At 36.8% G+C, this 71721-nt stretch overlaps 3 protein-coding genes and 1 long non-coding RNA gene across 36 annotated transcripts; 3 read left to right on the top strand and 1 right to left on the bottom strand.

Moving 5' to 3' along the window:
* Positions 1 to 18199: 18199 nt before the first annotated feature.
* On the top strand, positions 18200 to 22787 carry LOC112733719 (glutathione S-transferase T1-like). 32 transcript variants are annotated; one of them, XM_072211813.1, is made up of 11 exons: positions 18200 to 18383; positions 18475 to 18498; positions 18589 to 19053; positions 19958 to 20057; positions 20153 to 20364; positions 20687 to 20740; positions 20988 to 21067; positions 21230 to 21438; positions 21697 to 21934; positions 22098 to 22236; positions 22479 to 22787. In XM_072211813.1, the coding sequence occupies exons 7-9, from the start codon at positions 21031 to 21033 to the stop codon at positions 21850 to 21852; spliced, it is 402 nt and encodes a 133-aa protein (XP_072067914.1). In that variant the 5' UTR covers positions 18200 to 18383; positions 18475 to 18498; positions 18589 to 19053; positions 19958 to 20057; positions 20153 to 20364; positions 20687 to 20740; positions 20988 to 21030; the 3' UTR covers positions 21853 to 21934; positions 22098 to 22236; positions 22479 to 22787. The 32 variants fall into 32 exon arrangements, with proteins under 32 accessions (XP_072067914.1, XP_072067912.1, XP_072067913.1 ...); XM_072211811.1 differs by having other exon boundaries at positions 22098 to 22243; XM_072211812.1 differs by having other exon boundaries at positions 22098 to 22298.
* A 75-nt stretch (positions 22788 to 22862) lies between these two features.
* On the bottom strand, positions 22863 to 25878 carry LOC140177943 (uncharacterized). The gene is made up of 3 exons (XR_011869645.1): positions 24204 to 25878; positions 23975 to 24085; positions 22863 to 23431 (listed from the first exon to the last, which is right to left on the bottom strand). It is a non-coding gene; the product is annotated as an uncharacterized lncRNA (long non-coding RNA).
* Positions 25879 to 37998: 12120 nt separating this feature from the next.
* LOC112738168 (zinc finger protein BRUTUS) lies at positions 37999 to 45625 on the top strand. Of its 2 annotated transcripts, XM_025788498.3 has the most exons (15): positions 38083 to 38643; positions 38775 to 38880; positions 39186 to 39395; positions 40250 to 40444; positions 40564 to 40874; positions 41051 to 41279; positions 41598 to 41766; positions 41886 to 43124; positions 43212 to 43383; positions 43497 to 43718; positions 43798 to 43935; positions 44295 to 44529; positions 44650 to 44709; positions 45001 to 45072; positions 45222 to 45625. In XM_025788498.3, exons 3-15 carry the CDS (start codon positions 39375 to 39377, stop codon positions 45357 to 45359), a joined length of 3201 nt encoding a protein of 1066 aa, XP_025644283.1. In that variant the 5' UTR covers positions 38083 to 38643; positions 38775 to 38880; positions 39186 to 39374; the 3' UTR covers positions 45360 to 45625. The 2 variants fall into 2 exon arrangements, with proteins under 2 accessions (XP_025644282.1, XP_025644283.1); XM_025788497.3 differs by lacking the exon at positions 38775 to 38880 and having other exon boundaries at positions 37999 to 38643.
* A 12026-nt stretch (positions 45626 to 57651) lies between these two features.
* LOC112738167 (uncharacterized) lies at positions 57652 to 59084 on the top strand. The gene is made up of 3 exons (XM_025788496.3): positions 57652 to 58610; positions 58700 to 58772; positions 58864 to 59084. Exons 1-2 carry the CDS (start codon positions 58026 to 58028, stop codon positions 58769 to 58771), a joined length of 657 nt encoding a protein of 218 aa, XP_025644281.1. The 5' UTR covers positions 57652 to 58025; the 3' UTR covers position 58772; positions 58864 to 59084.
* The last annotated feature ends 12637 nt before the right edge of the window (positions 59085 to 71721 follow it).

Below are 71721 nucleotides of genomic sequence, written 5' to 3'. Positions count from 1 at the left end.
GGAGAAAATTTTCAGAGAATCACCCAATGCGACACATTACAGTCTCATCCAACTATTGACAAATTAGTTACTTACCTTGAAGAATGGACATCCGAGAAACATTCTATTAGAGTTAGTTGTTTTTGACTTGTACAGAATGGCATATATGCCGCAGATGCACGTTGGCGCAATCCGATCTCGCTCATATCCTCTTGACACGGCGCATGAAGATCCCCCACCGGGTCTTGTGCATGAAGAACTCCCTTCATTCGTCATGGACGATCGCACCATCATCGACCATGTGTTCGTCCATGGATTTCGATCAAATAGGGCTCAGTGATGGTAACGACGTCGTTTTGAACCGCAAGAACTAATTTGTCCATTAAAAATTTGTTCCCCATTCACATCAGCAACCAAAACAGACACCTAACACTCCACCCTTCCAGGTCAGCATGCTTTGTTGCCGTTTTGAACCCCCAACTCGATGGAGGAGTATAGTTGTCACGTGTTTTACAAGGTGAGGAATTTAAATGTATTTTTAAATCTTGAGGAACGAAAATATCTGCATTTAAAAAAATCAGGCACCTATTTATCTTTTACTCTAAGAATTATTAATTAATTAATCAATTTGGTCAACAATATTGGTATGTACAAATTTATTGTATGACTACGGTGAGGGTTTGTTTTATTTCCTCTATATCATATTTCTTAATGCTTAAATGCTTGAAATAAAAACTAGGTTTTGTAAAGAATGCTGAGGAGTTTTTGTTTCTTGGGACATCGGACTAAAATGTTCCAACAAAACTAGTTTAGACTTTACAAGCGGGGATTGGTGCTTCCTCAATCCAAACCTGATTAGAATAATTACCAGCCACCAAAATTATTCCTCTCTTTTTTTTTTTTTTTCTGATTCCTTTTCTTTTTTCCGTCCATCATCGTCTTCTTCTTCTTTTCTTAATTTTTTTCTTATTCTTATATATCTTTTTTGTTTCTTTTGTGTATTTTTAAAAATTTCATGAAAGAGAAAAAGAATAAAAAAATACAAGACAAAAATGATTAAAAAAAAATAGAAATAGAAATAGAAATAAGATCATATCTTTCTAGATCTGAGAGAATTTTCTATAGTCGTGTTTTCTAATTGATTAAATATATCTATTTTAAAAAATTTTAAATTAAATTATGATATAATTGGATTGATTTAAATTTAAAAAATAAAAATAATTGTTTGCCAATTATTAAGAGAAATTGATGGGAGAATGGGGGAGAGAATTGAAACGGTTATCTTTCATGTGGATAATGGGAGATAACGCGAGAGATAACCGTTTCAATTCTCTTTCCACTATCTCATCAACCTTTTTGAATACTAATTGATCAAATATATTCATTTTAATCTCTTCTACCAACCTTTTTATATACTAATTAAATGCTAAAAATTTGAATTATTGATAATATTAATATTTTTTATTATTTTCAATTTTTTTTAAAAAAATACATGTATCTTGTTTACAGTGTAAACGAGATATACACGTTTTGCATCCATCTGTCTTATCTCGTTTACACTGTAAATGAGATAAGAGAAGAATATTTATTCCGGTAAATATTTTTTAAATTATTTATTTCGATAATTATTATAATTTATTTATTTATTAAAATAAAAAATCCTATAAAAGACATGTTGGGAGAAAAGCAAAAAGAAGAGGATGATGAAGAAAAAAAAAGAAGAAAAAAATGTATTGAAAGAAAGAATAAAAAAAAGGAAAATGATGATGACGATAATAACGAAGAAGTTAAGAAGAAATACAGTAGTAGTAGTAGTAGTAGAAGAAAATTGCGGTTGAGTAGCAAAAAATTATGTTTCGTAATTTAAAAATTATGTGCTAATATGTCTCTGAACTCATTTTAAAATAGGACAGTCATGTAACTAAAATTTATGTGCTTTTTAACAAAAATTTATATGTTTTTTTCTTTGTTATTTAACTAAAACTACACACTTTAAAACAATTTATGTAGTATGTAACTAAAATTTATGTGATTTTTAACGAAAATTTATGCATTTTTTTTTGTTATTAAACTAAAACTCTACACTTTAAAACAATTTATGTATTATGTAATTAGTTTTTTTCAAACTTTTTTTTATCCTCCCATAATTTTTTTGTTTCATCCTCTTAATATGAATAAAAAAATCAAATAACGAATAAAAAGAAATAAAGTGTTACAATAACACGAAAAGAAAAAGAGATAAAGAAAAAATTGCAACAATAAAAAAGAAAAGGAAGAAAAAATGAGCAAAAAAAAAAACGAAAAAAAAGTATACCATTTATACATATATTATGTAAATAATTTTTAAAAGTTTTAAGTTAATTTAGTCAAACTTAATTACTAAAAATATTTATACACGAGGCAGTAGCAATACATATAATGTATTAATAAAAATAGGTACTTGTTAACATAATCTAATATTTAACAATTATTTGACTGGGATTTCATTTAGATTAAAGTATATGCGTTACAAGTATATGTGGATCAAAGTTTTAAATATCAAATTGGATGTAATAAACTTTAGATCCGGACAAATTATGAGATTGAGTCAAGTGTTGAACACCCGAAGTGGAGTGAGCATTTAGAACTTTAGAGTTTGGTTACTGTAAATGCACATTAACAAAAGGGCAAACACTATAAAGATAGTGGGAAAAGTAGGGAATGAAAATGACCTAAACATTAATACATTTGATGTTGTTACATAAATATATGAGTGGCGGTAATTAAAGTCGCATTATTTTGGATTGATTATAGAAGGAATGGATAAGGAATCTCCAACTAAAGTGGGATTACGGATTAAAAGGAAGGATCAAGGAAGTAGGGAGTAAGAGCTCAAAATGAAAATGTAACCTTAGACGTCGCATAGTGGGTCCATTTTGAATAAAGACATGTCAATATTTTACTGGTAAAATGTGTGCCAAACACATGCGCATGGATGTGTACCAATCAAATTGCTCTTTTATACAAGGAAAAAATTAGTATTTTAAATTGATTAAATTAATTTTTAATTAAATTAGTATTTTTATCAACAATTAGCTAATCAACCAATTTAATTTATCTCTTCTATTATATAAAAATCAAATTTCTATACTTAATAATAAAATTGACGTAACATACTAACATATTTCTGAAAATATGTTTTAATTTATTTCTTTTAACTCATTAAATATAATTTATTATAATAAATTAATTATATCAATTAATTAATTTGATTATATATTTAAATATCACATTATTTATTATCATTTATATTAATTTGATTTAATAGTATTTTTAATTTTTTTCATATTTTTGGTAATATTTTTGATTTATTTCTTTTAATATATTAAACCAAATTAATTATACTAATTATGTGTATTAATTAATTGGTTTAATTAATTTATTAATCATTAAAATAATAAATCTATGAATAAAATAAGCAATTGAGATATTTTCAACTAATAATTAAATCAAATCAAATTTACATATTGAACCAAATTTAAATCATGTGAACTAAAGACTAAACCAAAAAAAAATTATTTCTTACTTATTCAAATTGAATACAATAAATATAAATTAATTTTGTTAGATAATCATGATCTTAGATAATCTTCTGGTCTTATATGTAACGAACCAACTTCTAGTACGTTATGGTCGTACCAAAAGTAAAGTGTTACTAACCTAATTCTTTTATTATCTATTTAATATATTCAGCCTTTACGCATTAATCTATCGATAGTTTTTCTAAAAAGTTAAAACTTTTTCATCTTACAATAACAAATAATACATATTCATATACTTAATATTAATAATACATTATAATATTACATACAAAACCAATTACAAAACTTACCCCTCTGAATAAAACTTCAACTAACAAGGCGAGGAAAAAATAAATTCTAACAACAACTCAACTCGCAAACAAATCATTTTATGCTTCTACATCTTTACAATAAACCTTTATATCTGTAGCTAAAAAGGGTGCAAAGAGGGGATAAAAATTGGAGAGTCTTTAGTAAGGTCGAGATAGCAGTTAAGTTCATTTTATTCTTTATTATACAGCAAATAAGCAATAGAACATATACAACTTCAACAAACAAAGAATAGAAAAGCAATCAACCAAAAACATACACACCTTCACAGAAATACACAACACAAAAATATGCGCAACCAAATATTATGCATGTCTGTCCTATGCAGGCCATGAACTCATGTGTCGGTTTACACCTTGTAACCCGACATTACCTAAGAACCAATCTCAGATATGGTTTTCCAATTGCATTAGTCCGTGTATATGTATCGATGTGGTTTAAATACCACCAGTCCGTGACAACAGGCAATCGTCGCAAAATTTGACGCCATAATATACATATAACGAAAAACAGTTATCTTTAGTCTATGGGCGTCCTCAAAATCATTTCTTAATCAGTCAATAGGTTTTTCCGAGATCCATGATCATTTAGTCCGTGGGTACTTCCCGCATTTAAACAATTAACAGTCCGTAAGTTTCTCCGAGATCAACGATCATTCAGTTCGTGGGTACTCTCCGCCTTTAAACATTCAAAATCAATCAGCATGTGAATTTTCTCAGTTTCAACAATCAATCAGTACGTGAATTTTTCCGAGTTCAGTAGTTAATCAGTACTTACATTGGGCAAGCGGGACAAAATTCTCGTCCTTGCCAGACGAACCTTCAATCATTTAGTTCTCATTTATCAATCCCTATATCTTTCTCAACTTCCAGTTCTCAGTTAGTTTTAGCCATTCTCATTCTTAGTCATTTGTTTTTTTTATATTATTTCTATAAAATATTATTTCGGTATCCTTTCTCTACTTTTTATGGCAATTATTCTTTCATATTATTTCAGTTTTCTTTAAATATTTGATTAGAGAAAAAATTCTTTTCTCATTATTTAAAACTCTTCCTTATCTTTCACCTCTTTCAATGTCTTACATGCCCTTATGGTTTCTCTCATATCTTTCCTATATGTTGTATGAAGAGGATCCAAGAGTTTTAAGATTTGTTTTATCTTTTTTTTATTTTTTTACTTTCTAATATCTTTCTTCACACTCTTCTATCGCATTTTCCTAAATGTCGTATGAAAGGAGAATCATAAGATTTTTAATTTAACTCTATATTTCCAATGATTTTAGAAAATCTTATTATTTTATATTTCTTTCTTATTTGATAAAAATAATAACTCTAATAGAATATACTAATAAAAATATACTAGTTAAATAAGTATAAGTAATAATATTAATTAAAAATTAATAATATTTAATATTTTTATTTTAATATCAAAAACTAGTTTGTAAGACTTTATTATTAATTTTTTTAGAAACTTTGTCTTAAATCTTAAATTTTTAAATATTTTATTTTTTAACCCAAAATTTTATAAAATTACTAATTTAACTTCATATTTCTAAAAGTAACTCATAACTTTTATAAAATATTCGGTTTATTCTGAAATTTTTACTTTTTACTCAAAATACCCCCAAAACTTATATAATTACTATTTTTAATCTTATCAATTTATATTTTTGTTCAGTATGTCGGGTACCGGACGGTTCGGGTTGGTATCCTGATTGAGGGGGATCTTGTTTGGTCGTAGGTTACCGGGTTGGTGTAGACGGGGTCTCGAGCACTTCGTGTGGAAAGAGGGGGGTGTCACCTGCAAAGACACTCCGACGCTCTAGTCAGTAAGTGTGCAGGCGAAAAGGGGGAGAATGGTGTGTGACGTTGACAAACCCCAATTTGAGGATTTATCTTGTGATGATTTCAGGGGTTTTATCAATGATTCCACACACTTTCTACATGAAAGTACAAGATTTTGCATTCCTTTCCTAGTTTTGCCTCATGAATGAAAACATGCTTGTTTTGCACTAAAATAGATACATTTCTATTCTTCTCTTGATGCCATTCGATGCCGTGACTTGTGTGTTAAGTGGTTCCAGGATATAGAGTAGGAATGGACCGAAAGAGAGAAAGAAGACGGGTACGAAGAAAGGAAGCATGAGGATTAAGCCTTGGGAATTTCCGCATAGGCGCGTGCGCGCACCTGGCGCGCCCGCGCGGATACGGCTACGTGAAGCCGAAGCCAAGAGCCGGCTTGAGAAGCGGCTAAGCCAGGATCTTCATGGGCGCGCACGCGTACATCACGCGCCCGCGCACATTGCAAGACGTCTCAACGGCGCGTGCGCGTGCCTTGCGCGTGCGCGCCGATTTGCGAATATGATTTTTTTAGAAGTCACGTGACTTAGGCGTGGAGGCAGTTGAGGATTCCACTCTTAGAGAAGCACCTTGGCGGGAAAAGCTTAAGAGGACAAAAGGAACAAGGGTTAAGGACTTTTTGTTCATTTTCTTCTAGATCTAGATATTTTTTTCCTTTTTTTGGAGAGAAGAGAGAGTTAGTTACACTTTTTGGGAGAAGAAGAGGGAGATTCCAAGCTTCACTAGGGTTCATCCTCTTCCAATTTCTGAATTTTCAATGACTTTTTGGTGAGATCCACTACAATTCTCACTCCATCTTGTTCATGTCATAGATTTTCTTCTCCAATTTCAAGTAGTAGATACAATTGATCAATTCTCATAGATCTAGAATTCAACTTTGTAATTTTGGATTTCATCTCTATTTTGGATTTTTCATTGCTACTCTTTGAGACTTGTTGTTAGATCTTTGTGTTGCAATACTTTCAATTTGACTTTTCTTCTCATTTTACTATGACTTTCCTTCTTGCTCATCACATGTTTGATAAAATGACAACACTAGCTATGGAGTAGAATTCTCACACTTGGCATAGGGTTTGGTCTTTGGAAGAAGTTGAATAGTGTATCAATAGTGGTTTGGAATTAGGGATTGCTAGTTGGCTTGGAGTGCACTAAAGCTAGATTCCCATAAGGTGAAGCTAGGACTTGTGACTCAAGTTAATTACTTTCATTTGACCTTCCTCTATACCTAGGGGATAACTAAATGGAGCAAGGCCTAATTGTTGCCAACATTGAATGGACTATAAGGATAGGATTTCCAACGCCAACCCTAAGCCAAGTCTTTTGATAATTGATTGTTTGTTTCTCATTGCCTTGCTAAAATCTTCAAAGAATTCCAACGAAGTTTACTAAATCAATAAGATGCACACTTTGGCAATTCCAAGGGAGAACGACTCGGGAGACTAGTACTCTCGGATATAGATTGTAGATTTGTTTGATGAAGGATTTGCGTCGGTTTAGACTATACTACAATTGATCAATTGATAATTTCTACACCGACAAAAATCTATTTGTCAAAATGGCGCCGTTGCCGGGGATTTGCAATGGTGTTGTGTTATTGGTTATTGTACATATGTGAATATTGTGAATAGGTTTATTTTTTGTTGTTTCTTAATTTTTGTTAGTTCTGTTTTGTTCTCTCATTATGAATTCTCACCACTTTGGCCTTGAGTTTGGTTCTAAGTGTGTTGTAGGAAATGTGGACTTTAATGGCAACATGTACCATGGATGGAACCAACAAAGATGGGAAGAGCCTCAAGGAATTGATCACTCCTATTGGCAACAACCTCCAGATACTTATAGGTATAATTTCCATCCTAATGCATGCCAACTTAGCGGCTATGATGATTCTTTTTGTGACACTCAACAACCACCATCATATGCCTATGAATCTCATCCTCAACATGAACCTCAACCATTCTCACAAGCCTTTCATCACCAAGCACCACCCTATGATCCATATCCATCATATAACCAATCATCCATACCATATTTTTATGGCCATTATGAGCAAGAACCTCTAGAATCACCACAACCATATCAAGATTACTCCCAAGAACTACCTCAATACTCATCATCTCCATACCTTTACCAAGAAGAACCACCTTCCTACCATGAACCCTCCCTCCAAAATAATGAACCTTCCTATTCACCCCAAGCCCCAATAGACGATCCTCTCACTTTGTTACTCCAAGGACAAGAAGCCATGAAGCGGGATACACTTGAGTTTGTGACCAATTTGACCAAGGTGGTGCACACTTTAGCCCACCAATGCTTGAATACTCAAGGTACTTCCGTGACCACATGTGAAAAGTCAAAAGAAGAGCAAAGTATGAAGGTGAAATTGGAAAATTCGGTGGAGAAAGAGGAGTCAAATTTTGTATTGGAGCAACTAGAGGAACCTATAATCATTGAAGAAAGGGGAGAAGTGGTTGAAGATCTCGGAGATGTTGAAAGTCCATGGGAATGTAGCATCATGAAGAACTCTTCCACGAAGCTTGATATTGATGTTGAGGAGGGTGCGCAATCTCCAAGGCATATCATCGTTGGAGACTTGGAAGAGGCTTATCAAGAGATGGATTCAATCATGGATGAATTTCTCTCTACAATGGAATCCTCTCCCATTGGACATGGAGTTGAAAGTATAAAAGAGTGTGCACAACCTCCCATACCCTTGGTGAGCAATGAGAAAGAGAGCTACCAAGAGAAAAACGTTGACATGGTGTATATCGAAATTGAAGAATATGAAGAGGTTGACCAAGAAATGGATCTATTCATCAATGAATTTCTATCCAAAATTGAACCACCCCCATTAGGCAAGAAATCAAAGTTCTTGAAGACAACACCAAGCTATGTGATAAAAGGGGAAAGGTTGAAATCAAGGAAGCTCGCAAAGAGGTGGAAATACACAAAGAAGAGCACAAGGAAGTAGACCTTGCATTATCTAAGTGTGGGGAGGTCTCCCTTCCCGAGTCACCATCCAACACAACATTCAAGTGGGTAAAATTCTTATCCATAAGCTTTACTTTCTCGCTTGAATATGGTTTGATTGAAACAGATGGACAACTTAGAGCTCTTTGTGGAATTAAAAGCAAGAATGAGTTGTGTAGTGGTTGCGAGTTGGGAATTAGGCTCATTAAGGTCAAAGCTTCAAGGTATAGGAACGATGATTGGAAGAATACCACTTTGCATGGGTCTCGACGGAAGGCTAGGTGTGCTAAAGAGAATTCTATATGTCAACCACCCGGAAAGAAAAAGTATGAAGATCAAATTGAAGAGGGGTGCGAAGATAAGATAAGGGACCCCGGCTCGCTAGGTGAAGACCAACTATGGGGACTCATATCTTGGGTAGAACTTTGCCCAAGCTTGACGAAAATGGTTGGAAATTCTGTCAACCAATTGAGAAGCAAGGATCCTTGGAGATTCAAGGATGAGTACAAACATAAGCCACCATGACAATAAGCTCCTCAAAATGTCCAACTTAAGGACTTAAACTAAAAGTGCTAGGTGGGAGACACCCCACCATGGTAAACTCTTTCCTTCCTCTTTTAGTTTTGTTTAATAAGTGATTTGAGTTGCCATTGTAGGTAGATTTTCATTTCATATTGATTTGTTTGTAAAGATTGGTTGTTAGTATGTTGTATTCATTAGTAGTAGATGAATAAATCCTAAAATCAAATAGCATTTTTGTGAATTGTTTGATATTTGATTGAATAAAGAAGAGTTTTGGACATTATAGGGAGCTCTTGGGCATTTTTTCTGCTTTTTGGACAAAAAAAAAAAAAAAAAGGGCATCGGCGCGCTAGCACGCTGTGCGCGCGCGCGCGGATTGCACTTCTGCAACCTCTAGTACAAAAACCAGAGAGTTGTGCGCGCTTTGTGCTAACATTGTGCTGGGAGCACAACCTCATCCACGCGTAAGCGCGCTGTGCGCGCACGCGCGGATTGTCCCTGCTGCATCCACGCGTAAGCGCGCTGTGCGCGCGCGCGCGGATTTGCACCCTGCTTTTCTCCTCCCTCCTTTCTCCTTCTTTCCTCTTCTCTTCTTCTTTCTTTCTCATTTTTTTTCCTCTTCCTCTCTTGAAAGATTTTTTTTTTCCTTTCTCTTTTAATGTAAATAAAAAAAATTAATAATAAAAAAAATATATAATAATAAATAAATAAATAAATAAATAAATAAAATACTAAAAAAAAATTAAAAATAAAAAAAAAATTTCTCTTCTTCCATTTCCTTTTGTCTATTACATTTGCATATTTTTATTCTTTGCATTTTAATTCTATTTGTTCTCATTTTATTTTCTAAATTTCTCATTTTAATAATGGTGTTGAATTCTCTCACTCAATTGTTGAGAATTTCTTGCATTTGTTTTGGTGCCTCATGACTTGTTACATTAATTGTAATATTTGTCAACACACAAGATTAGTGCTTTAGTCCTTCCTAATTCATTACCCCTTGTTTTTTTTCTTGTACCGCTTCATCATTGAGTTAGGATAGAATCAAATGCTTTCATGCGTATCACTAATCTTGTTTGTGTCAATTCTTATTTGATCTTGATGCTCAATATACTCTCCATGCCTTAACTTTACTCTTGCATCTAGTATCAGTTGATATGCCTTTTGCTTATATTGATTTCTCACTCATATGTTGTAGCTACCATGTAGTAGAGAATCATACTCTTATTTGGCATTAGCCCCCGCCTATGTTCTATTTACTTTGATATCTTTGTTGTAGGCTTAATTTTCTTTCTTTTTCTCTCCTTTTAGGCTGGCCACCGAGAAAGGAGGAAACGGAAAAGCTTTTAAATGGGGCAACGAACAAGTCATCCGCACAACCTTTCGAAGAAGCTCATCAATTGTAGCAACCCATCCACCTTGCTCTTCTTTGCATGCACCGAGGACGGTGCAATCTTCAAGTGTGGGGAGGTCATTCGACCGATCTCCATGGGTAACAATTTCCTTTTCAACACCAATTTTTTTTTTATTTTTCTTTGTTAGAGTAGCTATTGCATTGCATGATAGGTTGCATGTTAGTTAGAATTTGTACATATTCTTACCACTTCTTTTATAGTAGGACTACTTGGTTATGGTGATGATTTCTTTTCCAAAAAAAAAAAAAAAAAACTATGTTTTTAGGGCACCCTACCAATTTGAAAATTTTTGTTGAACTTGCTTGAAAGAATTTATTTTGGAACATGGTTTTGAGCTAAGAACACAAGCTTGTGAGATTTGAGCCTAATGGTGTGGTTACATCTTAAAATCACTTATTTTCCTTCTTGCGTGTAATTTTTCTCTTTCTATGATTGTAATCTTTGATTTGTTTGAATCTATATGTCCCATTATTCCTTGTATTCATGCATTTATATGATTGAGGCCATCATTTCATTAGCTCACTTATCCAAATAGCCTTACCTTTTACTCTCCTTTGTTAGCCGATTTTGAGCCTACGCTTAACCCACTTGTTCTTATTTTAGCACATTACAAGCCTTAAAGCGGAAAACAATGAATGTCCTTTATTTGGATCTTTGATTGGCTTAGGCTAGTGAGTGTGAGTGTCATCCAAGAGTGGGAAAACTTTGGGACATTGGTTGGGATAAAAGGGTGTTTGTGTTTTGTATTTTTATATTGGAGAATTGGTACATACTCATGTATTGATTAAATGTATAGACCTTATGCATTGATGTTCTTGTGTATAGTTTGAAAGAAAAAGAAAAAAATGAAAAGAAAAAGAAATAAAAGTGAAAAAGAAAAAAAGAAAAGAAAAGAAAAAATGTATATAGAAAAAGAAAGAAAAAAAAAAAGAAGAGCAATAAAGGGGACAAAATGTCCCAAAGTGAAGCTCAATAAGAATCAATGCATAAGTGTTGTGAAATGAAAAGAAAATGCATGAGTATGTGAAAAAGTGAGGAATGGGTAGTTAGATTAGTACTTAATTGTATAGGTCATTATATAGGTTAGGTGGGAAAGTTTAAGTTAATCAAAGATTCAAATCCTAAGTCCACTAGCCATATATGATCCTACCTTGACCCTAGCCCCATTACAACCTAAAGAAAAGACCTCATGATACATGTATGCATGCATTGAATAATTGTTGATTGTTAGAAGAAAAACAAATCTTGGAAAGCATGATTAGGGGAGAATTGAGAGAATCAACCCCAAACACCGAGCGACTAGAGTGCAAACACTTCCGGTGAGGGTTCGATGCTCAATTCCTTGATTCCCGGCTTTCATGAGCGTTCTTCTCGCAAGTCTACTTGAACTTCATTTTGATATTCGAATTGCTAGGATTCATGAATCGTTATATGATCTTGGCCCTACTTGTGCACGTATGACTTGGAGGATTGATTTATTTTTAACCAAGTAGGTAAAACTATTTTGCATTTAGTTGCATATAGTTTAGGTTGCATATAGTTCATTTACATGGAATAAATGTTGATACCCTTTGTTTCTCTCTTGGCTTAAGCATGAGGACATGCTTGGTTTAAGTGTGGGGAGGTTGACAAACCCCATCTGTAGGGTTTATCTTGTATTGATTTTTGGGGATTTTATCACCTTTTACCCATATTTATTCAAGAAATAGCATGGTTTTGTATATTCTCCTTTAATTGTGCTTGAATGTGAAAACATGCTTTTTAGGACTCAAAATAGCTAAATTTAATTCACCTTGATTCTATTAGATGCCTTGATATGTTTGTTAAGTGATTTAAGGTTTAGGAGGCAAAGATTGGATCAAGGGAATGAAAAAAGAAAGCATGAAAAGTTGGAGAACTCATGAAGAAATGAAAGAACCGGAAAGCTGTCAAGCCTGACCTCTTCGCACTTAATTGACCATAACTTGAGCTACAGAGGTCCAAATGATGCGGTTCCAGTTGGGTTGGAAAGCTAACATCCGGGGCTTCGAAACGATATAAGATTTGCCATAGTTTCATCGCGCATAGGGGCGCGCACGCGCACGGTACGCGGACGCGCCGATGGTGGCACATGACCCACTTAATGCAAACGTGGCCAGCGATTTTAGAAGCCTTGTGGGCCCAATCCAACTCATTTCTGATGCTATTTAAGCCAAGGATTGAAGGGGAATCAACATACTTTTCATACTTTACTTTTACCTTTAATCATTAGTCATAGTTTTAGTTTTAGAAGTAGTTAGAGTTAGAGAGAGAAGCTCCCCCTTCTCTCTAGAATTAGGATTAGGAATTAGGGTTAGATTAGGATCTCATAGTTCTAGGTTTAATTCAAGTCTCCTTCTACTTCTACCTTCAATTGATGATTGCTACACTTTGGTTCTTCTCTCTATCCCTATTCTCTTGTTGTAATTTCTCTTATTTTGTTTATAGGTTTTGTAATTGAGATACTCTTGTTCTCTTTATTTTCTTTCAATAATGCAATTTGAGGTAATTCATGATAATTGTGATTTCCTTGATTGTTGTTGTTAATTCTTTACATTCAATTGTAGTTAGAATTCATTCTTGTTGTGGTTGACTATACTTTTCTTTTGTGCCTTCCAAGTGCTTGATTAAATGCTTGGAAGAATTTTAGACTAGAATTTTATGTTCTTGGCTTGAGAATGTAACTTAGAATTTCTTGAGTCACTAGTGTCCAATTGATTGATAGTTGATAGCCATTAACTCTAGCCTTCATTAATCCAATTAGTGGAAAGCTAGGACTTATGGACTAGGATTGATATAACTCACTTGACTTTCCTTTGTTAATCGATTTAAGGATGACTAAGTGGGATTAATCCTTGCAACTACCATACTTGTGGCTAGTGATAATGATGAAGACCCTTGACAACCAAACCTTGCCAAGACCATTTTGTGAATAAAGTTTTCCTACCATTTACTATTCACATTCCTCATCCAAAACCCCAAAATAAACAAGTCCATAACCAATAACAAGAACACTACCCTGCAAGTCCTTTGAGAGTCGACCCGAGGTTTAAATACTTCGGTTTATAGATTTTAGGGGTTTGTACTTGTGACAAACAACTTTTTGTATGAAAGGATTATTGTTGGTTTAGAGACTATACTTCAACGAGAATTCATTTGTGAAATTCTAAACCGTCAAAAATCCATTCATCAGTCAGCCCATCGATTTCCAGGCACTCGTCGTTGAACCTGTCTAAGTATTTCCTGGTCGGCTCGTCGGGTCGCTGAGTCACCCCGAGCAGGTTGATTGGATGCTTCGCTTTTGCGATCCTGGTCGTGAATTGGGCTAAGAAGGCATGGCTGATGTCCGCGAAACCCGTCACTGAGCCCTGCGGAAGGTTATTGAACCACCGTATTGTAGGTCCCGCCAGGGTGACCAGAAAAGCGCGACACCTTACCTCGTCTCCCACTCCCTCCAGGTTCATCCTGGCCTCAAAGGCCGTGAGGTGCTCCAGTGGGTCTTGTGTTCCGTCGTACCTCATGTCCGTTGGCTTGTCAAAATATTTTGGCAGCCGAACCTCGAGTATGGAACGATGAAATGGAGTCGCTCCCATTATCACGGGTCCTCGCGTTCTCGTCGTTCTCCCTTCGTCATCTTCCCGACGAGCGCCTTCGTGTCCGCAATCTGTAGTACGCCGCCTCTCATGCCTGGCATAGATGACGGGGTCGTGGCGTCTTCTCGCGCGTCCTCTCTCTCCCGCGCTAGCGCCAAGGAGAGGTGACCGCACGAGCAGAGCTTCGGCACGAACATAGCAGATCCAGCAGAGGAGCGAACCAACAAGAGGACGACAAAGACGAAGGTTTACAGATACAGAGGAGGCACGACGCCGGGGGCAGAGGAGGCAGAACACGCGGAGCCAAGATAGCCAGTTCGACACAGACGGAGGTGAGCAGTGGCGCACACGAAGCAGATTCGACGAGCGACTAGAGGCGCTTGTGACGGAACAAACACCATGGAGGACCACGACGCCGCCGCAGACACTTCCCAGGGGCTACGCCGGTGATTCTTCTTCCGGCAGCAGCTGCATGTTTCCTCGCAGATATAGACGGCGCGGTGAGGGTTCAGAGTAACTGAGGGAGGCTTAGAGTGAGGGGTGGGGACTTAGGATTTTTTTACAACCTTACCTTCACTGTCACTGTCACCATTTAGTTTTTACAGCTTTACTTTTAGTATTTTAATTTTTTGGGATATATTTAATTATTGTTATTTATATTTATAAATTAATAAAAAAATTTTAATTTCACAAATTAGTTTTTAGTTACTTTAAAAATCTGGTTATTAATTAAAATTATATGCTAATTTTCTAAAGGCATATAAATTAATATTTACATCATTTAAAAATTAATGAATATGTCAAAAATAATATGTAAAATATATTTTAAAAGAATTATATGAACAATTTTTTTAATTTCTGAAACAAAATAAAATTATTTTAAAAATTATATATACAGTTCTTTTTTATTCTTAAAGTATTTAACATTTTGAAAAAAAAATTATAAAATATACATATATTTTGTGACACAAAAATAATTTGTTACAAACAATGTTAAATTTTGTGACAAATTAATTTTTTGTTACAAAATAATTTGGGTTTTTCAGACAAAAAAATATTTTTTTACAAAACATTTAGAGTTTTTGAAACAAAAAACTATTTTGTTACAAAATACTTCGAATTTTTATAACTACTTTACTTTTTGTTACAAAATATTATAATATTTTGTAACAATACACCGGCGCGTTACAAAAATTAACATAATTTGTAACAAAAAAAATAGATTGTTACAAAATATTTGAATGTTTTGTAACAATCACCAATTATTATTACAAAAAACTCTTTTTTTATAACAATTTTAAATTTGATACAAAATTTTTGTTACAAATGTTCCATTTTCTTGTAGTGGCTCTCGGATTCAGCCTGGGGGCTGGCCGTGCGTCTGGAGTGGCTCCTAGAGTGAGAGCGGGAATGGCTTTGTTCTGAGGTGTGCTGGTCGTGCTCCCTGTCTGCTAGTCGGCGTTCCAAGTCTTGCATCCTGTGGCGTAGTTCTTGCATTATTCTGGCGTGGTTGTCGCCAGTTCCCCCGAAGGGGCGTCTCTCGTGAGATTGTGTTGTGTGTCTTGAAGGGGATCTTGTGCGCTGCCGGGAGGTAGTCACGGCGTGGTCTTCTCCGGGCTCGGCCTCGCGGCCTGTTCCACCTTGGACCAGTACGAAGTTCGTGGGTTCGATCCCACAGACGGCGCCAATGTTCGTTATGTCGGGTACCGGACGGTTCGAGTTGGTATCCTGATTGAGGGGGATCTCGTTTGGTCGTAGGTCACCGGGTTGGTGTAGACGGGGTCCCGAGCACTTCGTGTGGAAAGAGGGGGGTTGTCACCTGCAAAGACACTCCGACGCTCTAGTCAGTAAGTGTGCAAGCAAAAAGGGGGAGAATGGTGTGTGACGTACCTTGGGGGAAGGGTAGGTCCTTTCCCATTTATACTGTGTCAGAGGTGGGCCCTGCAAGGATAGGCCCACCCTCTTTGAGACCTCCCTTGCACAGCTATAGCAGAGCTGTCAGGGACGCGTGTCTGGGTCGGCGATCGGGCACCTTGCTCCTAGCCGTTCGGGTCGGGTGGTGCCCGGGTCGGGCTGGCCCACATTCAGTTTGGGCCAGGCCGTAACAATTTTCATACTCAAAATAATTTTTGTGTTGGTGACATCCCTTCTCAAAACTGAAATCTTTCTTTGTGATCTTTTAAAATATATATCTGATTTTTAATTTGTTTTTGAACTTTTTGGTTATTGATTTTTCATAGCTTTTAAATTAATCTCACACCCATCAAACCTCATCAATTTTTCTCAATATACCATACAACAGTCCCAAAATCATCAAAATCCTCCAGCTAGCTGTTCTTACATGGCCGAACTAAAATTTCAAGCAAACAACAATAATTCAACATACACTTAATTAAATTCAAATAATAATCAATCAAACTAACATTCACTTATAACATACATATTAATCGGTAAAAAATTACCAAATCCTATCTCCATTGGAGAATCACAACAACTAAAACTTCAGAAAAGGTTTCTGACTTAACAGTTGAAGAAGAAAATATTGAAAATTGACTACTCCGCCTTCTCTTCACTTTGGCCGAACCATGCAAGTTTGAGAAAAAAATTTTCACTGTCGATTTTTTCCGAACAAAAATGACACCAACGTGAAGAAGAGAAAGATATGAATATTTTAATTATCGGATTAGATTTTTTATTGGAGTTATGGAGCTCAAGAAATTGAGGTTGAAAGTTCAATGATGCCATGGTTTCTTTTTTCTCCGACTCACGGTCTCTCTCTTTTTTTCCAAAGAAGTTCTGTCATGCACGAGAGAATGATGATTAATGGTGCTAAATAAGGATTATGTGTCAAAAGAGGGTATGTGTCGCGTATTAGGGCTACTGAGTCAGCAACTCAAGTTATAAATATTTTAAATGAATAATTATAAAAGCTAAATATATTAAAACACACACACACACACACATATATATATATATATATATGAGTTATTAATATAAATGACATTAGTAACATAATAATTATAAGAAATGAAGATATATCATCAGGGACGGAACTAGATAAAATATTAGAGGGGGCCAAAAATATTTACACAATAAAATAAGATTAAAATAAAATTTTAAGGGGGCTAAACTGAAATTTACATATAATTTACATGTAAAAAATTAAAATTAGGGGGCGATTGCCCTCCTTTCTTTATAGGTAGCTCCGCCCCTTTATATGATGAAACATTAGCAAATTTAAGTTCATCGAAGAGTACTAATATTTATTCATATCAACAAATTTTGAACTCGATAATAATATTAATAAACAAATTCTTATTTTAATTAAAATGGATAATAATAATAATAATAATAATAATAATAATAATAATAATAATAGTTTTATCCTTTCAAAAAATATCTTATTATAATAAAAATTATATAAAAATTTTAATTAATTCAAACTCTAGTTATCATAAAAATCAATTATGTAAAATATCGTATTATAATAAAATTATATAATAATCTTAATTAATTCCTGCTCCTCGAACTTCTCCTCTCGCGCGTCTCCCTCTTCCACGACGGCGACGACAAAGGAAAGCTCTCTCTCTCTTCGCGCTTCTCTCTCTCAGATGCTCTTGGCTCAACGGCGGCTCAACGACAAAACGGCGACAACGCGTGTGACAACGGCACACTACTAGAAAACTAGTTATTACAGACGGATATTTTCGACGGATTTTATCCCACAAAAATACAGATAGAATTTTAGAGGAATTTTTTGTCAAAAACAAAAAAAAATGAATTAGCATAAATTACAGACGAAAAACAGAATCCGTCGATAATTCTGTCGGTAAAATTATTTTTTTTCATGGGAAATGATTACAGACAGAAAATTCGTCTGTAATTAAATAGACAAAACGTTGCGTTTTATTAAATTATTATAGACAGAAAATCCTTCTATAATTTAAATTTTCCTCGGAAATATTGAGGTAACCCTAACTCAACCCTACCTTCTCGAGCTCCACCCACACCCCACACAAGTGAGAGCTTCTTCCTCTCTCCGTCCACACTCTCTCCATCGCACGAGCTTCTTCCTCTCTCCTTCTTATTTTGCAATATAAAACTGTGCTCCTCTGCTCCCTTCGTCATCGTCCCTTGGAGGTTAGTTCGTTCAGCGTTTTGTTTCTTTCGTTGTTCTTGTTTTGCGATTTGATAATGGTGATTGATGATTCTGTTATGTTAATTTTTGCAGGAGCTTAATTTGGGAAGGGATAGAGTAAGCATTCGCAATGAGTTCATCACTACACTCTTAATTTCAGAAATGCAAATTGTTTTGTTAATTTCGATTCGATGCATTTCGTTTCAGATAAAAATATTGGAACATGAGCTTTCATGCAGATCTGCTTCAATCAAAACAAATGCCCTAAAAACTGGTAGTAACGATGAAGGAAGACAATATAATATGGTGTTGTCTATAGTGTTGAGGGGAAAAGGGAAGAGTTCTTGGAACAACTTTTGAGTTCTAGGAACAGATCAAGATCAAGGAGTGGAAAAAAGAGATATTCATCTGAGGAATGCTCATCATCTTCTTCAGATGTTAGTAAGGATTTCAAAGATCGAAAAGGGGAGGCATCAAAAGACAAATAGAAAACACGGGAGTAAAAAGAGCAAGGTAAAAGGTGAAGCTGCAAATATTGCAGCAGATTCTATAAGTGAGAATAAAATTTCAAGAAAAGAAATGTGATTGGATTGGATGCTTAGGCCTAAGAGTAAGGGACCAACAGTTTCAGATACAATGGAGAAATTGCCAGAGGAAGATCCTGTTGAGGAGGTATGAATCAGTGTCGATAATTTTTTGCCCTTTAGCTTCATGTTCTCCTGTTTGGTTCTTTATTTATCTTCTAATTGTTTGTTGTTTGTTAACATTTTATTGCTTACTTGAATTTCGTCTTATTGAACAAAGTTTGGTGGTCTCATTTTTTACTATACCATAACGAGAATAGAAATAAAAGGACGAATGAAAAGAGAAGGCAAAAGGTAAACTAAATAGAATTAAATATGATCAATAAATGCAAGCAAAGAAAAACATATGTTATTATATTTCATCACCCCAGTATAAGTTTTCCTGAAAATAAATATATGAGAAGAGCAAATTGAAATGAAGAAAGCAAAGAAAGTGTATTAAAAAAATGTTGAAAAAGCTTTCAGATAACAGGCTTCAGTAAGAATGTATATACTAATGATCATATTATATATTGTATATACTCCTTTTTCTTCTTCCTGATTCATAAGAGTTTAATAAGAGTCTATACTATCTTTTATATTTTCATGTTGTTATAAATTATTAATTAGTTAAGTATCATTACACAGAGGTTCCAATCATAAATATATATGCTTTTTAGTGATGTAATGTGATAATGTATAGTTGAAATAGATAGTGTAGCAAAATTGAATTAACCTTAGATAATTTGTTACCTCTTAATTTTTCTATGTTAGAAAATTCAATCCAAATAGTAGGACTATGTAAATTACCGATTAAATCATTTTGAAGCCAAAAGGATGGATATTGTTGCTAAGAAGTAAGAAATGTTATGAAGGTAAAATTTTGGTTAAAATGCAGGCTTATGTGACACAAGATGACAACTTGATTGGGACACAACCTGAATGAGTAACATAGAAATCAAAGAACTATTGATGATGAAAACATAGATAGGCTAAAGAATTTTGATTTGCAGGTACTAAGGAGACTATTGGACTTTGGCAAGAAACTTCATTCTCCTAATGCTCTTCTCATCAATGGGCAAAGAGATTCTGCTGTCTTTACCGGTCAAGAAGGTAATAACTAATTATTAATTAACCATCTCTCCATCTCCATTAATATTCACTATTTGAAACTAAATAAAAATTAAATCAACTATATTTATTTGCAGGGAAGACTTACAAATTTAGAGTGTCCAATGTTGGGTTAACAACATCAATCAACTTCAGGATTCAAGGCCACTCATTGAAACTTACGATTTGGTTGCAATAGTTGGTGCTGTCCCCTCTGCTACTTACATGCGTTGTTTGATGTCTTTGCAGAAGTAAACCCTCTGTAGAAAGTTCCGGCTATTGTTCATGGAAACTTGAAGCTCTCCGAGAGGTAATTCTTGATAAGGAACCATGCTTTTTAACCCTCCTCTCTTATTTTAATGCTTATGACGGTGCTCCATTGCACCTGTTGGTTATCACTGGGTTGTCAAGGTTATTTATGTACATCATGGCTATCAAAATGAAGGAAACATGTTGGGATATCCTAATTTAAATCTGAAACATGACATGTATTTTATTTAAGTATCCTCCATTCTGTTCACTTTTTGGTTTTGTTAGTCTAATTTGTGTAATTCACTTTATAAATACGTGAATTTGTGTTTCTTTACAATGCTTATGTAAGTGGTGGAATTAATCTTGTTTTCTTTTGGCAGCTATGCAATCCTAGTATATCTTGCTTCTGCTTTTACTGGAATTGCTGACCACTGGTTAGTAGAACCATCTCATCTGCTTCTTGTGACCCGATGAGTTGCTATTGTTCCAATCTTTATAGAGTACTCATTACTTGGGAACTCGTATATTTTAGAATTGAACCGTTACATTGTCCATTAGTAAAACATGATTTTGGGTTCATTTTTCTCATTTCTGTATGTTCATTGAAAGGATAGATTAGGGTGACAGAGATTAGAATAAATAACTTAATAAATTATAACATCTTCCATTTTCATTCATCAGGTATCCAACTGAGCTGTCTAGAAGAGCCAAAATTAACTCAGTAATGGATTGGCATTATTCTAATTTACGAAATGAAGCAGGTAGATACATTCTAATTTTCATCTTGAACTCTTTTAAGTAATGTGACTAGCCATGAGCAGTTGATTTTTTTTCTATAGACTTGTATGCTACTTAGTGATTAATTACTAGAAGAAAATCCATGAATGTGGTTATTATCCATCATTTGTTGTATGACTTTGCAGTGAATTATGTAATACATACTACACTAGCACCTGCCCTTGGCCGTCAACTGAATCCAAAAGCATCTACTGAAGCAGAAAAAGTTTTTTTATCTTCTTTGAAAGCACTGGAGGATTTCTGGTTCAATGGAGATAATGAAGGATTTCTGTGTGATAGCACCCAACCATCGGTGGCTGATCTCAGCATGGTTTGTGAACTTATGCAACTTGAGGTAACTAGATATGACTTGATCATTGTTATTGTCATTAATGCTACATTACCCGATAAATAGCTCTTGTGAGTATGGTAGCTATATTCCTAAGTCCTAATTTGTGAGCTTAAAATTTCTTATTGTAAACAATGCTATCAATTGACTCATCATCTTGAAATCTTTGGTTGAACCACAATGGTGGTTGGTAATATGTGTGATATCTTTTAGCATGAATCTATAAGATATCTAATTCTCTAATTGAACTCTGAATTATCACAGGTTTTGGATGAGAGGGATCACAGTCGAATATTATCTCCTTACAAGAAAATTCTTCAGTGGATTGAGAATACAAGAAATGTCAAAGTAATAAATTTGTGGCATATTGTGGGCTTTGTTCTATATGCAAATCAGGAAGAAATAGTCTCTCCTCCCTAGTAGGTCTGTCCTTTTCATGGGTGGCATTATCTTCAAGGTCTAGTGACTCTTTGAAGTTTGGCACTGCCATCAGTGTTTTAAGGCATGTGCATGATAGTCTTTCTTTTCCTTTTTCATTCTTTGGTAAGGTTCCAAGATGTAAAGCTTTAATGCTAAAATTGTTATCTATTTATAATGATTGCTGCAAGTTCATCAGTTTCATTGATTATAATTTACTTCGGTAACAAAATTTTTCTTGGCTGCAGTTGGATATTAGAACCAAATTGTGCCTAAGGGATAGTCTATACCGTTTGGCTAAGAGTGCCGAGCAAAGACATAATGACTCAATTGCAAATGGTTGCACCGGAGATGATCAAGCATGCAAATCAATGGTGCCACATAATGGTAGCATGTATTGGTTGCTGTCTTCACTTCAGTTTTATTGCTCAGAGTTATAAGTACTTAATGTCAGTGCATAGAAAGTACTGTTAAACAAACTTTTTTAATTTATTGCAGAAATATAATGCTATTTAATCTTCTTGATAAGTATAACCTGCAACTTTATTCAGAAATATAATGCTATTTAAATATAATGCTATATAATCCTCAAAAGTACTGTTAAACAAAATTTTCTATGCTTTCTGCAGTGGTTATCACTCCTCCACTCCTCCAAAAATTATTGTGGCACGCAAAAGAAACCCAGAGGTCTTAGCAAAACAAGCCACCAGGAGAAAGAGAAAACGTTGAATGGATCTTAGAATAATTGAACAACTAATGTTCAGTCTGTGCTCATGTATTTCCTTGTGTTGCTTGGGGATTATACTTTGTTTATGTTTTGAATTATATTGACTTGTTTATTTATATTACTTTTCTTTTAGTTTGATAATACGATGAATTTGTTTATTTTTTGAAATATTATAAATATTCTAATAAAATTAGATAAAATTTGTATTAAATTTATATTTATTTTGTATTAAAAAGTTTATTTTGTAATTAGAAAAATAAAAAAATTCTATTTTACCTTACTGATGGATTTATAGACGAATTTTCTGTCTGTAATCAGAATGTGAGATGATTTTCCAAAGTTCAAATTACAGACGAAAAATCTGTCTGAAAATTCATCTGTAATTACAGACGAAAAATCCGTCTGAAAATCCGTCTGTAATTATAGACGAAAAATTCGTCTGAAAATTCGTCTGTAATTACAGACGGAAAATCCGTCGGAAAATTCGTCTGTAATTACAGATAGAAAATCTGTCGAAAAGTTCGTCGCCTTCGGGAAATGGATGAAGAATTTACAGAGGGAAAATCCGTCGATAAATGGTAAAAATCCGTCGGTAATTTTCCGACGGAAAAAAAAATCCATCGGTAAATAATTTTCGACGGGGCTTTTACAGAGGGACAAAATTCGTCGTTAACCAAAAATCTGTCTGTAATAAAGACTAAATCTGTCTGTATTAATCTATTTTCTAGTTGTGGCAAGCTCCCATCCCGGCATGGTCTCCCTCCTCTCTTCTCTTCTTCCTTCTTGAGCTCTCTCCTCTCTTTGCTGTGTGTGTTGTGTGTTGCATGAGGGGGAAAGGGAAAAAGGAGGTGGCAGCTGCTGATGAAAAAAAAGGAGGAAGTGGGTGTGTTATGTTTAGTTAGGGTTAGGGTAGAATTAGGTATAAGAGTAATTTTGTAATAGTCAATAAAATTAGGGATAATATAGTAATTGAAAGCCAAATTTTAATCCAATAAAATTATCTTTGAAGAAAATATGCTTACTCATCAATTTACAATTTATTTTTAAATAAATACTCTAATTCAAGAATTAGAGATAATTAAATTATTTTTTTTTAAAATCATAAATAAAATTCGAAATCTAAATATTCAAATTAAAGAACATAAAATTCTTATTATTTTCAATTAATAAAGCTCTAAATTATAAATAAGAAATTCTCTGGTTTATATATAAAAATCTCTAAAAATATAATCTTAAATAAATATAATAAATCTTAAATAACTTATTATTAAATTTTCAAAAATTCGGGATCTTACATCCTAAGTAATGTCAGGTTGTGGGATGTAAACTGACATGTGAGCTCATGGCTTACATATGGTAAACATGCATCATAATTTTTTACAGCATATTCTCTATGACCTTGTATTGTGCTTGAGTTCTTGTTGTTGTGCTCCATGACTTATTTGTATTGTGATTGTGTAGCTTGTCTGTGATTGTTTATTGTTACTGGTTGATTGTTATGAGATTGACCTTAAAGTTGAAGATGAAAGAAAAAACTGTAAGGAATAGCGTAAAAAGGAAAGTAAGACTAAATCAATTACAGAAGAAAAGTTAGTAAGATCGTATAATGTAGGGTTGAAAATATTACGTTTTACTGTTTCTCCAGGCGGAGTTGATGGCGACGCCTGCTGAAGAGATGGTGCCACTCTTTTTGCTATACCCTAGTCTTAAAGTACATGTACGTTTAAAGGACGTCCGATGGTATATGAAGCTATTAAGCTTAGAGTGTTTTTTCCTCTTCTTGTTAGAACTTTTTTAGGGGTAGGACTTATCTAGCTTGAGTTTTAGACTAGAGATTTTTTACATGGGTCAAAACTCAAAGTGTCATATGTAAATAGGAGCCTGTACTATATATATACACTAAAAATGTCTAAGTTTGGACTAAAACTATTTACGTTTATAAGACTATTACTACAGTTATCCTTTCTTATTGCTTGTATGCAATTTGTGTGTTTATATTTTGAAATAAGCTTATTTTTGTCTTTTGTTATGATTAATAACTTATCGTGTATGACTATTATCGCTTGCAATGCGATTTTAAAAAATATATATATGCACCCCGAGAATGCGTTCACGTTTCTAACGGTGAAATATGCTCATATATTATATTAATAAGGAGTTAAAGTTTTAGGGGAACAAATTAGTAACACCTTGTTTTTAGTACGATCATAATATACTAAAAATTGGGTTGTTACACCTAAATTAACAGATGTGTGAATTGGTTTTACATTAAGTTGGATTAAAATTTTATTAAAAGTAAATAGGTATTTATAGAATAACTTAATATTATTGACTATTTCAAAAGAAAAGATACTATCTGCATATTGTGAATCTCTCATGATATGAGCGGTTTTTTCATAGTGGGTGGTTATTCCCTCTACATGCAATGAATGCAAAATAATAAGAGAGCATCCAGCTTGCCCTCAAAATCAGACGCAGGTCCAAAATAAGAGATATGGTTTAAAACCTGTTCGAAATTTGGATAGTTGAACATTGGGTCAGATTAAATTTGGTACTTCTTGACTTTTCATGTAGAAATAGAAATATTTCTTAAAATATTTATTGTTAAAGTAAAATTGCAAACAAAATAATTGTTAAAATTATAAAATAACATGTTCGAAATTTGTAGAAGTGTAAAATTTAAGGACCTTGTTACAAGGGATGTTTGGTGACTTACAAATATATACTAAAGAATTTATCATTAAAATATATAATAACTTTAGAATTGTAATATCAAAAAAATGAACCTTTAACAAAAAATATGAATTAACATATAATAATCATATAACCAATTTATGTTCTAATAAAAAGGCTATTTTTTTAATTATAAGATACTTGTTTCGAGATATGTTTATCTGAAACAAAGATGAGGAAAATGGGCTTAGATTTGCGGTCCAAACACCTAAACTACTTCGTACGCTCCTAAGATGACAGTTGAAAATATTTTCAAGAGATATTAATTCCAAAATAAACATATATTTTTGTAGAGTGTGTAAAAGTTGAAAGATTAATTACCTTAATTGTACTGATATTTATAGAGTAGCTGATATGACTGAATGTTCAATAGAGAAGATGATTCTATAGATTATGAAAAATTTTCCTTTTTTTTATGGACGGTTCTGTTTGGTGGGGAGTTGTTCTTCCTTCATGCATGAGATTCTAGTTGTGAAAAACTACTTAATTGTTCTCCAAGTTGGACCGAATTATGGGTTGGGGCACTTGGACTGATACCCAGCTGGATAGCTTTGTCCATTCCTTCTTAGATTAGATTAGATTTGTTTGTCCAAGTACGTGATGGACTTGTTTATAGTTGTCAGTTCAAATCCTTCTGGAAGGGGATAATAACCAAGCTATTAGGTCAAATAGGAATAATATCCTGACATATTATTTAAATTTAATAGAACAAAATATTCTTTAAATTGGTTATCGAAGAATAAACATAACAATTGAATTGGTTCCTCAATTTTTATCATATAATCGAAAAAGTTCATCAAAGAAGCAACTAAATTGATTAAAAAACATTTTTCGTGCCATGTCAATTTGTCTAATAACATCTCCCGTCATGTGTCATTTAAATTTCTAAATCCAATTTTTACTAACTATGTTGACTACACTACAAGAAAAACGTTGAGTACCATCAGATTTAGCGTCGTAGAGTAGCGATAGATTTACCAGTGGTAATGGTGTCGAATTCGTAAGGTTAAGTAATCACCGGTGGATTTATGTTTCCGACATTAAATTTTTCGGCAATAATTGGACGAAAAAATAAATTGGTGTGACCTTTTGGGTCGGATTTATCATCGAAAAAATGCTGCTACCTCCATCTGCTCAGCAGCCCAATGTCTCGGTGATGCCGCTTTCAGGGACAAACACTGCGGCCCCAGAATCCTCTCACGGAAGTGACCCAACTGATGCGCCTTCACCACCTCCCATCGTACGGTTAATGATTTGGCTTGATGGCAGAATGGCGTAAGTACTACTTTAAGTCTTCTATATGCTGAAAGTGTCTGATTATTGATTCTGGTTTTAGTGGATTTATGGTTGTAGGTTTGAACTGCTGAAGCGTTTGATATATCGTGATTAGTGATTCTTGATAGTTGATTATAGTTTTAGTGGATTTAGGGTTGTAGGTTTGAAATGCTGAAATTCTTTGATATATCCTGTTTATTGATTCTTGATTATTGATTCTAGTTTAGTGGATTTAGTGGATTTATGGATTTTGCTTCTTGATTATTGACTGTTGTTCATTGATTGTTAACAATTGGTGCTGTTTAAAGATAATTGTTGATGGATAGTGTTTGTGGCGCATTCTAGTTATAGATTAAACTCTGCCAAAATTTTCTAAAAAATTTTCTATATATTATGGTTATTTGCTTCTAAAGTTTTAATTTATATTGCCATATTGGTTTGTTTATGAAGTGTTGATAGGTTTGCGCCAAATAACAATGTATGTACTCAGGAGATGACCAATGTCATCAAGCTGATGTACGACCATCCATGGCCGAGCTACATGAAGATCCCCTTTAAGACCAGAGAGCGATGGTTTCAGAAGTGGGCGGTAGGAACTTAAAATAATCAAACCTTCTTAGCTAGTTTATATCTTCTATTTTATTTAATACGATATATTTTGATTCACTAATTTTAAAATTTCTTTTTGCAACTGAACTTTATATGGGACAAGGAGCACGATCTCATCATCAGGAAGATATACAACCATTGTATAGGTAGGCGGCTACAACAGATACTGGAGGATGTACGTGAGAAGCGCGACCACCTCACTTCCTAGCTCCACCTAGAAATCACTACAAGAAAAATGCTGAATACTGTCGGATTTCGCGTCGGACGTTAGCAGTGGGTTTATCGATGGATTTACTGGCGGATTTGGCAATAAGTTCATTGGATAAAAGGTTACCATCGAATTTGATTTTCTGACAATAAATTCGCCAGTAATAATTAAAGGGAAAACAATAAAAATTGGCTCCAAGATTACCATGGGATTTACCACAGAATTTATCTGCCGATAATCCCTGATTAGTGTAACGCTGCGTTTTGGTCACTTTCAAAGCGTTACTGTCAGATTTTCCGCCAGTAAATTCGACAGTAATCTTGCTCTCTCTCTCTCTCTCTCTCTCTCTCTCTCTCTCTCTCTCTCTCTCTCTCTCTCTCTCTCTCTCTCTCTCTCTCTCTCTCTCTCTCTCTCTCTCTCTCTCTCTCTCTCTCTCTCTCTCTCTCTCTCTCTCTCTCTCTCTCTCTCTCTCTCTCTCTCTCTCTCTCTCTCTCTCTCCCAAAACACCTCTAGCAGCCCCTCCAACAGCATCGGCCACCGCCAACTGCGTCCAAGGACTGTGTGAACTCAGTTAGGTGCTGCTTGTGACGCGTTGGTTGCTCTGTCGCCATCGTTTTCATCCTCCCGCCACTGTTGCCGCTATCATTGCTCCCATAATCGTTGACCTGTGTCTCTTCTCCCTCCTCCAGGTAGGTTGCCTTCATCACTCTTTCTATTCCATACCTGTTTTTACTTCATTTTAATTAAAAAATTCCTAACCCCTTTTCAAACTCTAACCCTAAATCCTAATTTATGGTGTATGTCTATGTTTCTGTTTTATTTTGTTTTTGTTCTATTTTTATTAAATTTTAGGATTTGTTTTTATTTTGTTCTTTTTTTTGTTTATTCTGATTTTGATTTTAGGATTTATTCTGGGTTCATTATTTTATTTTAATTTTAAAATTTGTGATTTCTTAATTTATTATTTTCTTTATGATTTTTATTCTGATTTGTTCTTAATTTTTTTCTGTTCTTGATTTTTGTTTTGATTTTTAGTTTGTTTTTTATTTTTGTTCAGAATGTTGTTGTGACCTGTGAGAGTTGCCTTTTGTAGATGTTGTCGAACTGGATGTGGTGGCTGGACAACATGACTAGATGAGATTACGACTCTGTGAGACCTCCCATTTGTCTCCAGTTCAAATAAGACCTCCTCTTTCTCCCTCTAATTTTGACTTCAATCCCCTCCTCCCTTTATTTTCTCTATCAAGTACTTTAATATTGTTCAGTGAATATGTTGTACACTTGTGTTATATTGTTTTCTTCTTTATTTTGTTCTTTGATTTATGAATGTAAGAATGATGATTCTGCTGAGCGCTAGATTATTAAAATTTAAAATGATTATTGAATCTTCTTTGCCAAATTGAACTAAATTAATTTAGTTGAATTTTATTCTTGTATATTCTGTTTTAGACTGATTAAATTTTGCTCTGCTATATGGAAAGCATAAAAAGTGATGTGAACTTCTATTTTGTTATACAATAACTTAGGGACATGAGAAATAAAGTTTGATATGAATGTGATTATCCAATTAGGTGTCCTATGATCAATAGGGTTGGCTTATGTGATTGAAATTGTTAGTGGTCTAATGATGATGCTTGATTATTTATTTTGATTGTTTTGATTTTAATATGTTTGTTATTGATGTTGTTGATTTTTTTTTTTTAAATTGTTTTGCCAAAGCAAGGCTTAAATCCTTAATCTTTGAATGTGATTGATTCCCTGCTAAATAAAAGTATATATTGACTTGCTGACAACTGTTATACATTTTGGTGACTCTCACCAAACGAGAACAGTGACCAAGAAGCTTGTATATATGAAAATTTGTTTAATTAGGTAATCCACAACAACCAAGAAACTTGTATATATGGTCTAAACGATTGAATTTTTGTTATTGTTGAATTTTTTTTGAACTAAATTGTTGTGACCTTGAGCTCAATTGTTAAATTTTTGATATTTTGAATTTTTTTTCTTAATTGCAATGTTAAAATTTTGCTATTGCATTAAATTTAATTGTTGAATTTTTGTTGTTATACATTCTTTTTAACAAAAATAGCATCAAGTGAACCTTCTTCAAGGACCCCTCCTCTCGCTCCTGATAATGAAGATGGTAATTTTTTATAATTTTTTTATTTTTTAATACATGAGGATTAACAATTTTTTTAAAAGATTTAAAATTTAAGTTTACTGTCGGATTTACCGGTGAATTTTAATCTAATTATTAATTAATCATATATTACCATTAGATTTACCAGGAGAAAAATTCGACGGTAATTAACGGCAGACGAAAAAATTCACCGGTAAATAATTACTAGCGAGGTTTATATTGTTGGATTTATTCCAACGGTAAACATGTTACCGGCAAAATTTTTTGGTAAATCTGCCGGTAAATTTGAGGTATTCAGCATTTTTCTGTAGTGAATCAAGAAGACTCTGTACGTTCACTGGGAGGCCAATGAGGGATTCATGCATCAGCGTCTCACAAACAGAGCTAATAGGGTATCGGCCAGGTCGTCCAAGTATACCGGCGGCTCAGTGACCTTCACAAAGACTAAGGCCATGCTTATATGTAGCTTTTCTAATTTTGTTATAAACTTAGTAGGCATCCTAACAGGCTATTTCAATGCAACACGTGTAGTCAAAGTCGTTGGATCGCGATGCGACCTTGGCGAAAATATTCAAGTACACCCACACTTTGAAGGAGAACAAAGAGAGATTTGTTGATCATTATGTAAGTAAACATCTGATCTTGTGATATAAAATTTTCAATTAACTGTACAGCTGTTGTCCTAATCATAATAACATGTGTTACACAAAAGTCCTACACGCAGAGACTGGAGGCCACAACTCAACAATCTCAGCAAAGTGGGAAAGATGCCAGTGACTCTGATGTTTCAGTCATCGGTCCCAATGCGGTTTGGCGCGAGACCGCCTCAGCGTCGTACAAGAACCGCATATACGGGTTGGAATCGTTCTTCACCAGCAGCCTCTGCTCCTCCACGTTTGTCTCTGCCCACCAATCGAACCGTCGATCCCAAGGAAGGCATTAATTTGTGGCTGCAGGTGTAGGAACTCACCCGGAACCTTCACGAACAGCCTCAGGAGCTGAACGAGACTCAAGAGAGCTATCAGAAAATCCTCACACGTGTGATGGACACGGACGAGCTCAGGCTAGAGTGGAGGGAGCTGGTGGAACGGCTTCAGCGGATGGAGCAGCAGATGGCAGTGTACCAAGCTCAGATGCGCGCCAGTGGCAGCGGCACTGCTAGTGGCACACAGACATCAACGCCTTATTCGCTGCCTCAGTAGGACCACGGGATTGACGACGACAACTACAAGATCTTTAGGGTTTAGGGCTTTGTTTTACCGTTTCATTGTATTTGATTTATTTGACTTTTAATTTATTTAAACATTTAATATTTAATAATATTACATAATTAATTTCTATTATTTATAATTTGACCACTAATTGTGTGAAAAATAAATTTAAATAAAAATTAAATTAAAAAAATTAAAATAAATTGCGTCACAATATTTTAAAAAAAATTGACATTATTGTCAGATTTATCGATGGCATAATCCGATGGTAATAGTGCGGGAAACTGTATATTGTGGCGCTAACGTTACCGTTAGAAAAATCTATCGGTAACCAAAAAATTTTTTAGGCAGGTAATTCGCCACAGAATTTAATGGTGATTATCGTCAGACGAAAAAATTCAACAGTAACTAATTACTGGCGAGATTTATACCATCGGATTACTTCTGATTATAAATTCGTTGGTAATTAACTTATCGTCGAATTTTATTTGTCTTTCTTACGATAATTTCAACGGTACTCAATATTTTTTTGTAGTGTTAGTTGACTAGCATTTAGACTAATTTGATTGATGGTTTAAAACCAAAAACCAGTTTGTTCAATTTAAAAATTAAGAAACTAATTTAATTATCATGTGAAAATTAAAAGACCAATTTAATTATAATGATTAAATGACAAATACCTCTACTTTTAATTTAGTGTACGGTTAATATGTGTTTTAAGAATATATTTTTAAAATATTATAAACAAAAATGTTTGCCTATTTTTTTTTTGTAAAAATAAATTTTTGTATTTCAATACATTTAGAATATCATAAATTTTAGAAAAATATTATTATACTTTTACTATATATTCTTATAACACATTTTAGTTGAATTTTTCATGCAAATTTTTCGACATTTTTGGAGAAAATGGTAAAAAAATTTATTTATGTAGACTTACGTTTAAAGAATAAAAAGATATATATTTCCATTATTATGATGTTTGCCAAATAAAATTAATCTTTATAGCGAGTTGCGATGGTACTTTTTCTAAAAAAATTAGTTTTATCGTAAACTAAATCTCTTGAAACCCAAAATAAATCTTTATTCTTTGCCCATACAATATAAAGTAGAAAATGGAAAAGGAAATAGAAAGCGGAATGAATGGAATAAGATTTTATTATTTTTATTTGATGTTTATAACAAACTAAAATTGATAACATTCTGCTCTTTGATTTGATCGTTAATTTTTTTTCCTTGAAAAAAGGAGGAAATATTCGCAGCAGTAAGATCTTACTAGTTAGTACTTAGTGTGTGTTTGGATTACAGTTAGTAAACAGGAGTTTGCATAAAATTGATTTTGCAAACTTGATTTTGATAAAAAGTAAGTTTGTGTTAAAGTGATTTATCTTTAGTAGTTTTTGTATCAAAATTGATTATAGTAAAATAAATGTTGTTTGGCTTATACCATTCAAAATCACTTTTAGATAAAAAATTACTAAAATAGACCTCAACTTAAGTAATTTTTTTTATATTATCCTATCATTTTAATTTAGATATTTAAATAGATCTTATTAATTAATTTTATAATAAAATTAATATTTACTTACTAAAATAAAAATAACATATAAAAATAGATAAAATATATTTTTAAATAAAAATAAAACAATATAAATTATATAATATATATATATATATATATATATATATATATATATATATTTAATCAAATATGTTACATTTTTTTTAAGTATTAACTAAGAATGTTACTTTAGTATTTTTTTACATCGTACTCTTATTTCAATACTCTCAATAATCTTATTCTTAATATTAATTTGGAATTCAACATTTATGATTTTATTATTATCTATGATTAATTTTTTTATTTAATTTATTTTTTTAATAGAATCATAATCTATGTTATAAAAAATTACACTAAAACATAGTATATGAGAATTACCATTATAAAAGAGAGTACTAAAAATAATAAAAAATTAAATATTTACTTTATAGTAATCGAAACAAATCTGAAAATTTTTTATGATCTTTTTATATAGTATATTTTTAGTATTTTTAGTACTCTTTTTTAGTATGCTATAATTTTTTACTATTATTATTATTATTATTATTATTTATAGTTAATTTTTTTTTAATTTACTTTACCTAATAGAATCAATAAATCATATTATAAAAAGATAATAACAAACATAATACACAAAAATCACAATTATAAAAGTGTATAATATCAAACAAATAATTAAAAAAAATAAAAATAATAAATAATAAAAAAATAGAGCTCATATAAATAGAAATAATAAGAATTTTATAAATAATATAATAACATATATGAAGGATAAAGTTGGTAAAAGATAAATAAATGGTTAATATCCATGGCTAAAAGCTCGTTAGGAAAACGCAGAAGCTAAAAATAGTTGCTTCTTGTAAACGTTAGTTTTGGTAGTCTAAACGTGCTTCTTCTCTTCCAACGAGTTTTCCAAACACACCCTTAGTAGTTACTATCGCTGAAATATAAATCATGTTACCCTCCTAAAGGCGCTTTTTATTTTTACAATCTCGCTAGGTTACAGTATTCTGTCCACTTCTGCCAACTCTTATTTATAACTGTATTTAATAGAAGTGTTTTTGTAAATGTGTCTAATAAAAATGTCTTTTTTATGATGATGTTTAATGAAAGTGTCTTTATAAATATATTTTTTGGATGTGTCTCTTTATATATATATGTTTAAAATATAATAATTAATTATTATTGACAATAAATTAATAGATAATATGTTGGTACCCTATATTTTTCCTTATTTTTATTATTAAAATTTTGGTGGTGTTTTTAAATAATGTAAAATGTTAATGCATTTTTTTTGTGTAGATGTCATAAATTTAAAAGTCAGATTTGTAGTTTTTTATTTTTATTTTTTTGATGCAATTTTTTTAAAAAAATTTACAAATTTGAAAGTCAAATTTATATTTTAGTGTTGAAAAAATTTTAAACATACAAATCGGACTCTTCGATTTATTTAAAAGAGAAAAAAAAATCATTTCACCACAAATCGAACCTTCTAATTTATGCACTATGAAAATTGAAGGATCCGATTTGTTATTTAAAATAAAATAAAAATTTTAAATTCGTATAAAAAAATATACTAATTAACTATGATACTGAATTACATATAATTTTTTTATTTAAAAAATACTAGTTAATTTTATTTGAAAAAGATATATAGAAATTTCAGATAAATTTGTTGATAGAATAAAAGTAGAAAGAAATACTTTGTTTTTCAAAAATTCTTAGGATATTTTGAGAGCAAAATTAATTATTTGCTCTGTTTTCATTGATTACACTTAAGAATAATAATTTGTCTTTATATTATTTACTATAGTTACTTACTTTTTAAATTTTAAAAATTTTGTTTATTTAAAATAATATAAAAACTTATTATACTATGACAAATATCGAAAAGAATAGAACAAATTACTAATTTTGCTCTAAAAAACACCAAGGAATTTCTCTTTTTTTTTTTTTTTCATCTCTATTTTGTTAACAAAGTACTACTTTTCTCTAATTCTCTTCGTAACATGTGGCAGTTATGAAAGTAGAAATTAATTAAGGAGTTATTTAAGGAGGCATGTGTTATCCAAAGGGAAGAGAGGGTTGACATGCCTCTTTCAAATGCCAACCTATATAAGCCACACTTTTTTCTCGTGTCTCCTTGTGCCCTTTATTTCTTTGTATTTATGCTGCTGTTTTCCCCTAAAACTAACAACCTGATCCTGACTTCCCACCAACAAACACATAGGTTAATTATTAACCATGTCTTCGTGGGATCATTTCTTGATCAATTGTATCCAAAAGTAATATTCTTTATAGAGCTATTTTAAGTTATGTGCTATTAAATTAAACTAAGCCCTATAAAAAATGTTAAGTGTATTAGAATTTATTATTTTTTGTTATTAATTAATTATTAATTTAATTTTTTAGTATTAACTTGGACTGATTTTTTTTAGTAAAAAATGTAATTTTTTTAAATAAAATATTTTATATAATTTAAAATTTATTTAGATACGTCTTTTAAAAAATTTTTTATTAAAATAAATATAAATTATTTACTTTTTTCTAAAGTTAGTAATACTTTGCTTTAAAAAAAAACAAAACTAAAAAACGTTTTTAATACTTAAAAACTCTTTTTAAAAGACTTATCTAAATGTGAAATAATTTTTATTGGTTAAAAAAAGATTTTTTAAAAAAAACATATTTTTTTAAAGTCAATCCAAATCCTTAATCTAGTTCAACGACATATTTTATTTTTATATTTTTAAACATTATTAATGACTAATTGATAATAAAAAATAATAAATTTTGATAGTTCTCTAATAATTTTTTTTTAAAAACAAAAGTTTTTTTCCCCTTCTCTGTGGATTCTAAAGCCTAACAAATGTGTTTTCCACAGTCCGTACCATGAATGCAAGATCCCACCAAGATTGAAACGATTCGGATACTAAGAATGTCAAGCCAACAATATAGGATACATTTCAGAATATATATATACACAACCCCAGGAATATGATGATCTTTTTTTCTGCTGGAAGTCATCTAAAAGCTTAGCTTACACAATTATATACTTACTTAGGTTACACCTCAATTTGGTTAAAAACACAGGAAGGTTAGGAAAATAATAATTTAAAATTATTTTATTTAATTTAATATTTATAATTTTATATATGTATTATTTATAATTATATATTTTTATTATATTTAATATTATATATCTATTTAAACAATAATAAATAAATACACAATAAATTATTTTAAATTAATTTAAATTATTTTTATTCTCTTTTAAATAGTTTTTTTTTAAATATAACGTAATTAAGAAACCAAACTTATGAGATTTTCGATATATCCATTTCCTTAATCGAATATAATTTGGAAGTGATATTTCATTTTTATTGAAATGTACTTTACTTTATTTCATACATCTTCATTTGTCTTCTAGCATTTATCATCATTTCAAACCTCATGTTTTTGACCATGAAAGAAACATTCCTAAAGTCTATCATCATTCAGCTCTTCAAAGAACCTTTCAAACCCTAGCCTTTTATTTTTCTCTTCTTATAAGGTTACGTTTCGTTATAGACTTCGCCACTAGCACTGTGTGTATGGTCACCATTCTCGCTGGCGTAAATATTAAGGTGATACTACGTTTACAAGTATTTTTATGATTAAATTTAATTAAGTTGATATAAATTTTAAAAAAATTTTGTGCACATATATTAAGTTGATATACATTTTTCTTTCTGTTCTTTCTGTATCATAAAATTTTTTGTTAGAGACAATAAAAATTTATTAATATAACATAAAGGGTTAACAACCAAAAATATTTTTAAATTATTCAAACATTGATAAAAATACATTTGAATTTTATTATTAACACAATTTTTTTTAAATAATTTAAAAATACGATAAAAATATCCAATAGTAAATATATATTTTTAAAAAATGCCTTAAAAATTGAATTTTGATGTAATTTTTTGCAAACATAATTAAAAAAATGAGATATTATTATTTTTAAAATTTGGTATTTTTTTTAAGTATATATTTTTTGTGATTTTTTAAAAGTATTATTAGTTGTTAACAAAAAAATTACAAAAAAATATATATACTTAATGAAAAATTACCAAATTTTAAGGATAATAATATTTTATTTTTTAATCATACTTACAAAAAATTATATCAAAATTCAATCTCTAATGTATTTTTTGAGAAATACATATTTAATGTTAGATAATCTTGCAAAAAAAAAAAAAAAACTAACATTAAATAAGTATTTCTCAAAAAATACATTAGAGAATGAATTTTGATGCGACTTTTTGTAAGTATGATTAGAAAAATGAGATATTATTATTCTTAATGGTGATTTTTTGTTAAGTATACATTGTTTTATGATTTTTTAAAAATATAAAAAAATTATAAGAAAATATATACTAAACGAAAAATTACCAAATTTTAAGTATAATAATATCTTATTTTTATAATTATTTTTGCAAAAAATTACATCAAAATTCAATCTCTAAGGTATTTTTTGAAAATATATATTTACTGTTAGATATTTTTGTTGTGTTTTTAAATTATTTATAGATATTTTTGTCGATAGTAAAATTCGAGTGTATTTTTGTCCGCGTTCAAATAATTTAGGGATATTTTTGGTGGTTACCCCTAACATAAAAATTTTTATATATAATATAAATTTATTGATATATATAGTATAAAAATTTTCGTACATAATACATAAATATTTATATATAATATCAAAATTTTTATATATAGTACATAAATTTTTGCTATAAATGTATTTTGTTAGTTAGGTAAATTAATATTCTGGTTATGTGATTTTTCAAAATTTTTTGTGTTACATATCAAAATTTCTGTGCTATCCACCAAAATTCTTATATTATACACCAAAATTGATGTGATATGTGTATTTTATTAGTTGAGTGTAAATATTTTGAACATGTAGTCTTTTAAAAAATTTTGTATTGTATATTAAAATTTTTATATTGTGTACCGAAATTTATGTAATGTGCATTAAAATTTTTGTATTCTAAAATTTTAAATATTTATAAGAAAAATAGAAAATAAAGATGATAATGATAATAATAAAGGAGAACGAGGAGGAAAAAAATTACAATAACAAGAAGAGTTGCAAGAGCAACAAAATAATGACAATAACATTGAGAAAAAAACACAAGAAAAAAGATAGCACCGATAATAAAAATGAACGAAAAAAAAGAGAAAAAAAAAAGGCAGCAACAAAAGAAAAAACCAGAAACTACTACATACATACAAAAAAAAAAAGAGCAAGTAATAATTTAATTGAAAATTTCATATACGCTTGGACGCCTAATTTTATTATAAATATTATTCAAAAAAATTTATAAGTTTGAGTTTTAACTTTTAAACCAATAAACAATTATCATGTAAATTCTAATATAAAAAAATATTTAAAAAACTGATATAATTTATTATTTTTAATTATTAATTTAATAATATATTTTTAAATCACATTTTTAAATATTATTAACTAATGGATAATTCTCTGACATTTTTTGTTAGCATATTAATATTACGACGTAAATTAATTTCTTAAGTGCACAGATGAAAGTAGGAATTAATTGAGAATTTTTTAATTAATAATAAATATAAAATACGAGGGAGGTGATGAAATGTCCAGCGTGGCAAATGGATGTGACGTGGCGTGGGACCCACGAACATTGGGTTGGCCTCTCGGTCGCAGTGGCAGTGGTATATCACAGACAGCCAGACACTCCTCCCCTTATCGGCATGAACCCCGCCTTCTCCTGGTCGCTCCCACCATCATTTACATTTTTAGTTTCACACACAAGACACAACCACAACAAACTAACAACCTCTCCCTCCATAAACACCCTCTTTCTCTCTCGCGTTCCCTTCCCTTTCATGTGTCACACACACTGCACGCCAATCTTCCCCGCAAAATAAATAAGCTCCAACAGAACAGAATTCTCAAAGGAATAACGAAAGGGAAAATAACACATGACGACGCCGTTTTCGGCGGGGCTGAAGCACTTGGATGGAGGCGGAGGACTGGCGGTGCTCTCCAATTCCATCGACAAGGTTGATTCGTCCTCCACTTCCTCCTCGACGGCGCTCAGTGGCAGCGTCAAGTGCTCTAAGCTGGTAGACTCGCCCATTTTGATTTTCTTGTTCTTCCACAAGGCGATTCGGAACGAGCTAGACGCGCTGCACCGTCTCGCCATGGCATTCGCCACCGGCAACTCCTCCGATATCCAGCCTCTCTCCCAGCGCTACCATTTCCTCAGCTCCATGTACAGGCACCACTCCAATGCCGAAGACGAGGTGCAAATCTTGCCTCCGCTTTGTTTTTTTTTGGAGTTTTTTCGTTTTTGGACTGTGTCTTTGAATTTCCCTTGCAGATAGAAATGGTGTAGAAAATTAAGTTTTATAGCTGATTACATTTTTCGATACAGAATCCAAATGGTGCTCTTGTTTGTGTGTTCTCTGTCTCTCTGCCATTTCCTCTTCATATATTTAGGTCAAACTTTGGTCTAGCTCAACGAAAGCTCATTTCTACTGGTATGATAACTAGCTTCAATATTTATGATAACAGGAGGAGCGCCTTTCTAGTTTTTCATGTCCGAAATCGCTTGATTTGTTGCCGTGTTTCTCCTTAATCTTCTATTATTGCTCTTGGAAAGACTTAGTAGGAGGAAAAAGAAACCGGTGTTGTTTAGCAATTTCTTAATCTTCTGTTATTGCTTTACTTGACACCTTCATACTTTTGGCAAAGATTATTCTGTTAATTTGTCTGCATCAATCCTGTTCGGCTATGGTTAAAGCTTTTGAACATTCTGAGTGAAATATATTATTCTGGAATATAGGTGATTTTTCCAGCCCTTGATATACGTGTGAAGAATGTTGCAAAGACATATTCTCTTGAACACAAAGGTGAAAACAATCTTTTTGATCATCTATTTGAGCTGCTAAATTCTTCCACCCACAACGATGAAAGTTTTGCTAGAGAGTTAGCATCCTGCACAGGAGCTTTGCAGACGTCAGTTAGTCAACACATGGCAAAGGAAGAGGAGCAGGTATAAGTTTGTTTACTAGTCCTTACCTTGAATTTCCAATTGGACCTTATAAGATAAATCCAGATTAAGGCAATAGCAAAATGGACTTACTTTTTGACATTCTTCATCCTAAAGGTACTAATGTTACTTCTTGATTAAACAAGACATTCATTAAAATGATGAGAAAATGACAGGCTACAAAGAGATTAGAGAATAAGGGATACTCCTTATTCTAAAAGGAATTTAAATACTATTCTTAAATCTTGGAATGTGGGAGGATGCCAAATTGGCCAATGTGGTGCAACTTAGAGCCAAATTAATCTTATGATGAGAGGTTTAATAAATTCTAGGACACTAAAGCCATATATGTGTTTTTATTTTTGGTTTTAAAAATTATTTACTTCACTTGTCCAGTAGAAATGACCCAATACAGGAAATTTTTTGTGCCCATCCCTTGTTTGGACTCGCGTTGGTTCTGGGCATAGCGTGGGGTTTAGGGCTTGTTGTATTAAATAGCTGGCCAAATGGGATGATAGTACCCTTAAGTTTGGGGCTCAGAGTGATATGGTGCCATCGACTAACATCAACACATTCAAATTATTGAACCTTTAATGTGATATTAGTAAATATGACTAAAGCCAAATTTACTTATTAACTTTGTACATTACTTGTATCCAAAAATCTTTAAGCTGTTAACATTTGGTCTGGTAAGAAGTATTTTCTATAAAACTTACAGCTAAAGTTGATTTCAGGAAGAAATTGAATTAAGAATTCACGTATATTCCAATGCAAGGGGAATTTGTAAAACTGAGTAAGTAGAAATCCTTTTGGATGTGTCTGAATTTAATTTTCCCCCTTTTCTTGGGTGATATCAGGTATTTCCTTTGCTTATTGAGAAGTTCTCTCTCGAGGAGCAGGCATCTTTAGTTTGGCAGTTTCTTTGCAGTATTCCCGTGAACATGATGACAGAATTTCTTCCATGGCTTTCAAGATCCATATCACCTGATGAACGACTGGATTTGCAGAATTGCTTAATCAAGATAGTGCCAGAGGAAAAGCTTCTTCAAAAGGTGTGGTTTTAAATTTTAAATTTTGTATAATGCATTGCTGATTCCTTTTCTTGTTAATGTTGCTTTATGGGTTGAAGCTGATATGTGATTATAATATATACAATTCTTGCTTATTGAAGGTTATTTTCAAGTGGATGGAAGGGAGAAGCAGTGTTAACACAGTTGACAGTTGTGTAAAACATTCTCAAGTTCAATCTAGTAGTAGCCCATCAACTGGAAAACGGAAATATTCTGGATCTACCCTGGATGACTCTGATGCCATTGGAACACATCCTATAGATGAAATATTGCTCTGGCATAATGCAATTAGAAAAGAGCTAAGTGAGATAGCAGTGGAGACCAGAAAGATACAATGTTCAGGGGATTTTACAAATCTATCCTCTTTTAATCAAAGATTGCAGTTCATTGCCGAAGTTTGTATATTTCATAGGTATCACTTTAGTGTAGCTTACCCAATTATATTTCTTTTAAAAATTTCCATACTTGATTCATGGTACTGTATGTATTTTTTCTGCAAACTTATAGTATTGTAAATCTGATGTTATATGAATAGTAAAGACAACCTTCCATGTCTGAGATATTGATTATTTATTACTGGGAATGCAGTATTGCTGAGGACAAAGTTATTTTTCCAGCAGTAGATGGAGAATTGTCATTTTTTCAGGAGCATGCTGAAGAAGAAAGCCAGTTTAATGACTTCCGGTGTTTGATTGAAGGTATTCAAAGTGAAGGAGCAACATCTAATTCAGAAGTTGAATTCTTTTCAAAGTTATGCTCACATGCTGATCATATAATGGAAACCATAGAGAGACATTTCCATAATGAAGAAGTTCAGGTGAGTCATAAATGTTTATGTGATAATGTTTGGAGGTGTTTGTTGGAAATTTGGAATTAGTTAGCAAATTTGATTTTATTCGGCAACATAAAGATTGATATATTTGGTTTGTGGGATATGTATCATATGTTCAAAGTTGATAAATATGGCCAATTCTCGTATCTATCAGTTAATTAACCGAATTTTATCATAAGTGTGACACTGAGTTTTTGTTTCATAGTGCATAATTAAATTTTATTCTGTGATTTTGACAAGATAGTTGCAACACAAGTTACTTTTCAAGGAACATTAAATGCGCTTAATTGATCTATTCTGTAGGTCCTTCCACTTGCAAGAAAGCACTTTAGCTTTAAAAGGCAATGCGAACTTCTGTATCAAAGCTTGTGCATGATGCCTCTGAAATTGATTGAGCGCGTCCTTCCATGGTTGGTAGGATCATTAACTGCAGAAGAAACAAAGATGTTTCTGAGAAACATGCAGTTGGCAGGTTATATGTCTATTTTAATATATTTGCCTGCTTAAAGAAATGAAATTTCACAATTTCATCCGATAATTTTTCATCCAAAAACAAATTTCTATATCTGACAATATCCCTATCTGTTTCAGCTCCAGAAATGGATTCTGCTATAGTTACACTCTTCTCTGGGTGGGCTTGCAAGGCTCGTATTGAAGGTCTATGTTTGTCTTCTGGTGCGTCAGGTTGCTGTCCTGTTCAAAGACTTTCTGATATTGAAGAAAACATTGCTTGGCCATCCTGCGCTTGTGCTTCCGCATCATCTGTAAGAGATTGTTTAGTATTAGACAAATCAGATGGGAACAGAAAGTCATTCAAGCGAAACTTATTAGAAACCCACAACAATGGAGATATCACTGAAAATCCAGAGACTGAAAATGTCCAAAAACAATGTTTTGCTACTCGGTCTTGTTGTGTGCCAGGTTTAGGAGTAAACAGTAACAATTTGGGGCTGAGTTCTATTTCTACAGCCAAGTCCTTGCGGTCCTTGTCTTTCAACTCTTCTGCCCCATCTCTTAATTCCAGTCTTTTTGTATGGGAAACAGAAAGCAGCTCATCTGATGTTGGATCTGCACAAAGACCAATTGATACCATATTTAGTTTCCACAAAGCTATACGAAAAGACTTGGAGTATCTAGATGTTGAATCTGGAAAGCTGAGTAATGGTGATGAGATAGTTCTTCGGCAATTTAGTGGAAGATTTCGTCTTTTATGGGGCTTATATAGAGCTCATAGTAATGCAGAAGATGATATAGTATTTCCAGCATTGGAGTCAAAAGAGGCACTTCATAATGTGAGTCATTCATACATGCTGGACCATAAGCAGGAAGAACAATTATTTGAGGATATTTCCTGCGTTCTTTCTGAGCTTTCTATGCTTCACGAAGCCTTGCAGATGAACCATATGCCAGAGAACTTAAGTGAAAGTAATTTTAGAACATCTGATTCCAAGGGTAGTGAGAATATTAAAAAGTATAATGAACTCGCGACTAAGCTTCAAGGAATGTGCAAATCCATAAGGGTTACTCTGGATCATCATCTTTTCAGGGAGGAGTGTGAACTGTGGCCATTATTTGGGAAACATTTCACTGTAGAAGAACAGGACAAGATAGTGGGACGGATAATTGGAACAACTGGAGCTGAAGTTCTCCAATCAATGTTGCCATGGGTAACTTCCGCGCTTACTCATGATGAACAGAACAAAATGATGGACACATGGAAGCAGGCAACTAAAAACACTATGTTCAATGAATGGCTCACTGAATGCTGGAAAGATAGTCCAGCACCTATAACACAGATAGAATCATCAGATCATAACACTTCTCGAAGAGGTTTATATTTAGCTTTAGTTTCTTCCATGTTTTATGGAAATTGTATGATAGATATTAATATTATAGATTGGTATCGTTCATTCTTAGGTGCTGAATATCAAGAAAGCTTGGACCATAATGATCAAATGTTCAAGCCTGGTTGGAAAGACATATTCCGGATGAACCAGAATGAACTTGAGTCAGAGATCCGAAAGGTTTATCGTGATTCAACTCTTGATCCAAGGAGAAAGGCATACCTTGTGCAGAATCTGATGACAAGGTCTGTATAAATGAGCATAATTCTCTGGTTTTATTTAAACCTAGCTTTATTTATAGCACCTTGCATTTTCCTCATGAACATACACTCACTGATTAGCTATTTGTGTACTGTAGTCGTTGGATAGCTGCTCAGCAGAAATCACTGAAAGCCATAACTGAAGTAGCATCTAATGGTGAACAAATAGAAGGGCAGTCACCATCATTTCGGAACCCTGATAAACATGTGTATGGGTGTGAGCACTATAAGAGAAATTGTAAGCTACGAGCTGCATGTTGTGGCAAGTTAGTTACTTGCAGATTTTGTCATGACAATGTGAGCGATCACTCAATGGATAGGTAATTTTCTGATAGGATTTTTTTTACTTTATGGTAGACTGGTAGTACATACATCTAACCATCTGCTTGATTATTGCAGAAAAGCAACATCAGAAATGATGTGTATGCGCTGCCTGAATATACAGCCGATAGGGCCTAAATGCATGACACCTTCATGTAACGAACTTTCAATGGCAAAATACTATTGCAACATATGCAAATTTTTTGATGATGAAAGGTAATTTTTTGTTCTTACTTTAAATCCAAAATCTTTAGAATTAAAATTTCTATTTTGTTTCCCATATGTGCGGAATCAGAATAAATGCCATGGGCCAATTTGTTGCTTGGAGTTTACAATTTATTAGTGTTTTAGTGGCAAAAGTTACAGGATAAGCAATTTGACTTGTGGAGGTTTCAGAGAACAGATTTCCCGAGACAAAATCACCTCTTCTCCTGAAAAGGGAGGGATAATCCGAGGATATATCAATATTTCGAAAAACATAAATTTAATTATTTCGGTACTATCACAAAGAAATGAACATATTTATACTTATTTACCTAAAGTTGTTATTTATTTATTGGATCATTCATTTTCAGGAATGTATATCATTGCCCATTTTGCAACATATGCCGTGTCGGACGAGGGCTTGGGATTGATTATTTCCATTGCATGAAATGCAATTGCTGCTTGGGCATAAGATCACAATCACATAAGTGCCTGGAAAAAGGCTTAGAAATGAATTGCCCAATTTGTTGTGATGATTTATTCACGTCAAGTGCTCCAGTTAGAGCTCTGCCTTGTGGCCATTATATGCATTCTGCTTGCTTTCAGGTCTGTTTAACATGCCTATTATAGAGTCTTTAGTTCCCTCCCTAAACAAAAGGGGGGAAATTATATAAAATATCTCAAAGATTTGTGGATTCAATCTTATACTTCGTTATAATATGTTAGGCATACACTTGTAGTCACTACACATGTCCTATCTGCAGCAAGTCATTGGGAGATATGGCGGTAAGAAGATTTTCTTCAATTTAATATATCTTTTGCATTCATCGAAGTTTTCTGCATAATTTAGTTAAATTAAACTCTCATTTTTGCTAAGCTTGAACAATGTAAATCCTGGAAGGTATCACCAAGTTATAACAAATCTATGCTAATATTATTTCCTTTTCTAAATTAACAAATCCAAATTTTGATTACCATATCAACCATTTGTGGGGGTCTCAGTTGTACTCGTTGAAGGGTATTGGGTTTGGAACTATTAAGGATAAGCCATGCTTAGCTGTTTCTCCGTCTACCCAGGTTTATTTTGGCATGCTTGACGCATTATTGGCTACTGAGGAGCTTCCTGAAGAGTATAAGGACCGGTGTCAGGTGAACACTTTTTTCTTGTTACTCTTCACTTCATTCCTCTCCAAAGTTAATGTGGATTCTACGGAAGAAAGCAGTGTGGTATTGAAGTTCACCAGCAAATAATTTTTAAGTATATTGTAAGTTAACTAAGTTTTGTAATGGCAATGCAGGACATACTCTGCCATGACTGTGACAAAAAGGGCACTTCACGCTTCCATTGGTTATACCACAAATGTGGATTTTGTGGCTCTTACAATACCCGGGTTATTAAGGGTGAGGAATCAAATTCCAGCTGCTCTTACTCTTAGTGTGCTGATTTTGACGGCGAGTTTGTAAATATTTGTATAGCCAAACCAAATTTTCCCTAAAACCAGGAACCAACCTGGTTATCGTTTGGTCTTATACATAATCTGAGTCACTTCCCTGCAGACATTTTAGATTTTACTCTTGCCTTTTATGAGCTGTCGTAAGCTAGAGTCTATAGAGTAGAGATAGAAGCACCTAATTAGTTAATCATGTAGCGCTGTGTACAGATCATGTTCATTCTGCAATGTAAATTCTTGCATTCCATCCATCCTCGTTTCTCTTTATCATTAACGGCGCTCTAATCACGCTAAGGAATTCTTATCCAACTTCCTTGACTAGTAGGCGCGCATTGTGATATTAAAAATATTTCTTCAAAATTTGATCTAACCCATCCTGTTTGTCTCTCTTTCTACTGAGAGTTGAAGTGTGCAAAAATAGGTGGTGGCACCATGGGTGGTCCACTCAATCGTTGAGTTGGTGGCTCAGAAGTCAGAACTGTTGTTGCTACGAAATTTCCACATAATCCCAAGAACATTAGGGCCTCCATTTTGAGGATTTTTTTTTTCCAGAGGTGTTTGTATTCATAAAACGAGTTTAAAGCGAGCCATGGCAACGGCAAAGTGTCTGGTCTCGTGTGTTTCACTTCCAACTCGGTGTGAGCACGAGCCATCGCTTCAGCATCTTAATCTTATTAGCTTCCGATCAACCTGGCTCCTAAATGATTCTTCATTTAGCAGATATTCGTGTCATTGCCTCTTAAATAAATACTCTCAAGTTCATCACAATTGACTAATTGAAAAATAAAAACTACATTGCGGCATTCACCTGCACACCCACGTATTTGCAATGCTTACATGTCCTACTATGCGTCACCACATTTTTTAAATCAATTTCAATATATAAATTCAAATGGCATGTCTATTTTTGGTGCTGAAATAAAAATAAAGAAAAGGAGAAACGAATAGCCTAAGCTAAATCACGTTGCAATAGGTGCAACTAAGTCTCAGGAAGTTGAAGTCAAGTCCTCTGATCACAATTACTTTGAGGTCCAAATTTAGCCATAGTGTCTACAATTTTGTTGGGATCACGGTGAATAATAGAGAAGCCAAGAGAGAGTCAGTTGCAATTCTTCAGGTCAAACACCTTGTCAAGAAGAGCATGCTCTTCATGTTGTGCCGGAATATTTCAGCAAGTCACCAAAGAAAAAACTTCAGCCGAGTTTGTTTCACACACAATGGAATTAGCACCATGTTCCAAACTCATCACTAAATCAAACCATATCGCCCAGAGTTCACAATGAAGCACACTTATTTCCGGGACCATTCCAGCGCTTCCAACCACCCAGTTCCCTTCATGATCGCGCAAGACAACCAAAGCCAACTCTACTAGAATTGGGAAAGACACTACTCCAAATTGATTTCAACCTACTAATAATGGCAGTGTAACTCAGATGCTTACCCAAAACCTTGATCACTGTAGCATCTTTGTAGGGTGCCATAAGGGTCACTCTTTTTTAGAGAAAATCACATTTGTCCGCTCCTTATCTCCTTGCTTACCTATCACTTGAGCAAGGCGTTCTCCTAGCAACGACGGATCTTTGGGCATAGGTTGAGGCGAAAAAATGCCTAATACCTTGTCACGGAAAGGAACTCGAGATTTAGTTGCATAACCCGAAGGAACATCGCTCAGAACCTTACAATCCCCCTCTTTTGCACTAGGGATGGCAACACCATGGAACCCAACCCACCCTGCCCCTATTTGATCGGGACGGATTTTTAGCGGGGTGGGTTCTTAGGAAGGGCGGGACGGGTCAGGTTTAAGTATTACTTGCCTATCGGCTCCAATATATATAATTTTAATATATAATATGTATAATATATTAAAAATAATTAATAAATGATTAATAATATTGTATCATATATTTATATTTAAATTTTTAATTTAATTTATGTTATGTATGTGATAATGGTTATATAAATTTTGAAATTTAATTTTATTTATTGGATTTTAATAATTATAGAGACGGATAGAGTACCCACAGAGACGGATTAGAGTTTAACGTTTTACTACCTGCAGATAGAAGCAGGGCGAATTTTATGCGAATTGTTGTACGGTTGGACGAGATCGGGTAGAACAAAAACCCGTCCCTATCGGGTAGAACAAAAACCCGTCCCTACCCACCCGTTGCCACCCCTACTTTGCACCGGACACAAAACCCCATCACTCTTCCCCTTATAACTACGGCCGACATCACCGGCTACCTCACGGTCACACTCTGACCCCGCTCTCACCAGTGGTCTATCTTATCGCACTCTCGTATATGTTCTGAAAGCACAATGAGCAATAATGATTAAGTGTTTGTTTCGACGTCGTTATTTTGAGACTTTTTTTTTTAGTGTGTTTGTCAAATTTTTAATAATAAAAGTAAAAATATTAAAAATAAAAGAATATCATGTTTTAGAAATTGTAATTTATATTTTTTTTAAAAGATTTTTTTTGAAAAAAAAAAGATTGTTACGATGGGTAACCGGAGATTAATGGGCTGGATGGCGTTGGTTGGCCCAAACGTATGAAGGAGGTGGCTTTCGAGTGGACCTGGTACTCGGTGTTCCTCCGTCCGACTTGTACGTGAGAAAGAATGGGGGGTGGTACCTGCAAAGACACTCCGATGCCTAAGTTAGCAAGAGTGTGAGCAGGTTAGAGAGTATTGGAACTTAGAGATACCTGAATGGTATCAGTGTATTTATAGTGGTGAACCAATAACCACCGCTGAAGTAGTGCCACCTTTTTAGGTGGATAACCGTTCCCATATCTTAGGGAGGTTAAGATATGGCCCTATGAAGTGGTTAGAGAGTTTCTAGGGGCAGTTACTCATTCGAATGAGTGTTATCTGCCAGCTAATCCTCGTATCCGACTTCTTTGGAGCAGGTCGTGTTCAGTACCGACTTCTGGGGATGAAGGCTGGTACTGGGGGAGGGCCAACCCTTTGGGTTGGGCTTCTCTGCTTGGATCCTGGACCTTTATTATTGGGCCAGGGTATGAACAGTGCTCCTACTCGAGCCCAATTTCTTTTTAGGATTTGGGTTCGAGTATTCAACTCGGGGTCGTAGCCGATTTGCAAGAAGACCGACGTGATGGTTTAAGAACCGACGTGATTTTTCTTGACCTTTCGGTTCTGACAGTTACGTCTAATCAAGCGTCGTGTCCGTTAGGGGTGTGCGTAGGGATTTAATGGCCTTGGTAACGGTGCATCTTCATTAATGATTGCCCCAATTTTACCATTATGCCCCTAACGTTCTTATAACTACTTTCCCTCTCTTTCGTTGTTTCGTTTCTGCGATCTTTCAAATTTCCCTTGCATTCGTTCGTGCTGCATTCTTGCGTTTCGAAGGCTTTTACTTCCTCCAGTCTTGATTTCAGACTTAAAGGTTAGCTTTTTTCTCCTTCTGTAACATGCTTTTTATTTGCGTGCCTTTATTTTGTAGGTAGACTGGTTTGTAGGCTTTAGTTCCGTACCCCCTCCCTTTAGAGACCGTGTGTTGATTTTTCTTTTCTTTTTGTAGGTTTCTTGTCACCCCTTTTAAGAAAAGAAAATGGCTTCCGTAGATGTTCTTTCTCAGTGGGTTGATGTCACGGTCCTAGGGGAGGAGCCTTCAGTCGATACCGAGTTTATCACCCACCTTCGTACTCACCATAGAATTTGTACTTCTGAAGAGGATGAGCCGAAGTATGAGTTGGTAGTCCCGGGTCCAGAAGACCGGGTTTGCTTCGGGAGGGCCGATGAGGCGGCCCCTCATTTCTTTTTTATGTATGAGAGTATGGTCACCCGTTTGGGCGTTTTTCTTCCATTTTCAGAGTTTGAAATGTCTGTGTTACGTCATTGCCGGGTTGCTCCCACCCAGCTTCACCCCAACTCTTGGGGTTTTTTGAAAATTTACCAATTTATCAGCCAGGCCTTAGAGTTCCCGACTTCTCTGAGGATTTTCTTCTATCTCTTCCATATGACCAAGCCCTTCAGTGGGTGTCCTTCCGAGCCATACAAGGTCGGAGGCTTTTTACCCTTTTTGACGAATCCTTTCACGATTTTAAAAGCTATTTTTTCAAAGTTCAAGCAGTAGAGGGTCACCACCCCTTTTTCCTGGATGATAATTCTTCTCCCCGATTTCCTTTATATTGGCTGGAGGCCTCCCCCTGCGAGAAATATGGTCTGGATGACCTAAATGAGGTAGAAGCAGCCATTGTGGGGTTCCTCCGAGAAGTGTGGGGGAGGGCCCCATACTTGGACACAAGAAAGTTTCTCCAGGGGTCTCCGACCTTTGTCCAGGCACAACTAGGTAGCTTTTTGCGTTTCTCACTTATTTCCGACTTGCAATTTCTTTTACCGACTTGTCTGACTTTTAGCTACCAATTTGTTTTTGCAGAGATGGCAAAGAAAAACGCTCAAGAGTCTTACCAGAGGGTTCAGGAAGCCAAGTCGAAGTCTCGTGCCAGATCTGGTGGTGCTAGGGCGGTTGTCTCTCCTCCTCCTCATCCTCGGAACGTTGGGACTCCCTCTCAACCTATTGTAATTTCTTCCTCTGCTTCCTCTCTGCCACCCCCTTCTGTCCGACCTACTCCTGAACCAGAGCCGAAGAAGCGCAAGACCTTAGAGTCTGGCGCTTCTGGTGAGGCGGACGCTCTTGCGTTCGTCCGAAAGAACATTTATCCTCATGCTCGTATGAGTATGGATGATGTTTCTGTTCGGCACTACCTCACCACTGTGGTTGAGGAGAGTCTCAAGACGGCGGGGGTTTGTGGCAAACTCTTAGATATATTTGAGAAGACTCCTATCAGCTCTTTAGGGACGACCTCGAGGGTCAAGGAGCTGGAAGGCAGGCTTCGCATATATCAAGAGCATGAGAGGGAGTTGGAGGGGGAAGTTGCCAAGCTGAAGGAGGAGAGAGACAGCCTCCGGGAGAAGGAGAAGAAGTTGCAAGCCTAATGCAACATGGAGGTGGATTTGAGGAAAGCAGCGCAAGCCAGCTACAACAGTTTATTTGCTAATCTTGTGTCTGTAAAGAATGATTTGCTGAATGCTCGGAAGGCCTATACCGAGTTGGAGGACTCTATTGCGGATGGTGCTGATGAGGCTTGGAGGATTTTCAAGGAGCAGGTCGGAGTTATTGCTCCTGACTTGGACCTTTCTCCTTTGGACCCTGATAAGATTGTTATTGATGGTGCCATCGTGGATCCTCCTGTCCCCGTGGTGGAGTCTGAGTCTGATTTGAAGACTCGGGGGCAGAGGATCATAGAGTCCTCTCCTCGCTCTAAGGACGCTCCGAGTTCTTCTGCCGCTCCTCCGACTTTCTCTCCAACTCCTGGTCCTGGTGGTGGTGATCCTTCTACTCCTCTCGCTAAGAAGTGATTTGGCTATTGGGGCCCGGCCTGTGGGCCCCTCTTTTTAAACTCTTTTATATTTATTTGTTGATGTTTGCAACAATTTTTTGCCCTTTCAAGGCCGTAAACAAAACATATTTTCGATACCCTTTTTAATAAGGGTTTAATTTAGTGTTTAAATAAATGCCCTTTTTTTGGATAAGGGTTTTGAGTTACCTTATGCGCGCATGCTTTTCTATTCGTGGTTCTTTTGACTCTTTGATCTTTTCTGGAAAAAACCTTTCCTTTGGGGCTTGCCTGCTTTTTTGAATCTCTTTGATCCTCAAGGCAACCTTACAACTTTTTCTTAGTTTTTCCTATCTCTTTTTGTTATTCCTAGTACTCAATTTTGTTTTATTGAGTTTTTCGTGACTTAGGCTACTTTTGCGATTCATTTTAATTTTACTCGGTTTCGCATTCCGACTTATGAGTCGGACTGCTCCCGAGTTTATCATGATCGACTTCTATAGCCTCTTTACGCCGACTTGTACCTCGTCGTTTTATCCTGACGACCATCTAGGTCGGTTCATGAGATTTTCACGTTTTGTCGAGCTTAAATCGGCGCGTTTCGTAGAAAAGAGAAAAAAAAGGGAATTTAAAAGAGATATTTAAAATGAAAGAGATCTTTATTAATTGAGGAGGTACCTTATTGCTACTAAGGGCCTTTGATAATTTATTTTCCCTTAGCCCCTACTATGATGCCTCGTTAAAAACCCTTTTCAGAAAAAACCCTTTGATTTTGGGAAAAAATCATGAAATTGGGAAAAGAGTACATCAGGGAGTAGGGTTCGCTTTTAGCTGTAGTACCTTTTCATATTACAAGCATGCCATGATCTTGGTAACTCGTTGCCGTCGAAGTCGGTTACCCTATAATAGCCTTTTCCTAAGACCTCGTTGATCTTGTATGGTCCTTTCCAATTGGCAGCGAGCTTTCCTTCCCCCGATTTGTTGACTCCAATATCGTTTCTGATTAGGACCAAGTCATCTGGGGTGAAACTCCTTCGAATGACTTTTTTGTTGTATCTCGCGGTCATCCTTTGCTTCAACGCTGCTTCTCTTATCTGGGCTTCTTCTCGGATTTCAGGGAGCAAGTCGAGCTCCTCTTTGTGCCCCTGTATATTCCCGATCTCGTCGTGGAAAATCACTCTTGGGCTTTGCTCATTGACTTCTATTGGGATCATGGCTTCTACGCCATAAACTAGTCGGAAGGGTGTTTCTCCAGTGGCGGATTGGGGGTTGTTCTGTAAGCCCATAGTACTTGTTGGAGCTCTTCAGCCCAAGCTCCTTTCGCATCTTGTAATCTTTTCTTCAGTCCTGCCAGTATGACTTTGTTGGCTGCTTCGGCTTGCCCATTGGCTTGTGGGTGTTCCACCGAGGTGAACTGGTGTTTGATTTTCATACTGGCTACCAGGCTTCTAAAGGTGGAGTCAGTGAACTGGGTTCCATTATCTGTAGTGATGGAGTAAGGTATCCCATACCTTGTAATGATATTTTTGTAGAGGAATCTCCGACTTCTTTGTGCAGTGATGGTGGCCAATGGTTCTGCTTCTATCCACTTTGTGAAATAATCTATTCCCACTATCAGGTATTTGACTTGTCCTGGCGCCTGGGGAAAAGGACCTAATAAATCCATTCCCCATTTTGCAAAGGGCCATGGGGAAGTGATACTGATGAGCTCCTCTGGGGGGCCACGTGGAAATTTGCATGCATTTGACATGGTTGGCACTTTTTCACAAAGTCTGTGGCATCTTTCTGCAAGGTTGGCCAGTAGAATCCAGCTCGGATCACCTTTCTGGCTAATGACCTTGCTCCGAGATGGTTCCCGCAGATTCCACTATGTACCTCCTCTAATACCTCGGTGGCTCTTGAGGTCGGTACACATTTTAGCAATGGTGTTGATATCCCCCTTCGATAGAGAATATTTTTCACCAAGGTATAGTGTTGTGCTTCCCTTCGGATTTTCTTGGCCTCCTTTTCCTCCTTGGGGAGGATGTCGAATTTCAGGTATTCGACCAAGGGGTTCATCCATCCGAGGTTTAATCCGACCACTTCAAAGACTTCTTGTTTGTCTTCCACTTTTACCACTGAAGGTTCCTGGAGGGTTTCTTGGATCAGGCTTCTGTTATTTCCTCCTGGCTTGGTACTTGCTAACTTGGATAGGGCGTCTGCTCTGCTATTTAGGTCTCGAGTTATGTGCGTGACCTCGGTTTCTGCAAAACGCCCAAGGTGCTCCAGAGTTTTTTCCAAGTATCTCTTCATGTTTGGGTCTTTTGCCTGATATTCTCCACTTATTTGGGAGGTCACCACTTGAGAGTCACTGTATATCGTTACCTTCGTAGCACCGACTTCTTCTGCCAGCTTCAATCCTGCAATCAAGGCTTCATATTCTGCCTGATTATTTGAAGCTGGGAATTCAAACTTGAGGGAAACCTCTATCTGGGTTCCCCTTTCATCTACCAATATTATGCCTGCGCCGCTTCCTGTTTTATTGGAGGATCCATCTACATAGAGTTCCCATGTAGTTGGTTTATCCTCTTGATCCCCTGCATATTCTGCAATGAAGTCGGTGAGGCACTGGGCTTTAATCGCCGTCCGAGTTTCATACTTCAAGTCAAACTCGGAGAGCTCTATTGCCCATTGAACCATTCTTCCTGCAACATCCGTCTTTTGGAGGATTTGCTTCATGGGTTGGTTCGTGCGGACTCTTATTGTGTGAGCTTGAAAGTAAGGCCGTAGCCTTCGAGAGGCTACCACTAAGGAGTAGGCAAACTTCTCTAATTTGTGATACCTTAGCTCAGGGCCCTGTAGAACTTTACTGATGAAATAGATTGGGTGTTGGCCGTCCTCGTCTTCTCTTAGCAAGGCTGCTGAGACGGCCTTGTCTACCACGGATAGGTATAGGACGAGGTCTTTTCCGGCTACAGGTCGGGTCAAAATAGGAGGTTGGCTCAAAAACTTTTTGAACTCTTGGAACGCCTCCTCGCATTCAGGAGTCCATTCAAATTGGTGTCCCTTTCTCAATAGGGAGAACAGTGGAAGGGATCTTAGTGCTGATCCTGCCAAAAATCTGGAGAGAGCCGCTAGTCGGCCATTCAGCTGTTGGACCTCTCTCAAACAAGTCGGGCTTTTCATTTCTAGGATAGCTCTACACTTGTCGGGATTGGCTTCGATCCCTCTTTGTGTTAACATGAATCCTAGAAATTTTCCTGCCTCCACCGCGAAGGCGCACTTTGCAGGATTGAGTCTCATCCCGTGCAACCTTATGGTGTCAAAGACTCGTGAAAGGTCAGACAAGAGGTCGGTTTCTTTCTTGGTCTTCACCAACATGTCGTCGACGTACACTTCCATTAAGCTCCCTAGGTGAGGGGCAAACACCTTATTCATCAGCCTTTGATATGTGGCCCCTGCATTTTTTAATCCAAATCGCATGACCACGTAGCAAAAGTTGGCTCTGGGCGTGATGAATGATGTCTTTTCCTGGTCGGGTTCATACATCGGGATTTGGTTATACCCCGAGTAGGCATCCATGAACGACAAGTATTGATACCCTGAGCTAGAGTCTACTAGGGTGTCAATGCTTGGTAGTGGATAAGGGTCCTTGGGACATGCCTTATTTAAGTCGGTATAGTCGACGCACATCCTCCATTTGCCATTTTGTTTTTTGACTAGCACTACATTGGCTAGCCATGTTGGGTATTTGACTTCTCTGATGAAGCCGGCTTCCAGGAGCGCCTGTACTTGCTCTTCCACTACTAGGGCTCGCTCTGGGCCGATCTTGCGTCTTCTTTGTTGCACAGGTCGGGACCCTGAGTAGACCGAGAGCTTGTGGGACATGAGCTCGGGATCTATCCCAGGCATGTCGGAGGCCTTCCAGGCGAAGAGATCGGAGTTATCTCTTAGGAGCTTAGTCAACCCTTGTCTTAGGGTTTCCCCTAGGTTGGCTCCTATGTGAGTGTTTTTTCCTTCCTCTTCGCCGACCTGAATCTCCTCAGTTTTTCCCCCGGGCTGGGGTCGCAGCTCTTCTTTAACCCTTGCTCCCCCGAGCTCTATTGTGTGAACTTCTTTGCCTTTTCCTCTCAGGTTTAGGCTTTCATTGTAGCACTTCCTTGCCAGCTTCTGATCTCCCCTCACCGTTGCTATCCCCGCTGAGGTCGGGAATTTCATGCAGAGGTGGGGTGTCGATACCACCGCTCCGAGTCGATTAAGGGTAGCTCTGCCGATTAAAGCATTATAGGCCGACCCCACGTCGATGACTATGAAGTCTATACTCAGAGTCTTTGATTTCTCCCCCTTTCCAAAGGTGGTGTGGAGGGGCAAAAATCCTAGTGGCTTTATTGGCGTGTCACCTAATCCGTACAAGGTGTCGGGGTAGGCTCTTAACTCTTTCTCATCTAAACCTAGTTTGTCGAAAGCGGGCTTAAAGAGGATGTCCGCTGAGCTTCCTTGGTCTACTAGTGTTCTGTGTAGATGGGCATTTGCCAAGATCATGGTAATTACCACTGGGTCATCGTGCCCAGGGATTACTCCTCGCCCATCTTCCTTTGTGAATGAAATGGTTGGAAGGTCGGAGGACCCCTCTTCGACCTGGTAAACTCTCTTGAGATGTCTTTTACGAGAGGATTTTGTGAGTCCCCCTCCCGCAAACCCTCCTGAGATCATATGGATATGTCTCTCCGGAGTTTGTGGTGGTGGGTCTCTTCTATCCATATCATCTCGCTTTCTTTTTCCATGACTGTCCGACCTTTCTATGAGATATCTGTCAAGCCGACCTTCTCTGGCCAGTTTTTCTATCACATTTTTAAGGTCGTAACAGTCGTTTGTGGAGTGCCCATATATTTTATGGTACTCACAGTAATCACCGCGGCTCCCCCCTTTTTTATTTTTAATGGGCCTGGGAGGAGGCAGCCTTTCGGTATTGCAAATTTCTCTGTATACGTCCACTACAGGAACTTTTAGGGGAGTATAAGAGTGATATTTTCTTGGCCTATCGAGGCCGAGTTCTTCCTTCTTCTTAGCTTCCATCTCCCTTTCTTTCGTTGAGGGAGGGTGACCGGGTCGCAAACTCGGGTCTCTTAGCCTAGCGTTCTCTTCCATATTGATGTACTTTTCAGCTCTTTCCTGTACATCACTTAAAGAGGCGGGGTGTCTTTTTGATATGGATTGTGAGAATGGACCTTCTCTAAGACCATTGACTAGCCCCATGATGACTGCTTCGGTGGGCAGGTCTTGAATCTCCAAACATTCTTTGTTGAACCGTTCCATATAGGCCCGTAAGGACTCCCCGACCTCCTGTTTTATTCCCAGGAGACTTGGTGCATGTTTTACTTTGTCTTTCTGGATGGAGAACCTCATCAAGAACTTTCTTGAGAGGTCTTCAAAACTGGTAATTGACCTTGGAGGGAGGCTGTCGAACCACTTCATCGCTGCTTTTGACAAGGTTGTCGGAAAGGCTTTGCATCGCGTAGCGTCAGAAGCGTCAGCTAGATACATCCGACTTTTAAAGTTGCTCAGATGATGCTTTGGATCGGTGGTTCCGTCGTAGAGGTCCATATCGGGGCTTCTAAAGTTTCTCGGAACTTTTGCCCTCATTATGTCCTCACTAAAGGGATCTTTCTCTCCTAAGGGAGAATCTTCTCTACCGTCGTGGGAGTTCTGACCTTTGAGGGAGGATTCTAACTTTAAGAGTTTTCTTTCTAACTCTTTTCGTCGTTCCATCTCCTCTTTTAGGTTCTTTTCGGTTTCCTTTTGTCGTTCCCGTTCCTGTTCTAGCTGCTCGAGGCGACTGTGGATTAATCCCATAAGCTCAATTGCGTGGGATGGTCCTTCTTTTTCTGATTCGCGCCCCTCCGAGGAATTCACCTTCGGGTTTTTGATTCCGGAGGTGCCTTCCCTGTGTTGATCATTGGCTTCCTGGTGAAGGGTCTGGTCTGCCTCATTGTTTCCAGTGTTCAGATTCTCTTGTTCAGAATCTGTCTCCACATGACCCTCTTCAGGGGATCTATCCGCCATCATTGGTTGATCTCTCGGGTCCCCGGCAACGGCGCCAATGTTACGATGGGTAACCGGAGATTAATGGGCTGGATGGCGTTGGTTGGCCCAAACGTATGAAGGAGGTGGCTTTCGAGTGGACCTGGTACTCGGTGTTCCTCCGTCCGACTTGTACGTGAGAAAGAATGGGGAGTGGTACCTGCAAAGACACTCCGATGCCTAAGTTAGCAAGAGTGTGAGCAGGTTAGAGAGTATTGGAACTTAGAGATACCTGAATGGTGTCAGTGTATTTATAGTGGTGAACCAATAACCACCGCTGAAGTAGTGCCACCTTTTTAGGTGGATAACCGTTCCCATATCTTAGGGAGGTTAAGATATGGCCCTATGAAGTGGTTAGAGAGTTTCTAGGGGCAGTTACTCATTCGAATGAGTGTTATCTGCCAGCTAATCCTCGTATCCAACTTCTTTGGAGCAGGTCGTGTTCAGTACCGACTTCTGGGGATGAAGGCTGGTACTGGGGGAGGGCCAACCCTTTGGGTTGGGCTTCTCTGCTTGGATCCTGGACCTTTATTATTGGGCCAGGGTATGAACAAAGATATTTTTTTATATAATAAATAAATAAATAAATACTTTTATATTATTATATCCAAATATAATTGATAGATAAAAAAATTTTTTTATATGAGATACCTAAACATAAAATTATTTTTACTTTTTCATAAATTTAAAAAAAAAAAAAAATAACTCAAAAAAGATTTTTTTCAAAAGATGACCCAAGCAAATCCTAATTCCTCTTCAAATGGCATTACTAAACACAACTTAAATACCTTTAAATTACCAAACAATCCATGTAATTGAAATATATAAAATAAATTAAGTTTGCTGAATGATGGTGTCCCATAAATTAAGTTTGCGCCATAATGCGGTTGCTTTATCTTAGGAATAGAAAGCATGTTGTTTGGCAAGCCCAACTCCAAGGGAACGTTACCTCCCTCTCTTTCTTTGTTTCTCTCTCTTCCAATGAGGCATAGACGCATGTATATATATAAATATAAAGAGATGAGATGAAGTAAGCTTCGCGGGTGAGTTTCCAGACACAACACAACACAATATCCATCACTCAACTCCTCCAACCCAAAAATTTCATTCTTTCTCTTTCTCTCTCTTTCTCACAGGCACACACCGCTAACAAAAACCAAACCTTTTCACCCCTAAAATTATTAATCGATCAAGTGTCTCCCACAGTGTACGAGGAAGGAGGAATCATGGCTATGGGGCCAGAAAGATCCAAGGCACTGCACAACTTCTCCATGCCCTGCTTGAAATGGGGACACCAGAGATTCCTCCGCTGCGTCAAAGTCTCCTCCACCGACGACCACCATCGCCGATCATCCCATCCCGACCCGCGGTTTCTCGCTTCCACCAAGCGCAAAGCCACAGCCACCGGCGACATCGACAACATCGATGCCGTCCGCCAGAAGCTCATGGTGGATCTCAAAGACGCCGCCGATAAGCTCAAAGTTTCAATCTTTGAGGAAGGTACCGTCGCCAACACCACCATCAACAACAACCACGCAAGGCCATGGAATCTCAGGACAAGAAGAGCTGTGTGCAAGTCGCCGCCGCCGACGCACCGTGAAGATCAAAAACACAAGAATCTTGATTCTATCCCTGAAGCTATGGTGGTTGGTGTGGGCATAGAGACCCCCAAAAAGATAACGGATGAAAAGCCCAAGTTTTCTGTTTCATTGTCCAAGGCAGAGATTGAACAAGATTTCTTGGTTTTGCTTGGGACCAGGCCTCCACGGAGGCCCAAGAAGAGGCCTAGAATTGTGCAGAGGCAACTTGATGTACGATATCAATTATGTTTTGTTTTGCTACTTTCAAATTATGAGCTTTGTATTCTTTCTTGAATGTGTTTCCCTTTTTATTGTTTCAGACCCTTTTTCCTGGATTGTGGCTCAGTGAGGTCAGTGCAGAATCTTACAAAGTCCCTGATGTCCCTGAATGAGGTAAATTGGAGGAATTGCATGCATGCAGCTATGAATTTTAATTGAATAACTAAGTGGATGTTTCTCACTAATTTTTTGGTCCTTCATGCAGGGACTGGAATCATATGATGGCAATGCTTCTTCCTGACTTTTTTGTCTTACAGTGTCACATAAATAATGGTAACCACCAAGTTGTCCATGTAAATCACAACACTGAATGCAGTAACAATGAAATCCTTTTGTTTTGCATTTTGTTATCTGAACTATAGCAGCTTGTACATTCTAATAGAGTCATTCTATACATAAACTAAACTACTACTACTTGCTTTGAAATGCCTTCAAGAAACGGAAATAATGCTTTTTTGGTTTCTCTACTTTGTGGTAGAGCTGCTGCTGTTCCAAAAAATTTGGAGGTATTGAGTTTCTCTTAGTCTGTCATAGAATATTGGTCTTACTCTGTTTGGTGGAATTTTGTTACCGATCCACATGAGTTTATTCTTCCTGAATGGGCATTATAGGTGAATCTACCTGAACAAGTTAAGAACATATATGATATACCCTATTGATATATTTACTAGAGTTATTTATGGCACAAATTTTATCAATTATCAGTTATGGATAGAGAAAGTGGGATTTATACTCTTTGCACTAGTGAGTTTAAAACAAAAATGTTTCGGAGCATAGTTTGGGAGTCACAATTTGTCCTTTTTGGCTTTTGTTTTTATTCATTAATTACTACTGAAATAAATATATAATATTTAAATACAATAAATGTATAATTATAAATATTGCCCATAAAATTATAGGTATTAATTGAATAAGATAATTTTATATTATTGTTTCTCTAGCATTACTCGGTTAGGACATTAATGATATAGTTTGTTTTTCTGAGATCAATTTGAATAAAATAATAATATGGTAAAAGGTTTATCCTTTTGGCTACCAAATAAAGGGTAAAGAATAGAGTTGGCTTGGAGGAGTTAATGCAGTATAAATGGCTAGTGATAGATTTGCTTTGGATAACCAAAACAATCTAGTAGAGAAGTTTAGCTAGAATTATTAAATATTAATATGCAATCATGTCAGAGCCAAATGCATTGCCCAAGAACAAAGTCACAAACAATTATAAATGGAAATAAAATAGTGTGACATAAATGAGTTGGATTAAGGAGTCTTTTTCATGATTGAGAGGCAAGACCAGGTGCCCTAAGAAAGGAACAGGTAAGCTGTTTTGTTTGTTGGTGAAAATAGTTCAGAGTTTACCCAGAAAAGAGTAGGAAAGCAATGTTTGGTTTGTCTTATCTTTGTCATAGGTTTAAGAGTGAGATTTTTTGGTCACCATGATTTCTTGGTTTCATGGATAGATTCTTATCAACTGTGGTAGAATTCATGTCGTCTATACAGGTGATTGCAAGTGCATGTTATGCATGAAGATGGATCATTCTTGAAATTCTGTTAGCCAGTCTCATTAGCTAGCTTGGCTAAGAAACAACTAACAAGTATCAAGAGGTATGGACATTGACGTTGTAGGTAAACTTTGAAAGCTACTCATAAATTTAAATAAATAGAACCAATTGTAGACTTAAAATGTGCTGAATTCATAAAAGTGAAAAAAAAGAGAAAGGAATATGGAAATGAGAATGCACATCAATACATGATATCAATCTCCTAATTGCATAATGAACATTTCCCCTCAAGAATTGGCGCTTGATACCCCCTAGAATCAATAGATGAGATTAAGCATCAATCTTAAGATAGTTCATTTAGGGTGCGATTGCATCTTATTTTTAGTTCATAATAAGTTATTAAACATTTTTAATCGACTTGGGGTCAATATGAAATATAGAACAGAATTCAAGCTCTCTGACACTCTCATAAGTAGGTTTTGGTCTCGCATTGAGTTGGTTGGTAAATGGGTTTGTTTAAGAAGGTTACATTGGGTTGGGTGTAGTGGGCTACTCAGGTCATGAGGGACTGACCAACAAAAAGTTCAACTGTTGGGTTGGGTTATCCGGCCCTACCCATGTGACCATGTCCAGAAAAAGTTTTAACTGTTGTGATTCGCGAACCAATTTGGATTAGTGGGATACAAACCAAAATCTATTATTATTATTATTATTATCATATAAGTTGCTACTAAATCATTATAAAATAAATTTATTATATTCTTCTTTCTAATTGTGTCACGTAAGCAATATTTAATAGATGCCAATAATTAACAAAAGTTAAAACAGTACAAAATATATTCTCATGCCTTTGCCTTCTCTCTTCCAATATATAAATTTGTTTCCAGTGGTATCTGTTTTGCAACTAGGTGTCTAGATGTATCCATATACACAATTATGTTGGTTATGTTGAACTAAAGTTATTAATGTAATAGGTAAGATTCTGAATTTTTAAAAATTAAATTATGAGTTATTTGATATTTATAATATTTATTTATAATTTTATTTTTAAACAATTATTTTATAAAAAATAATTAAAATAAAATTATAAAATTTTGAGTTTAAAATTTATTAGAATTTATATAATTTTTATAATAATAGAGTATTTTTTATTTATAATTTAAAGTTTTAATAATTAAAAAATAACAAGAATTTTGTATTATTTATTGTGAATATTCAGATTTTAAATTTTTATCTTATAAATAAAAAAAATTAATTTGATTATCTTTAATTTTTAAACTAGAGTATTTATTTAAAAATAATTTATAAGTTGATAATTAAATGGTATTCTTAAAAATAATTATTGTTAGATTAAATTTAGTTTTTAATTACTACCTTAACCCTAATTTTATTAAAATTATCCAATTATTCAAATCCTAATTTTTCAACACACTAATTTTACTCTCCCTCTAACCTCACGCTGTCCCCTTTCCACACACACCCCAGAAGAGAAAGACAATGCTGACGGGAATTGCTTTCATTGCCGCTCTCGATAAATTGAATTGGTTGTGTTGAATAGTAAATTGAATTATGATGAAATAATTATTGAAAATATGTTGTTTGAATAATTGCTGATAAAAGGCTAATGAATTGTTAAAATTAAGGTTAATGAAAGGTTAAGTAAGAGGTTAAGAAAATTTAAATGATCAATTGCGAAACTTTTGTTTGATATTATTGAGAACAGACTGATTTGTAGCTATGAATGGTGCTTGATTTGATGTTATTGTGTTTGTGGCTGTGATTATGATCAGTTTCTTGATTTATGTCGAATGATATGTTGAGAAAAGGGTTGAGAGATGGTTTGGATAGATCATTGACGAGTGGCAAAGTCCGATTTTTAGAGAAGATGCTACCAAAATTTCTATAAGTATTTGAGTGAAATTGAATACTAAAAATAATAAAAATTGGTGCTATTTTCATAAAGACTAGAGACTTTGTTTTGAAGTTTTATTTAGTTAATTTAATTGAAGAATTCTGTTTTGAGAGGTTTTAGAGAAGTTAAAACATTTGAATTTGATTTGGCAAAACGAAATGATTTTTGAGCCGTTTGGAAATGTTTTAAACTTAAAAAATGAAATTAAAATTGATTTTGAGAACCTTGGAAGTACTTTAAAGTTAAACTTACGAAGTTTAAGAGTTGGGTTTGGTTAGTCCTTAAAATGATTAATTAAAGAATGACATGTGAGATTAAATGAGAAGAATTTTGAGGTTGGTTATCGATGACAAGATTGATGATGAATTTGATAATGATAATGATTATACTTGATATTGTGGGGATGGTGGTTTTGTCCCTCCCACGGTGAGGACGGTGGCACTGTTCCACTCACGAATAGGCATGTTGAGATTGAGGATTCTCTTTCTTGCTGCGAATAGACAAGTTGAGGATGAAGGATTTCCTCTCTTATTGTGAACAGATAAGTTGAGGATGAAGTATTTTCTCTCTTGTTGCGATGAGAATAATTAATCTTGTAATTGATGTGATTATATAGAATTGTGCATTTGATTATGATCTTGATTATGCTTGATTGTAATTATGATTATGATTGTGATATATCACTGAATTGACAAGGACGTGAATTTTGTCCCGCTTGCGTGTTGACGTGGCCTTGCTTCCAGGGGAATGTGGTAAGACACTAGTTTCTCGAAATATTACCCCCTAAGTATTCCTTCAGGAAAAGGTTGTAGGATACTCTCCCTTGAAATTATTCCTCTTGGGAATGCGGTTGCGATGTAGAAGTGGAAAAGGTGGTAGGACATTTTCCCTCGGAAATATTTTTCTCACGTTCTCTTTTGATTGTTTGTTAGAAGTGGGGAAGGTAGTAGGGCACTCTCTCTCAAAATTTTTTCCACGTCTCTCTCTGGTTGTAAGGTGAGACGACAGTCTCCGTTGTTTTTTGACACGGTTTGAGGAAGGTGATAAGGCACTCTCCCTCAGAACGTTACTCCTTGAGTATACCTTCAGGAGAAGGTGGTAGGACAACAGAGAGGCTAATCCGGGAGTTGCCAACCGAATTTGTGTCAGGTCTGGCAGTATAATCGACACGTGAGCTCATGACCAGTAGGACATGCATGCATCATACTGCATTTGTTTGAAATTATTTGGACTGCATAATTACCTAGTTTGTCTAATTGATATTCTGTTAACCGCTAATTGTACTACTTGTCATAATTGTTATTTATGTGTGATTGATTGATTGATTGTTTGTGTGATTACTTGTGATTATGACTTGTTGGTTCTGATTATGGTGGATTGTGGTGGTTTGTAAAGATTGACTCTAAGATGGTTTGGATGCTGATTAAATTTTGGACAGGAAGCCGTGATTGAATGAAGGAATTAGCTATGGTGGGAAAAGTTGAAGAAGGTGCTGCAAGATCTTTCTTAGAAGATGCCTATTATGTGGTGAGGATGAGAGCTGTACAATAGAAGGTCCAGTTTTTGTTGTACCCCCTTATTTTTTAATAATTAAAAATATGCCCAAGAGATTAAGTATAAGTATGCTGAGTTAGATGATATTAGTGTGTAGAGTGGAGATATTGGGCTTTGGTTAAAAAGATAGATTGGGCCGGTAATTTCTTTGTAGCGTCAGTTTCTATGAAATGAAGTGAATGAGATAAAAAAAGGTTAACCCTACTGGAGCTTTAGTTTAGGTTTGTAGGATTGGGCCCAGTTGGGTGGGGTTTGATTGGTTTTTCATCGAAAAAAAAAATAATAAGAGTTTAATTAGTTTATAGTGTTGGGATGCATGTGGTATGCCACATCCTTGAAGGTTAAAAAATATTGGGAAGTAACGTAATTGAATTCATTTACGGATCAATGCTCGGACAAAAAAAAAAATAAAAAAGAAGAATCAATATGTACGTATGGTATGAATATTGTAGATGTTTATATTTTTGAGGACTACTCAGGTTAAATTTTTATTTTTCTAATTGAAATTTCTTATGTTATGCAAAATTTAGAAGTCTAAATTTCACCAAATCACTCAAACTTAAATGTTAATTGTACAAGATGTCTCTGGTACGGGTTGAGAGATGGATCGGAAACCTACGGGTCGAGGCGGATGCCGGATCACTTGACTGGGGTGATGGGGGGAGGTACCTGCAAAGACACTCCGACGCTCAAGTCAGAATGGATCTGAGAGGTAGAAAGTGTGTGGAATGAATGAATACCTGGAGGGACCTGGGTCCTCTATTTATAGGCGATGGAGAATATCTTATCTTATCTTATTTGGCTAAGATAAGGGAGACGTTTGAATTCGAAAGTCGGTTAGGAATCTGAGAGAGACCGTTTTCGGGCCTTCTAGAAGTGGGGAACGGATCGGACCCGGGGAACTGGTGTTGGGTTCGGTCTTGGATCCGAGATGGTGGGCCGGATCCGTAACAGTTGCCCCCGCAGCGGGGGAGCGAACAAGGTCGGTCTGTCGCTTGAAAGGCGCGATGCTTGTCCGTGGGCTTCGGTTTGTCTCAGGAGTTCGTTTGTTTTTTGGAGGGAGATCGGTGCCTCGGCTTCGGTTTCGCTTTGGGGGCTCGTCTGACCGTTTTTTGGTTTGACGTGACTCTTCCGCTTCTGCCGTGTCTGTTGCGTTCTTCGAGGCTTTATTAGCTTCTTTTTTCGAGGGAGGGTCATTAAATGTGAAGGGACGTTTTCCCTTTTCTGCCCCTACTAGCTTTAACTGCGCCTAGGGGCAATTGTGTCTTTTCACCCCTCTCTTTGAAACCGTTTTGGATTTTTATTTCAGTTCCCTCGCTCGTTTCCCTTTCTTTTTCCTTTTTCCATTCTCTTCTGAAGAATTTCTATCTGAACAGAAAGTCTCCTCCTTTCTCTGTGGTCTTTTCGTTTTTTGGTTTTTGCTTGCTGCTTCTGCTTTTCGAGCTTCCTCAAGTGTTCTTTCTGCATTTCCAGGTTAGCGCGTTTCGCTTATTCTTTCCTGTTATTTTGTGAATGCTGCTCTGTCTTTTTGCCATGCATTGTTCTGCCTGTTTTTAGTTTTGCGTTGAACTAGTTTCTTTGGGGGGGTAGTTGTTGAGTTTTTGGAGAGCACCGCCGTATTCATTCAGTGATGGCGGTGTACCGCCGCGTTGGTTTGGTAGTGGTGTGTAGATTTCTGTCTTGCTTCTGTCTAGGGTTAGCAGGCTGATGGTGGTGCTCCTCCCTGTTTTAGGTATGCAACGGCGGAGAAATGAGGGTGTGAGGGCTCCAGTAGCCCCTTCCAGGGGCGTTCCCAATCGTTATGGTTGGGTGACTAGTGATGTATGGGGCATTCCGTCGCGGATGACGGAGGGCGACCTTCAACGGCTCCGTGATCAGGGGGCCATCTGTGGTGGTGGTGATGAGGAGGGGCGGTATGAGCTCGTCCTCCCGGATGCCGACGAGCGCGTTTGTTACTTGAATCTGCATTCCCCCACCGTTCCGGATTGGATGTGGGTTTATGAGTCGATGTTCACTCGTCTTGGCGTGCGACTCCCCTTCTCGCAGTTTGTTCAGGATCTGTTGAGTCGGTGTTCTGTGGTGCCGTCTCAACTTCACCCGAACAGCTGGGCTGCTGTGCGGTCGTTTGAGTTGGTGTGCCGGTATCTCGACCTTCTGGCTTCCGTTCCTGTTTTTCTTTTTCTTTTCTTATGCACTCTCCCGACTAAGGAGGGGAAGCATAAGAAGGGGTATATGTCTTTCCGTGCTCAGCCTCATCGCCGTATTTTTGGCTTATTTGAGGATTCTTTTCATGGTTTTAAATGGGAGTATTTCAAGGTGCGTCCTGTCCAGGGGCACCATCCATTCTGGCTGTCGCCGGAGGGCGTACGTCGGTTTCCGACATACTGGAATTTCCAGGCTGGCCCGTCGGTTCTAACTAAATTCACCTACGATGGCTTGTCCCAGGAGGATAAGGACGTTGCCAATGTTTTGTGGCATTTGTTTGGTGAGCGTCCGTTGAATCCTCGGGACGTTATGGGGGATCCCGAGGCTTGTCGGGCGTATATCGGTGTGTGCCTTGTCTTCTTTTCCCGATTTCATATGTTCTATTCTTGCCTTTTTGTAACTTGTTATTTTTTATTTCTTTCAGTTGAGATGGCTGGCGGGCTGACTTCTCTGGCTAGGTTGAAGGCGGCGATGGGCCGGGAGGAGGGATCCTCGTCTCCTTCTACCCCTGTCTCCAATCCTGCCGTGGAATCTCAACCGGTTTCCCAGGAGGTGATTTCCTTCGGCTGCACGGGCCGAGGTTCAAGTTTCCCCTGGTCATGTGAACTCTCCTGAGGTTGTGGTAGTGTCGGCTGCTGAGGCTTCTCGGAAGAGAAAGAGGCCTGAGGACCCGAGCAGCGAGACTTTTGAGGAGGGTTTGGTGCCAAGTGTGATGGATCGTCGTTTTGATGCTCCGGGTTTTATTGATCAGCATTTGATGCCTGGTACGGAGCCTTATTTTGATGGCTGTGATGTCTCGTTCCAGGCCAAGTCAGTGTATCGTGCTCTCCTTCGCTCTGCTGTTGTTGTTCGGAAGGCTGAGCCCGTGATGGCTCAGGTCGGTTTATTGGACAAGAAACTTCGCCAATCTCAGGCCGAGGTGGCTGAGTTGAAGGAGGAGCTCGAGGCTGCCGAGATTGCGAGGGGGAAGGCGGGTATAGTCTTCTGAGGAAGCCGGGGCGGAGATTCTCCGGCTTTCCGAGGTTGAGACTTCACTCCTTTCTCAGCTGGGCGAGGAGCGGCGCAAGGCTTCCGATGCGGGTTTCCGGGCTGCCGTACTTCTTGGTGAGACGGAGGCTCTGAATGCCGAGGTTGCTGCATTGAAGAGGGAGAAAATGGAACTGCTGGCCGATGCTAAGGATGCAATTGCTGCTACCGAGGAGACGATGAAGGCGCAGGCTCTGGTGCTTGCTCCGGGAGTGGATGTGTCCGTGATGGGAGCATTCAAGACCGTTCGTGATGGCCGGATAGTCGACCTCGAGTAGCTTTATCTTTGTAATCTTTGTTCTCCCGCTCTTTTAGACTTACTTTGTTTTTTGGATACTTTTTGGTTTGGCCGTGGGCCGTGTAACCGTGACTCCGTAACTTTTGGTTTTTTGTTTTAACAACTTTTCGAGCCGTTCGGGCTCTTTTCGTATGTTTTGTTTTAAAGCTATTCCGTTTAATTAATCTTCTTCCCGTATTTGGGATGAGTGGACCGTCGTGTGGTCGGGTTTATATGGATATCCGTGGGTTGGGCCTGGAGGGTGATCGGTCCTCCAGTTGTGGCCGTGTTTTTGTTCCGTATTTGGGACATTGTGTGAAAAAATAAAGAATTTAGGGATAGCTTTGTAATGTGATTTTATTGATGGGTGGGCCTCGTTAAAACCCTCCGTTGTTGGCGGGAAAGAGTACCCGAGTTTGATACATAGGCGTAGTTTTTGAAATGTAAATGTAATTTTGCAAATGAGTAAAGCGAAAGCGTAAAAGAAAACGGGGGAGGGGGGGGAAATGGGGACCTGGGTTGGTTTTAGGAGTAGTATCACCGTAAGTTGGCGGCGTTCCATGTTCTCGGGGCTTCATTGCCGTTAAGCCATTCGAGCTTGTACGCTCCTTTTCCGATTGCAGCTTTGATTCTATATGGTCCCTCCTAGTTGGGGGCGAGTTTCCCTTCTCCCGGGGTTGGGGGACCGATGTCGTTTCGTCGTAGGACGAGGTCGTCTGTTGTGAACTCTCGCCGAATGACTCCGTGGTTGTATCTCAGGCTGATTCTTTGTTTTAGGGCTAGCTCTCTGAGATGGGCTACGCTTCTTATTTCGCCAGTGAGGTCTCGTTCTGCTTCTTCGTCGTTGCCTCCGATTGTTCTTCGCGGGCTTGGGTCGCCGATTTCATCTGGGATGATGGCTTCTGTGCCGTAGGTTAATCGGAAGGGGGTTTCCCCGGTAGCTGTCCGGGGGGTCGTGCGGTATGACCATAAGACCGATCCGAGTTCGTCTGCCCATAGCCCTTTGGCTTCGTCGAGTCGTTTCTTGAGGCCTTTGACTATTATTTTGTTTGCTGATTCCACTTGCCCGTTTGTTTGGGGGTGTTCTACCGAGCTAAAGCGGTGGGATATGCGTAGTCCGCTTAGGAATTCCTTGAATTTTATGTCGGCGAACTGGGTTCCGTTGTCCGAGATGACGATCTCGGGGATCTCGAATTGGGTGATGATTTGTCGCCAAAGGAATTTTCGACATTGGGTCGCCGTGATAGAGGCTAGCGGCTCGGCCTCGATCCATTTGGTGAAATAGTCTATGGCGACGATGAGATATCGGAGTTGGCCTGGTGCCGTGGGAAAAGGTCCGACAAGGTCGATCCCCCAGGTGCCGAATGGCCGTTCTGCCGATATGATGCTGAGCTGATGTGGGGCGGCTTGGTGGATGTTGGCGTGCCTTTGACATTTATCGCAGTTTTTCACTAGTTGCATGGAGTCCCGGATGATCGTGGGCCAGAAGTAGCCGGCGCGGATGACTTTTTGGGCAAGGGTTTTACCTCCGACGTGGTGGCCGCAACAGCCTTCATGGATTTCGCGTAGTATGTATTCCGTGCTCCCGGGTTCGACGCATTTGAGCAGGGGTTGCGAGAATCCGCGTTTGTATAGTTGTCCTGCGACGACCGTATAACCGGCGGCCTCCCTTTTTATTCGTTTACCCTCTTTAGGGTCTTCGGGCAGTTTTCTGTTGAGGAGATACTGTAGGATGGGGTGGGTCCATGACTTGTGGTGGGAGTGTGTCAGGTGGGTGTCGGCTGTTAAGGATACAGACGGCGTTTTGACGACCTCCTGAATTAGCGATTTGTTGCCGTGTCCTGGTTTGGTGCTAGCAAGTTTGGAGAGGAGGTCGGCTCTGGCGTTTCTTTCCCTGGGGACGTGCTGTATGATTACCTGGTCGAATTCTTCTTTTAGTTTGTTGACCTTGCCGAGGTATTGTTGTAGTAGGGGATCTCGCGTTTGGTAGTCTCCGTTGATTTGGGAACTGACTACTTGCGAATCCGTGTTGATCTCCAGGACTTTTGCCCCGACTTCGCTGGCTAGGGTTAGGCCTGCCAGGAGGGCCTCGTATTCTGCTTGGTTGTTTGAGACCGGGAAATCGTATCGGACTGATTGTTCGATCACGACGCCGTTTTGGCTTTCCAGAATGACTCCGGCGCCTCCGGAAGTGACGTTCGAGGAGCCGTCGACGTGTAGTTTCCATGCCTCGGGAGGGGTGTTTCCTGGGGTCATCTCTGCGATGAAGTCGGCCATGGCCTGTGCTTTGATTGCGTATCGGGGTTCGAACTTGATGTCGAATTGGGATAGTTCGACGGACCATGCTAGCATTCTACCCGCTAGGTCGGGCTTCTGTAGTACCTGTTTGACTGCTTGGTCGGTTCGAACCGTTACGGGGTGGGCTTGGAAATATTGTCGCAGGCGTCGGGACGCCGTGAGGAGGGCAAAGGCTAGTTTTTCTAGGCGCGAGTAGCGGGTCTCTGCGTCTTGTAGGACTTTGCTTGTGAAGTATATAGGTTTTTGCTCCTTTTTCTTGTTTTCTCGGATGAGTGCCGCCGCGAGTGTTTCTTCCGTTATGGAGAGGTATAGGTACAGGGTTTCCCCTGTTTGGGGTTTGGCGAGGATTGGTGGTTCCACCAGGGTTTTCTTGAAGTGTTGGAATGCCGCTTCGCACTCTTCTTTCCACATGAAGGGGGCTCCTTTCTTCATTAGTTTGAAGAAGGGGATTGCTTTTTGGGCTGATGCTCCGAGAAAGCGAGATAGGGCTGTCAGTCGACCGGTGAGCTTCTGAACGTCGTGTAGGTTTTTTGGGCTCGTCATCTCGAGAATGGCGCGACATTTCTCCGGGTTGGCTTCAACTCCGCGTTGTGTGATCATGAAGCCGAGGAACTTCCCTGCCTCCATTCCGAAGGCGCACTTTGTTGGGTTGAGTCGCATTTGGTGTCTTCTTAGGGTGTCCATTACGACCTTGAGGTCGCTGATGAGTTGTTCGTCGGAGTCAGTTTTGGCGAGCATGTCATCTATGTAGACTTCTAGTTTTGTTCCGGATAGGTTCTGGAATATTTTGTTGACGAGCCGTTGGTATGTTGCTCTGGCGTTTTTCAAACCGAAGGGCATGACTGTGTAGCAGTACGTGCCGTCGGGGGTGATGAACGCCGTTTTTTCCTCGTCGGGTCGGTGCATGGGTATCTGATTGTAGCCGGAGTATGCGTCCATAAAGCTGAGGTATCGATGTCCGGATGCGGAGTCCACTAGTCCGTCGATGTTCGGCAGGGGAAAGGCGTCTTTTGGGCAGGCTTTGTTGAGGTCCGTATAGTCGACGCACATTCGCCATTTTTCGTTGGATTTCTTTACAAGTACAACGTTTGCCAACCAGGTCGTGTAGGGAAGTTCTCGGATGAAGTTTGCTTCGAGCAGGGCTTGTACTTGTCTCTTGACTTCGGCCGCTCGATCTGCTGACATTTTTCTTCTTCTTTGTGCTACGGGTTTGGCTTTGGGGTTCACGGCTAGCTGGTGGGACATGAAGTCGGGATCTATCCCCGGCATGTCGGCTGGCGTGAAAGCGAACAGGTCTCTGTTTTGTTTTAAAAATTGGGAAAGGTCTTCTTTTAGGTCATAGGGGAGGTTCCTGTTGATGAAGGTGTACTCGTCCTTGGTTTGTCCTATTTGCAGTTTCTCCATGTCGCCTTCCGGTTCGGGTCTAGGTTGGCCGTCTTGTCGGGCGTCTAGGTCGGCTAGGAATATCCCGGCTGCGTCGCGGGATTTTTTCCATAAAGCCAGGCTGGTGTTGTCGCATTCTGCCGCGATTTCCCGATCTCCGTGGATGGTCCCGATGGAGTCGTCCTCCGCCACGAACTTCATAAGGAGGTATTTGGTAAAGATGATGGCCGAAAAGTCATTGATCGTCTTTCTTCCGAGGATGACGTTGTAGGCAGTGGAGTCTTTTAGAACCACGAATTCGGCTATGAGCGTCCTCCTCTTGTCACCGGTTCCTATGGTGAGGGGGAGTGTGATGGAGCCTTCCGGTTTGAGGAAGTTGTCCCCGAGTCCCGTGACGCCGTTGCGGTGCGTCTGGAGATTTTCGTCGCGGAGCCCAAGCTTGTCGAAGGCCCCTCGAAAGAGGATGTTGGAATCTGGGCCGGTGTCTACTAGTATTCTTCGGACTAGTCCGGTTCCGATCTTCGCCGAGATCACGAAGGGTGCGTCTTCGGCTGCGGTGCCGTGCTGGTAGTCCTCGGGTAGGAAGATTATTGCTTTGTTGGACACGGGAGTTGGGGCTTGGTTTCTGACGGCCATTACCTGGAGGTCTTTTTTTATCTTGGATTTTGACTTGCATGGTGCATCTTTGCCCGTGATGACGTTTACTATGATGGTCGGGTCTTCTTCTGGACTTTCTCTTGGGGGTCGCTTTTGGGTTCTCGGGTTACGTCCTTCTTTCTCCGGTGACCTGTCTCTCTCTGCGCGTCTCGGTTCTCTGATGATTTTGGTAAATTCTGGGAGTTTGCCGTCTCGTATGGCTTGTTCAAGGGCGTCTTTAAGGTCGAAACAATCCTGTGTTTGTGACCGTAG

The sequence above is a fragment of the Arachis hypogaea genome, chromosome 13 (assembly GCF_003086295.3).
Source record: "Arachis hypogaea cultivar Tifrunner chromosome 13, arahy.Tifrunner.gnm2.J5K5, whole genome shotgun sequence".
Classification (NCBI taxonomy): Eukaryota; Viridiplantae; Streptophyta; class Magnoliopsida; order Fabales; family Fabaceae; genus Arachis; species Arachis hypogaea.
Note: the sequence above shows the minus strand (reverse complement) of the source record. Positions and strands in the feature narration are given on the sequence as shown.

Coding starts and splice junctions, on each gene's coding strand:
- LOC112738167 (XM_025788496.3), top strand. CDS start 58,026: ATGGCTATGGGGCCAGAAAGATCCAAGGCACTGCACAACTTCTCCATG. Junction 58,611..58,699: donor TTGTGCAGAGGCAACTTGAT/GTACGATATCAA, acceptor TTATTGTTTCAG/ACCCTTTTTCCTGGATTGTG.
- LOC112733719 (XM_072211813.1), top strand. CDS start 21,031: ATGGATTGGCATTATTCTAATTTACGAAATGAAGCAG. Junction 21,068..21,229: donor TAATTTACGAAATGAAGCAG/GTAGATACATTC, acceptor ATGACTTTGCAG/TGAATTATGTAATACATACT. Junction 21,439..21,696: donor GTGAACTTATGCAACTTGAG/GTAACTAGATAT, acceptor GAATTATCACAG/GTTTTGGATGAGAGGGATCA.
- LOC112738168 (XM_025788497.3), top strand. CDS start 38,320: ATGACGACGCCGTTTTCGGCGGGGCTGAAGCACTTGGATGGAGGCGGA. Junction 43,125..43,211: donor TCATAACACTTCTCGAAGAG/GTTTATATTTAG, acceptor GTTCATTCTTAG/GTGCTGAATATCAAGAAAGC. Junction 43,384..43,496: donor GTGCAGAATCTGATGACAAG/GTCTGTATAAAT, acceptor TGTGTACTGTAG/TCGTTGGATAGCTGCTCAGC.